The sequence below is a fragment of the Spinacia oleracea genome, chromosome 6, assembly GCF_020520425.1.
Source record: "Spinacia oleracea cultivar Varoflay chromosome 6, BTI_SOV_V1, whole genome shotgun sequence".
NCBI classification, from domain to species: Eukaryota; Viridiplantae; Streptophyta; class Magnoliopsida; order Caryophyllales; family Amaranthaceae; genus Spinacia; species Spinacia oleracea.
Window position 1 is genome coordinate 146,445,988 of NC_079492.1, and position 69,560 is coordinate 146,515,547.

The following is a 69,560-nucleotide window of genomic DNA, read 5'->3' on the forward strand; positions in this document are numbered from 1 at the left end:
GTAGGTAGAAAATTGATTTTAAATTAATAAAAGTTTTCATTTTTAGAAACGGTGTAAGTAATCCGGACGACAGAAAAGCGTTTCAAGTATTTCGGGACGAGGAGTACCAATCTCCAAACTAGTACTTTGTACTGTAGCAAGGAAAATGGATATTCTTTTATTCCATGTAACATATGTTTTAATTCCATGAAACATATGCCAGGAAATTTCCCGTTGTTAATGAGCGGTCTGTAAAATTCTATGGTCCCTGTTAGGTTGTTACTTGTTAGTAGTAAGTACTCCCTCCGTCCCTTAATACTCGCACCGGTCAAACCGGTGCGGAGTTTAAGACATTTAAATTGACTTATTAATTTAATGGGTGTTAGTTGGTAGTGGAGTATTTTTTTAATATAGTTAGTGGGAAATGGGTAAGAGGTGGAGAGTGGAGAGTGGTGAGTGGGGATGTGAATTTTTAAATGATTTTTTTGTAGGGAATAGGGGTGTAGGTGGGGTTAGTAAGTAAGTGTGAGAAATAATATAATAATGGTATAAATTTCCATTTATAGAAGCGGTGCAAGTATTAAGGGACGGCCCGAAAAGGAAAGCGGTGCGAGTATTAAGGGACGGAGGGAGTAGTAACTACGCTAACTAGTGAGTAAAGTTGATGCTCGTGTTACTCGTGCAAGGTATCAACTTACTGACATATGAACATATTGAAAATTCTTGTTATAGCAACTTTAATGGCAAGCTAATTGTTAAATTAACTTGTCATGTCATCTAAATTTTTTATGAAAAACTTCCCTCGATGCAGCTAGGTGAGAACCAAGCCTTCGCTAGATCTAATTTACTTTCTAGCTAATTTTTAACTCAAGGGCAAGCTAATTTATCAAAATAGCTTGTTATTTAATGGACTTCGTTGTTACATTAATTTTAATTTTATTTTAATTATAACTCATCTTCAATTGGAGAGTTTTTTCCCATGCTAATTATAATTTAAGAATAATTTGCTCGGCCAAGCTAATTTATCAAAATAACTCCAATTGTTAAGTTAGTAGCTTGACAGTTTAGAAATTGCAAGCAAGTTCCTAGCTACTCCACTATTGGTATTGCTCTTAGCAATCGAGTATACATAGGGAGGGCTAGTGACTGCTTAATACTGTGTAACTACATCTAAGGTAGTACGCTTAAGACAAAAAGTATGGGCAAAAGGACCATATATAAAATTTATCAAGAAATTAAAGATTCCAAACGAGTAGAATTCTATAGAGCGCATTGGTATTACGTTATTCCATTTGTAATTAATTGTCACATAATCTATTTTTACGAGGAGCGAAAAAAATGCGATCTTCGAAAGAAATGATTATTTCATAATTTGGTCAATGTTTACAATTTCTCCATCTTTTGTTATGTAACAACATAATGTTTCTCGTCAAAAAAAAAACAAAAAACAAAAAGCAACATAATGTGAAATCTAATCATAAACCATTGTTAAAGTCTACGTACGATGGTTGTTAAGTTTTTCTGATTTAAGCTCTACTTGTTTCTCTGTTTATATATATTGTTTATGTAGTATAACAAATTAAAATAAACTAGGGAAAATGACATTTTAATTGGACTTAATAGTGATTAACTTTAAAACACTTTAATTATTTGGACTTTAGGAAATAGTCTAATGGTGTGCTTTGTTTATTTTTGTGTGGTCAAATTTGAAAGGAGAAAATTGCAAGGACTGCCATTTTTAAAGAAATTCCAATATTATTGATAGGGATTGAATTTTTGTTTAGGGTGCTAATAGTGGTTGAACTTTTGATCATATATTTTGCTGAACTTTCCTTAGTTTATTAAGGTGTGGACGAAGTCTTTTTCCTTACTATCAAGATGAGGTGCCGAAGGATCCTCACAAATTTTAATAAATTTGACGAAAAAGAACAAAGTTTTTTTAAAAAACGATTTGCGACAACCAACCAATTCTTAAAGTAACCCTATCAGATTACATTAAGTGGAATTCTAGTGTAGCCTAGTGGCAGTGGCGGAGCCACGGTGCTCTTAGGGGGGTCATTGACCCCACTTGATTTCCCCCCCCCCCCCTTTTTTTATAGTTAAAATTTCAATTTTTTTTAAAAAATTGCATAATTTTAGTGAAAGTTTCATCAATAGTTAAATAGTGACCCCACTATCTCGAATTTCTGGATCCACTACTGCCTAGTAGTGTACAAAAAAGGGATGAATGTCACATTTTTCACACAATTTTCTTTCATTAGGTACTCAATTTGTCATTAGTATATTTATTATAAAAAATAACAATCCTAATTTTGTACAAGGCGGTGATTATGAAATTTGAACACCTTTTTTACCCTCCTCAATGAGATTGAAATTGTTAAGAAAATAAACCGAATTGAAAAAACAATGTATGGTATATTAACCAGTGCTAAATACAAATTATCATCATATTCGGTAAAAAAACAATATTATAACATGTGCAATAAGTTGAAGTTGGATGGTAGAACCGTAGAATATTTCTTTAGTACTCCACATTTGATTTTAGAATATTCTTTTATTCCATGTAACTTCGATAACCATAGAAATTTTAGAGTTCGAAACCACAAGTCAACTCCGATTCACTTAAAAAACAAACGCTACAACCCTGAAGGATATTCTTAGATTAACAATAGAATAAAAAATATCATAATGTGTGCATAAAAATAACATTTCAACTGTGATTATACTATTTCATATTGTGTGAGAAATTTTCAATATTGAGTGATTCATCTTCTGTCATATCAAATCGTTTCAACAATGCAATGCAACATGCTTTGTTCTCTTTACTTGGTATATATGCATGGTATGATTTTTCTAGTTTCTGGTCTGATATATTTTAACTAATTCTTCATGATCTAATCTGATCTGATTTGAATGCTTTATGTGCGTGCTTTTTTCCTTCTCTGGTCTTATCTTATCTTAATTTTATTGATTTGGTCTGATTTTTCTAGTCTTTTATAATAATCAATAAATGAAAAGAACCCGTAATCTCCGTCAAAAATAATCAGCATACAAATCACTAGAAAATATCATCTAACAAATATTGATCATTCTCACAATGGATATAAATAATACAGATTAGGACATAATAATACAAATACTTTTGGATAATCTTAATTAGTAGGCATAATACGGCACGATCCACGTGGACCATGCTTGACCCATGGGCCAATGCCATGGGTAAAAAAAGTTCGATGGTTTTCCTACAGAAAAAACTGCGGCCTTTCCACGGGGTCACGTTATCTACAAACTTCCCCTATCCAACTCCAAAGAAAAGAATAAAATTTTAATTATAAAATAAAAATAAAATAAATCAAGTCATAAATTAAATTTTGCCCCTTTGTCTTCTTCATACACACTCTCCCTCTTTTTCCATTTGTTTCATTTTCTCTCTCCTCAAATTTCCATCTACCTTTCGGTCTCAGTGTTGGTGTTCACCCTTTTAGGTGGAGTCTTGCCTTTACCTTCTTCCAATTCCACCAATTCGATCATCCGATCTTCTTGGTTGTTGTTCCAGATCATTCTATTGATTTGATTTGATTTGACCCTAATTTCCGACGATTCTATTTCAACGATGAGGATTTCAAACGATTAGGGGTTTGATCGGTGTTTGTACATATTGATTTTTTCTGTGTATTGTTTTCCGGTGGATTAGGTTGATTTCAGATCTGTAAGCTATTGTAATTAGGGTTTTTAATTGGTGGATATGCATATTGAGGATTTTGAAGCGGAAGAGGTGCTGGCAGGTGAATCGGATGATCTTTATTCTAAGGTTAGGGTTTCTGGAAATGATCGAAACGTCGTCGCTTGGGATACGAAGAGGGTGTTGATTGGAGCTGGTGCTCGCGCTCTATTTTATCCTACTCTGGTTTACAACGTTGTTAGGAACAAAGTTCAGACCGAGTTTCGCTGGTGGGATCGGATTGATAAGGTAATTTTATTTCCTCTTCTTGCCCCAAAATATTTTACATTTGCAGTTTTTTCAATTAATCTTTGTTTTTGTGCAATTAGTTTGCTAATTTATGAATTCTGTAAAAGAAATATAGTTTGGTCCTTTATTTGTGCTGATTTTCGTGTTCTGATTGAGTGCCCATCCTGTAAATGTTGTGAATTTGAGGTCGGGAAAACATAAATTAGTTTGGGAAGCTTTTTCTTAGGTGGTTTGACGAATTAATTGGTTTAATATTTTTTTTCTTTAATCACATTGGTGCTAATTTGGTATGTCTGAGCTTCTGATGAAGCAGATGAGCTCCCTTTGACTTTGTAAACTTCGACTTCAACTCTATTAATTGATTTTTCCTGTTATTCTGTTTGTGTTTGGGGTTTGACGTTCTGTGTTGCTGTCTATTAACAACTCGTAAACAGTCTTGTAATTTTGCAGTGTGAATTTTATGTCCAAACAGGGTAAATACCATGTACATTAGCCGTTTTCCAGCCAAACTGACCTGAGTTTGGTTGAGTATTTCCCCCCTAGATTTTGTAGGCTTTAAATAATGTCAAAGCTTCAGTAATGGCCATCCAGTAATGCCCATCATTTCTAAGCGATCAACTAATAACACAACTGTGTGTTGCTAAGTTGCTACCAGTGCCCAGTGACCTACCACAAATGACAAATATAGGCGCTGAAGTTTGATACCTACCACAATGATTCATCTTAGATGGTTTGATAGCTATTCAGAAAATGTGTTGTAGCTGGGAATCGGGATGCTAAATGTATTAGAGCAAGTGAAGATGAATCACGAAGGTTGTGATTATGTTACTCTGGTTGTATTGTAGTTCCATGTTCATGTCCTGATGTCCAGCTTTAACTAGTGTTTTTTTACAGTCTGGAATTCTGGACAATAGATGTGCTGAGTACCAAAATTTCCTGCATTCATCAACCATTAAATCCTTGCTCTTTTCTGATTCCTGACATGAGTGCTTTTCAGTTTGTGTTGCTAGGTGCTGTACCATTCCCAAGTGACGTTTTGCGGTTGAAAGAGCTTGGTGTTCATGGAGTGATTACTTTAAATGAGCCTTATGAGACTTTGGTTCCTTCGTCTCTCTATCACGTGAGTGTGTACCATTTGTTTGTTGCTGCGTTGTTGAATTTACTGGTAATTGGTATATACGAAGTATAATGTTTTTGAACTCGTCGTTCTCGTTCGTTGGTTTTCTAGCAGAGGAGATGAGCTTAGGGGTTGATTTTGTTTCTCCTTGATAGCATTTGTTTTGAAAGCTATTTAAAAGAAAAAAATGTTTCATCTTGCAGATACGATTCATCTATGAGTAGTTGAGTACCTCTCTTATGTTAATATTTTGTTCTGCTTCCATCTGACTGGAAAATGTGATATGTCCCTTCCTTTGCCTTCTTGCTAATGCAAGTACTTCTCTCTTCTTTTCGTCTCCTGTCTGAAAGTTTTTATCCTCGTACAACAGAAAGTTTATCCATAATAAAGATTCGCAAGATGTTTCACACACTCTTACTCTCTTCTTAATTAAAATCGCAAGATGTTGCAGAGTTCCTTCTTCAACTTCCTTTTTTGCCAGCATTCTGCCTGTTCTTTCTCTAATTAAATGAAAAGATTTTTGGGTGCTATTATCTCCTTTATTTAGTTCCTTAATGATAGAGAGCTAAGGAGTAAGGAGTATATAAGTTTTGTAGGAACTTGTTCTGGTCACTGTATTTGGTAAGACAATAGTTTTTGTGCGGATGTTGATTTTATATTGAGTTTGATGTTCTCCATCGCCATCTCTGCTTCTTTAATCATGCTTGACGTTAAATATCACAATTTTATCTAGATTTATCTCATTACCTTGTCAAACTCTTTGGGCTTTATCTTTAGTCACTCCTAACAATTCTCTATTGTTTTACATGATAGGCTCATGGCATTTATCACCTTGTGCTTCCTACTAGAGACTATCTCTTTGCTCCGTCAATGAATGATATATGCCAAGCTGTGGACTTCATTCACAGTGAGTTCTTTTATTTACTTGGCTTCTATATTATTTTTTTGTTCTTAATTTTCTGTGTTGGATGTTTTTGCTGTTGTCATTTTTGTTTTTTTGCTTTAATTTTGATTCGCTCTCTAGAATTCATTTTTTTAAGAGTTGTGTGCTGCACTTCATGTTTTGCAACAACGACAACAGCTTTTGTTGTGCGTTCTGGGTGCCCAATACATGCACCCTTATCCCTCCCATTATATGCTCTAAGCTGGTGAAGATGCTAGCTTCAAGTTTTCTCTCTTTCTTCTCTTCTCATTTCATCTTTTTGAGAGAGATGGATTGGATGGTTTGGGCATTTCATAATGTATCAGTGTTCTTTAGATGCAGCTGCTGCTTATGATTTGTGATACTGTGCAAGGGCGAAATTTATATGAGTTGTAGCTGGTGCTTGCCTCTTTGTGAGATTCAGTTGTTATAGTTTCTCGTAACTCTAGTGTTTTATACCGTGCTTACACCTTTGCTTATCATTTTCCAAGGAAATGCTTCTCGTGGGTGGATGACTTATGTACACTGTAAAGCTGGTCGAGGTCGTAGCACCACAATAGTCCTATGTTACCTGGTATGGGATTTACTTCAATCAGTACATCAGTTGATGAGATAAGTTCTATACGTGCCATTGTACCTTATTTTTTTCTTTCTTTCTTGTACAGGTACAACACAAGAAAATGACTCCTGAGGATGCTTATAGCTACGTGAGATCCATCAGACCAAGGGTTCAGCTTGCTTCTATCCAGTGGCAGGTACTCCATTGTTGACTTGCTTTATTTAACACAAGCCTTATAAAACTCAGTTATTATTGTAGTTGACTATTTTTAATATTCTATTTTTGGGTTGCACCTTTCTTGTTGACTACAGGCTGTCAAAGATTATTACTACTATAAGGTGAAGAACTGTAGCTCAGCTCCTAGTAACAATTTGATAACTAGAAGATCAGGGGTTCCACCAGCAGCGGGAAACTTATTTGAATTTGATGATTGCTCCGTAGTGGTGGTGACGAAATCCGACCTAGACGGTTATGATCGAAGTAAGCCGAGTGATGAAGATAGTCAGATATTGGCAGATCTTAACGTGATATACAAAGTACGTGTTGCTGGTCAGGCGGCACTAGCCAGGCTATCCTGCTTGTGGCTTCGTTGCCACACCGAGCAGAAGATTGCAGAGGAGCAGCTTCTTAGGCAGGGTAGCTGCACCATCACGGCAGACCAGATAAGTGGCAGCCTTACTGTAGACATCCATGTGTATTAAGATTATGATGATGGTCTTGTATTCGCATCAAAATCAAACGTGTTTGATACCTTGTTTTCTATTTTCTGCCCCAGTAAATATGAGGAGGCTAATAAAAAATCTGGGTGTAGGTTGGCCTTGCTCAGCTTTCCCTTGTAAATCTTGTCATTTTCATGTTTCTAATAGAAGTGTAGAAGTAGCATCAGATGTTTGGTTAGGAGAAGCTTTCATCTCGGTCCGTCAGGCGAATGGACAGCGAAAATTAGATCAGCACATGAATGGAATACGAGCTATACTAAAAGATGGCTGTCAAGCCGACCCGGCACGAAATAGCCCGGCCATGACCGGGCAGGAAAAAAGCATGGCCTGGCACGAGCACAAAGTCCTTGGCTGTGGGCCGTGTCTGCGCCACATTTTTTGGGAAAAAGCATGACAAGGCATGGCTCGACCCGACACGACAAAGGACACTGAGTTCAGTAAAAGTAAGCTTAGGCACGATGGCCAGTGGGCCTGGTCCCTATGTTGAACTTCTCATCCCGGCTCGAGTTGGCATGATACAAAGTGGGTTTGGTGTGTGCTGGTAGCCCGAAGCCCGATCTGGCCAATGGGCATTACAGCCATTGATTTGAAGGGGGTCAGAGAGATGCATGCTGGCACGGAGTTGCTGTAGATACCAAGTTTCACAAGATTTGCGTTGCGAATGCGGAGGAAACAAATGAATCATGAATATTACATGTTTGAACTGAATATCCTGTGAATGCAAGAACTTTTGCATTTTGTTCACCTGTTCAATGTTCTTGATCTTATGTACGTGTCGATTTATCCTAAGGAGTTTGCAACACAAATTCAGGGGTGATTAAACTTGAAAGTCTATTGCTGAGGGGACATCACGAGCTAATCACTCAAGTTTTTTAAAACATTTGCACGTAATAAAGAGAGAAATTCAAGGCAATATTAAATGAAACTTACTCATCCCTTTCATTTTAATTTAAGAAAAACATATTAGAAAATTTAACTGTAAACTATCACTCCTCCGTTTCTTAATGATTTGCTTGTTTAGAATTTCTTTTGCTTAAATTGAGGAATGGATAAGTAGAGCTACGTGAAAAAATTGGGAAATAAATGTTGAGGCGGAGCTACTGCCTGCCGGAGGAGGGATGAAAGAAGGCGGGTAATTTTTATAAGGGTAAAATCGTTTTCACGTGAAAAATAAGGACGTTTTTAGCTAAATGCGCTTATAATCCCTTATCGTTTTGTTCCGACAGTTATTTTTATATTTTATATATTTTTTTTTTGAGAGTATTTTTATATTTTATCTTTAATTTCTTTTAATAACATAACATAGAACAAAGTGCAGTTAGTCATTTCGGATTACCGATATTATCAAACTTAAACCTTCTCCAATAAAAAACCTCTTTCATTCCAAATTCAAAGCAAAATCCAATTGAATATACCCCATTTAGAAAACCGGTTCAGGACTTCAGGTGTACTAAAAACCTACTCAATCATCCATTTTCTTCGGATAAAACCTCTTTCATTCCAATTTCAAAGCAAAAATTTCATCGAGTACACCCCATTTAGAAAACCGGTTCAGGACATCAGGTGTGCTAAAAACCGAGTCAATTGTCCCTTTTCTTCGGATTAAATCGGCCCGATCAAAATTTCCCAACTTCCAAGACCCCACTCAAGTCACGAGTCTCCACACGTGCTCATGCACAAGAGAATTTGAACCATCGCCCTCTCCTCTCATACTTCTCAGTTCTACAGTCACTATATTTTTGGCGCTCTTTTACTATCCCCTTTTCTCACGCTTTCCAGTGCCCTACCGTCGCCGCCACTCTCGCCCGTTCATCTCCGCCGCAACTCTCACCAGTTCATCTCCGCCGCCGCTTTTCTTCCCGTTTCACTTCCGCCGTTCACCTCTGGTAACGTCCTAATCGCACTTCACTATTTTATATTCATTTTATTATTTCAATTCCAGTCAGTTTCATGGTTTTAATTTTCAATTGTTATAGCGCCTTACTTTAAGCCATACACTTCCCACATTTTACTATTTGGTGTAGAATTTTTGAATTCAAAAAAGAGAATTCATATTCTTGGAACCCTAATGTCATGCTCAGCTAAATATTCTAGATTAATCTATTAATTGAGGGGCTATGTTTTCTAATTAATGTTTTAAGCTTTATATCTTTTAAATTGCTTTAGTTGTTTTACAAAAGTTGAAACAAGAATTGCGTAATTGGTATTTAATTTTGGTTGAATTAGTTGAAAATTTGTGATAGGTTTTATGAAATTGGCTGTTAATCACTGTTTTGAAGGATCCTAGGGTTTGTCACAACTGTTCTTAATGAATTGTTTATCTAATTTAGTTTATCAATAATTCGATTAGGATGTGATGGATGACCCATCGGGTTCAAAGAAAACAAAACCGGAAAATGCCATAAGGTCTATGTTTGAAAAGAAATTTAAAGCTATGGAGACGTCTACCACTTTGCCGAATGCAACTCAAGAGAGTAACAAAGAGTCATCTTCTTCTTCACCTCAAAATACCTCACCTCAACTACCATTAGCACCTATTTCCGCCAACTTATCCACATCATCTTACTTGCTAGTTTTCTACATTCCAATACCATAAGAACTATCTCATTCTTCATCCAAGAATGTTTCACGAAGTTGCCTTCCACGTTAATGAGATCAATTGCAATTTTGGAATCTGATTCAATAATCACACCCTTAAACGCTTGTTCTTTCGCTATCGTTAGTCCAACTATGATAGCCTTGATTTCACCTTCTACTACCTTTTCTATTCTTGGACCGACGTGTTTATCAAAACAATCTCCCATACAATAACCAGACCTTCCCATAATCCAAAATCCATTATCATCCCTAACAATAACTCCGTACCCGATTCTTCCGTTACCCCTAATGCTCGCATCTGTATTAATTTTCACGAACCCGGATGGTGGGGGAGCCCAACTGATAAACTCTTCTCTAGTCTGATGTTGCGGCATACGAATACGTCGAATGGGAGCTTGACCTCCATGGTGTAATGGCAGTGGGGAAACATGATGCATCATTGCCATGAGAAATGATGTGAAAACAAGTGAAAACAAAATAGGAAATAAAAGTTTAATTTTGAGCCTTAATCAATAGGAATGAAAAACATGCATAAAGTAATTGATACGGAGTATTATATAGGTTGATAGGTTAGTAGTTGAAAAAACTAGGACTGAAAAACAATATTCGGACAAATTAATATAATTTCTAATAGATGTAAAATTATCTAATACACACTATTCTAGCTCCTTCCGTAATTTTGTTGGTAGTAAAATTTTTATTTTGGTAACTTTTATACTTTATCTCCCAATCGTTTATGTTTTTTTATTTTCTTAAAACCCCACTTAAATCATAAATAGTTTTATTTTTGGTAGTTTTTACACCATTTCTTTTTCTTTGAACTACCCACTTGCATCATTATTATATCAAATTCAAATATGTTTTTTTTTAATACTTATGTTTAGGGCTGCAAATGAGCCGAGTCGAGTCGGGTTTTACCTTGTTCGAGCTAAGCTTGATAAGGATTTTAACTGTTCGAGCTTGACTCGAGCTTTACCGAGCTTTGCAATTTGTTGTTCGAGCTTTGTTCGTTAAGCTTCTTACCTTCTCGAGCTAGGCTCGAGCTCGCTCGTTTAGCTCGAGCTCGAGATCAAGTTCGAGCTTGAGTTAAACGAACGAGCTCGAGCTTAATAAACAAGCTTTGAAAAAAAATTAACTTGCTATTTTATTTTTATATAGAAGGCAAACAATTACCAAATGAAAGGAATATTTATAGTTAGCTACTCGTAATAAGGGTCAAAGACTCAAAACAATACACTAAGAGTTCAAACTGAAGTAAAATAAGCAACCAAGCAGAACATCCTTGTCTTGCCCTTAAAACAAATCCCTGGTTTTGCTTGAGAAAGGGTGATGAATTTGTAGGTGTATTTATACTAGCCATTGAGATTTGAAGGTAAGCAATAATAATGGAATAAAATTGGAAAAAGCCCAGAAATTCTTCCTCTGAAAGTTGGTAATTGATCGATCAATCAAATCCTCAAATTGGAGAAAATTAACAAAATATATGATTTGAATGAAATATTCAACGGGATTACGGGACATTATACTATTTGATTTGTTCACTTTCTTCAAATAATATATTTGTTGACATTTAAGGGTAATAATTTTTAAGAAAACTTATATTTTGTTTCATAATAAAATTATCTTTTCGAGCTTAAACGAGTCATAAACAAGCTCATAAACGAGCTTATAAACGAGTAATTAATGAGCTATAAACGAGTACTCATGAACATTAACGAGCTGAACGTGATGCTGTTCGAGCTTAGCTCGTTTACTTATCGAGCCTAGGAATTTTGTTCAAGCTCGTTCATCACTTAATAAACGAGCTTTGGCCGAGCTTGTTCGCGAGTTGTTCGCGAACCTACCGGCTCATTTACAGCCCTACTTGTGTTGCACCTTCCTCTCTCTTTCTTCTTTTCTGAATTTGGTTTATTGGAGGTAAAAGGCATGATTTGTAACAAGATAATGACGAAGATGGAGTTCTAATCCCTTCCCCAACTCCTTTTTTGTACACTACAGACTGTTAATGATTTATTTTAACAAGATCTTCCGTTGCAGAGAACAGAACTATGAACTACAGAGGAAACAAATTATGGATATTATACGCTTGAACTGAAGATTGTGGAAAGCTACATTTTTCTCAGGTGTTCGGTCTTGATTTTGCACGTAATTAAGAGAAATTAAAGGCTGAATTAAACGCGTAATTAAGGAGTTTGCATCACAAGCTCAGGTATGATTAAACTTGAGGGGACATCATGAGCTATTCACTCAATTTTAACAAATTAATTTTGTGAAGTCCTCTAAGATATTTCATGAAAAAACCGTTTTTTTGTTTGCAAAGCAAGCAAAAAAACCTTGACCACTTCCTACAAGGGTTGACTGACAACTCAGAACAGAACTTGAACCATCGCCCTCTCCTCTCAGACTGTCAGTCCTACTGTCACTTTATTTTTGGCGCTCTTTTATAACCCCATTTCTCTCTCACGCTTTCCAGTGCCATGCCCTTCCGCCGGAGCCACTCCCTTCCGTTCATTCCGTCACCGCTCTTTCTGCTTCACTTCCGCCGCAGCAACTCTCCCGTTCACCTCCGTCGTCGCTCTTGCTGCTTCACTTCCGCCGCCGCCGTTTATTCTGGTAATACCCAAATTCCACTTCACTATTTTAAATTCATTTTCTTCTTTTTGATTCAGTCAATTTCATGTTTTGTTGTCATGCGCTTCCAATATCATAGTAGAATTTTCAATTTAAAGCAAATTTGAAAAAGGAGGAATCATATTCTTGGAACCCTAATACCCTGCTTAGTTAAAGATTCTAGATTAATCTATTAATTGTGGTGCTATGTTTTCTAATTAGAGTTTTATCATTTGTATCTTTTTAAATTGCTTCAGTTGTTTTACAATAGTTGAACAGGAATTGCATAACTTTTACTCAATTTTAGTCGAATTTGTTGGAAAATTGTGAGGATTTACGGAATTGCCTGTTAATCACTGTTTTGGAGGATCATCGGCCTTTTTCACAGTTGTTCTTAATGAATGTTTATTCGATTAGGATGTGATGGAAGACACTGAATCAAACAAAATGAAACCGGAAAATTCCATAAGGTCTATGTTTGAAAAGAAATTTAAAGCTATGCAGACATCTGCTGCTTCGCCGAATACTACTCGAGAGAGTGATGGAAAGTCCTCTTCTTCTTCACCTCAAAATACACTTCAAATTGAAGCAACTAGAATGGAATCTGGTAGTTTGAGTGCTCGTAAAGAACCACCGGCCAAGAACGGTCAGCTTGTTAATACTGATTTCGATGCTTGCTTGGCCATTTCCATTAAATGTTTAAGGTTTCTTCTGGGTAAAGGGCTGGAATTTATTGGTCAGGATGATCTCGGGCTATGGGCTATGAATAACGAGGAGAATTTTACTGAACTTCTCAACTTTTTAGCTACACAGAATGAAGAATCTAGACAGGCTGTTTCAGAAAATGCTATGGAATGCTTGCAGATTACACCCTTTGAACTTCAGAAAGATCTCATCAGGGCTTGTGCCAAAGCAACAACTAAGCTCATTGTTCAAGACCTTGGTGATGACTACTTCGGAATAATAGTTGATGGGTCTCGTGATAAAGACTATGAATATCATTTGTCTCTCTATCTGCGTTATGTTGATAAAAAGGGCATGGTAATAGAACGATTTCTGGGCATTGTGCGTGTTGATGATTTCACTGCTGTGTCATGTAAGGCTGCCATTGATTCTTTGCTTATGGAGCATTCTCTGAATCCATGTAAGATTCGTGGGCAGAGCTACAACGGGGCTAATGACTTGACTGGTAACTTCAATAGTGATATTATTGGACTTAAGAATTTGATTATGAAAGAATCTCAATGTGCATACCATTCACATTGTTTCTCTCATCCACTTCACTCGACACTTGCAAATGCTGCTGGGAGCTGTGACGATTGTATTATAGTGTTTATGACACTCGCTGATTTACTAGGCCTGGTTAAGGGTTCCTGTACACGAGAAGAAATGCTTCAGGAAACTCAAGCTCAAGAAGTTTTAGAGGCATTGGGATCTTGTGAACTTGAGATTAGAAAATATGCGATTGAAGAGTTTGGCTTACATAGACCTTATAGTTGGTTGGAATATGATCACTACAAAACCCTTTTGCATGTTGTTACCTTGTTTACCACGATTGACAAGGTCCTTGACTTGATTGCAGTGATCTCGAGTGCGGAATACCGAGGCAAAGCTAGAACTATTCTGTTCTCATTTTTTTCATTTGAATTTGTTTTTGTTGCACACTTGATGGTGGCCATATTTGGGTACACAAATGCGCTTAATCTTGCTTTGCAAAGAAGGGATCGAGATCTTGGTAATGTTGTATCTCTTGTCTCTGTGGTTAAGAATCAATTGCAAAGAATGAGATCAGATCAGGGATGGGAAAAACTCATCAATGAAGTCTCCTCATTTTGTGTAAGGAATGACATTGAAGTTCCTGATATGAGTGCTGATTATGATCCGGTTGGAAGATCAAAGCGTTTTTATAAACCCTCCACAAATCTTGATCATTTTCGAGGTGATGTATATTTTAGTGTCACCGATAAACAACTTCAAGAACTTAACAATTTGTTCGATGACACAAATACGGAATTGCTTTCTTGTATGGCTTGCTTGAACCCAGCCAATTGCTTTTCTTCTTTTGACAAGCAAAAGTTGATCAGACTTGCTGAGTTTTACCCTGGGGAGTTCTCTGCTGTTGATTTGAAGAGCCTTGAAATTCAACTTGATATGTTTATTGCTGACATGAGAAGTGATGATAGATTCAGAAATTTGAAGGACCTTGCGGAGCTTTCAGTGAAACTCGTGGAAACAAAGAAGGATGAATTCTACTCAAATGTGTATTTGCTTCTGAAGTTGATGTTGATTCTCCCTGTTGCAAATCCAAGCATCGAGAGAACAATTTCAGGTATGAACTTTGTGAAGTATAGGTTGCTGAATAGTGTAGCTGATCAACAAGTATATGATTCCTTGACCACTTATGTTGAGAGAGAGGTTTTTCCTCTAGTTCTTGATGATGATATCATTAGTTGGTTTAAAAATATTAAGACTTAGTCAGGATTAGCTATGCATATTACGTTCATGTCCTTATTTGTAATGTTTAAGAAATTAGTTTTAAACTTTTAAGTTGTATGGCAGTAAGTACAGATCTTAAGTTTGACTATGTTTGTTCTGCTTTTTTTCTCCCTTTCTGAATTTGGTTTATTAGAGGTAACAGGATGGAGTTCTAATCCACCCCCCCCCCCCCCCCCCAACTCCTTTCTTGTAAACTTAAAGACTGTTAATGATTATTTAGTATTACATTAGCAAGGTCCTTGTAACAATTTGATAGGTTATGTCAGGGCTACCCACCAGAATGCAACTTGTTTGAATTTGATGATTGTTACTGTATTGGCGGTGAAGAAATCTGGTCAAAACTAGATGTCTTTCCTCTAGTTCTTGATGATGATATATATCATTACTTGCATCATGCATGAGTTGCTGTAGATACCAAAATTCACAAGATCTTCCGTTGCATAGCACAAAACTGTGAACTGCAGAGGAAACAAATGAATCATGAATACTACCACTACAAGAAAATGCACAGTTTCCGACTGATTTTACCGACCGCCACAAATGTAGACAGTAAAACTAAATTTACCGACCGCTAAAAGCATGATCGGTATAAATTAAATTTACCAACTGCAAAATAACAGTCGGTATTTTTAACGTCCAATTTTAAACAATAACTACAATGAAGCAGACGGTAAAAAAAAAATTGCCGACCTTTTTTAGAAGAAAATTACATACTGTTTTTAGAAGAAAATTTACCGTTTTCTTGTAGTATACTATTTATACCTAGTATTTAAAAAGGAACACCATAGATTATTAGAAACCATGTGGCATCTCATTATTAGAAGCCATGTGACATCTCTCCTTTCATCCATCATTTTGTTTTTTGTTTTTCAAATTTTCTTTATTGTTTATATTATTTACAACTTCTAATGTCTCTTCCACTCCATTTTCCTTATTCAACATCAAGTTATTAATAGTCTAATATACTCATTAGTCTCTTTCACTCCACCCCTTTTAACATCCAATATTATTCAACATATAATTTTTATATTTTTCCTACCTTTAAATTTCACCTCTATTTAATTTATATATTACCAAAAATCACAAATACTCACTAATTAAACTTCAAAAAACATCTGAACAACCACTATACAACCGCCCGTTCTATGAACGGGCTCAAAAGCTAGTTATACTCCGTACGTTGGAACTGAATATCATGTGAACACTACATTTTTTATACTGTAGCTGTTAAGTGTTCATCACCACTAAATTTACGTGTTGCAAGGAGTTTGCAATAATACTCCAAATTGAACTGCATTATCAGAGCACCATTAATGGTGGCAAAATATTTTCCCATGAGGAAAAAATAGTGGAAAAAATGAAAAAGAGGGTTATTAAAGGTTAGAAGATTTTGCTCATGAAAATCCCCATTGACATATGTACGCCCATTGTTAATATGAGATGAAGCAAAACACTACAGCACATTTCTTTTAGCCATGCAAGCTAGATCATGCGCCCTACCGACACTACTTCTATCACACTTAACAACATAAACATTTGTCATACTAGAGGTAGACCCGGCAATATTGATTCAGATCCGAAAAATCGACCTGATTGATCCGATCTGTAATCCGAAATTGATCTGAAACGACGATCCGAAATTAACTCGAAAATCAAATAGAAACCGACCCGAAACTGAAACTGACTCGGAAGTGATTTGACCTGAAACGACCCGAATTGATCTTCACCCGAAACCGAACTAGCTCGAACTGAAAATAACCAAAAAATTTAAATCAACCCGAACCTATCCGAACCGAAGAACAACTCGAATTTACCAATTAGTTTAAATACAAGTTTTTTTTAGCGTTTTGTATTATTATTATTGTTATTATTATTTTCTTTTTATTAATTTATACTCTTTTGTGTTATAAAGGTTTGACAATATCATGACAGTGACCACCAAACTAAAGAGAAATAACCTAATCAAAACTCAAAATACGAAAAATATAATCCGACCCGAAAATTTCGATCTACCCCGAAAAACCCGATATAACCCAAAATATCCGATCCGATACGAACTGATCCCATATAAAAAATCGAAGTTACCGAAAACCCGAATGGACCCGAACCATATTCGAAATCGACCCGAAAGAAAAATAACCCAAAATGACCTGATCCTAATTGACCCTACTCGAAACTGATCCAAACGACGCGTTTGTCAGGTCCACCGGAAGGTACTCTAAAAATATCATCACAAACCGGAAGCTATTTCAAAGGGACAATTCGGAAATTGCCGGACTGCTATCACCAAATTAGCACAATCAATCTTGATTCTTGACCAAAACATACCATCAATCCTCTACCTTTTGCCTCCTTAAGACCGATCAGAAGAGCAAGAGCTTCAGTTAATAGCACACTAGTACTTCTAACAAAAACAACCCCTTCACCAGCATTATTGCCATTAATGTCTATAATCCAAGTACCCAACAAATAACCGCCTCAGAAATGACCGATCTCTTTATTCCTTTTCCACGCTCCATCCACATTAATCTTTACGGGAATTTGGGAAAATTTATGAGATTTGACTACACGTTTAGGAGTAGTCGAGTAGATAAGACTTTCCTGTTATATTTAAGAAATCGAGACATTGGTAATCGGTGTTATTATATGATTCGTTTATCGGAAATTATAACCAATAAATAAGCCAGATTAAAAAAAGAAAATATTCTCTCCGTAATTTTTTAAGAGATACACTTGTCTTTTTCACCCGTATTTTTTTAAGATATACACTTGTCATTTTTGGTAACTTATCAACCTCACCACCTAATTAAATAATATATCTACTACACTTTATGACCCACCATCCAATTAAAAAATAATTTTACAACTACTCCCACCCCACCCCCACCTCCACTTGTTCAAAAGGACATGGTCCCCAATGTACTTATTAAAATATTTATCCCAACCCCACTTCTTTTATTTTTCTTAAGACCCATGCCCAACTAAGTGTATCTCTTAAAAAAAAAAAAAAAAAAAAAAAACGGAGGGAGTACTAGCTTATAGAGGAAGCCAAACAAAAGCTTCATACAGTGTCCCCCCAACTCCCTGCTGGCTGTATTTAAGACAACTACCCATTTCCCAGTTTTCTATCTAAAACTCTCTTTTCCGTTTTCTTTCACTTGAAATTGAACTCTCTCTGTTCAATTTTCATCCAGATTTCTATCAATTCATCCTACAAGTACAATTTTATCGATTTTTATTTTCATTTTGATTGATGCTTTAATTCTTTTGTCCGACAATCCCATTGTAGGCTGTGAGCTTTCACCGTATGTTCTACTTTGGTTTCTCCGCAATCCAAACTCCATTGCCCTTCTCTCCTCCTTCCTCATTTCTGTTCTTCCTCTACTATTCCGGTGGTGGCCGCAACCAAGCAGTGGCGTCAATCACCAACTACGACGGTTCTACCAAATTCCGATGTTGTTCTTCAATCAATTGTAAGTTGTTAACCCTGTTTTGCTATTTGTTAATCATAACAAGCAAGCGTATCGTATTCGTTTTTTTTTAATATTATTCGACTAATTATATAAACTATTTTCCGACCCTGAAATACTAAAACATTAATTTTTCTTTTTGCTTTGGGTTACTGTCAGATTTTTTGCCGTCTCTTGGATTTAATTGCTCAGATGCAATTGCAAATTCGACCGTAGTTTCTCTGTCTAAATTATCTATCGGTTCCATTGGTGTACTAGGAGGTAAAGTTTCTCTAACTATTTTTTTAACTTATGTTGTCTGGATATGAAGTGTAATTATTTATGTTCCCATTATGTTTTATGTGGTTAAATCTAGTACTTTTGATGATTGAATTAAAAGATTTAAGATGACAATAATTAAATTCAGCGGAATTAATGTGAGTGTTATAATGAGGGAACAAATACATGATCAGGAATCTATATTTACTATTACACCAACAGGAACTTTACTTGAACCTGCTACTGTAAATTATGTCGCAAAACCCACAGTTAGACCAAGTCTAACTCCACTCAGCTTACCCTGATATGTTATTGGATATCTTAATCCTAATCACTGCCTAATCACTCCTTCATGTACAACTCAGCTTGAAAATTTTGAAGGCTGGTTTGAAATTTGAAATTCAAAACTTGTTTTTTTTTTTCCTTTATTTTTTTGTTAATTTTTGTCGATGTTTCCAAAGTACATTGTAACTCAGTTTTATGGTTGATTGAAATTTCTTAGACTTTCATTTATCAATCTGTTTTAACGGTGAATTAGATTTGCTCCAACTTTACATTTATTAATCGGTTGAAATGGGTTAATCAGATTTGTTGTCAATTGAACCGAAGTTCTTAAGAATCGATGGCGATGGAACCGAAGTGTGGCCACAACTTGTGGTAAGAAGTTGAAGTTCGATGAATTCGCTGATTACAAGTGAAACCCGTTTTCGATTCACTTATTTTCATTGATCTGGAAAATGAATTGCTGATCTGCAAGGAACTTCTTTAAATTTAATTAATAATTAATAATAAAAAAAATCTGTAAAAAAATTAGTAATTTTTAATAAAGAAAAAAAAGGTTGGGGGTAGCAGAAGAATGTGTGAATGCGCGTTTATTATGCTCAATGCCTGATTCGAACCCATGACCATATTGAAATCAATGCTCTATGCGTATGCTGTAAGCAGTGGAACGTGAGGCCTAAGCCAGCGTTAGTTTTGCGCTAAAATTGTATATGAAGGATATTTAGTAATTGTTAGATACAGAGAATATTAATTCAAATATATTATAATCTAATGAAATTTATTATAAATAGAACCAAGAGGGTCAATGTAATAATTTCTTCCATTTCTCATAAAAATGTGTCCGATTACATATAAAATTAGGGTATAAGACAAACATTTCATATACAAGATGAAGGTACGAAAGCAAATTACAAGAGAACTAATAGCACATAAGTGGTATATACGTTAATTAAAAACAAAAGGGGATAATATTATACATTAGGCTATAGTATTCTACACTAGTTTTATTAAGCCTCAAAAGTAGATTACGTTATTATATTAGGCTTGTAAGCCTCAAAAGGTTGGTGACATCCAAATAAAGAACATGTTTTTTGTCATCCAAACCAAAATACGCATCAAGGTAATATATTTATACCCTTAACTATTAGTTACTCCCTCCGTTCCTTTATACTCGCACCGTTTCTAATTGACACGCTTGCCAATGCACAACTTTGACCACCAATATCTTTAACTACATATTATAAAAACTTGTAAAGATATTAATATTTTGAAAATATATATTAAGATGAAGCCAACAATATATTATATACTAACATTTATTTTCATATACTAGAAATAAATTAGGGTCAAAGTGAATTATGTGAATAGTGTAAAAAGTCAAAACGGTGCGAGTATTAAGGGACAGAGGGAATGTATTTGAGAATAAAATGTACTCCGTATATAGTTAAAGGATATCATTCCGTTTGAATTAAAGACATGTCGCCATCTTTATAATCAGAAACACACATAATAATATTAAATTTAATATTTAATAAGTACTCGTACAAGTAAGTTACATTGGTACGAACCTTAGAATAGGGAAAATATATTAGACTAGGTTTGTCGCATCAAAAGGTGGCCTAAAGCCTTATAGTTTTTACCAAAAGTCACACAACATAGAGTACTATCCGTATTCTAGGTACCGCCTATAATACAACAAAAGAACCGAACCATGATGTTAAGCGTGGTAAAGCTACAAAATAAATGCAACGTTAATTTGCATTTGGTCGGTTTTAGACAAAAGACACAATTGTTAGATAAGAGGAAATTAGGGGGGTTCCCTAATATTGTGAGAAGCTCCTCAGCAACAAACTGAAATGTTCTCCTTCTTCTGTGAAATCGTGTTGAATTTAGTTGTCATCCTCATCATCTGATCTCCACTCTTCCTCCGAGTAGGGTGCCTCGTGGTCATCCCTAACCCTTGGTCCTATCCCACTTTTCATGAATAATTTGTTAATGACGTGAGAGTTCTGAACAACTCCTTTTGCAGCTAGTTTCTCGTCATGAAGATTGTATTCATGCATGACCCAATCTGTCCTTTATGTGCCTTTTATCTTAAATACTAAAGTCTTGATAGTTCCTACTATTCGGGAATTATAACGGACCATCTTATCGTCACTTGAAATCCTCCAGCTCCCCAAAGGTGTACTTCTACTTGCTTTGTCCCCCTTTTGGTACTTTCTATTTCGTGGGCTAATGAAGTACCACATCCTTTCCTTATTCCTTAAAGCAGACAGTTGGGGGAGATCCCATGGTGCATACTTGTAAACGTCCACCTCGGCTATTTCCATAATTTCGTAACCTATAACAAATGAAAAACAAATATAATCAAAATACAACAGTTAATTATAAGGTAGACATTTGAATAGACTTGATAACTGTCGATCACGTGACCGAAGTGTTTATTGACCAGCTCGGCTCTTTTGCGGACGTTATCACGTTCCGACACGAGAACAAACTTGAGCCGTAATTAAAATTGGTCTACACAACATTTTTAATTGTCTACAAGGTGGTACATTTGGTCTTTAAAATTATAAGGTCTATACACTAACAACTTAAAGTATTAATATCAAGTCTTTTTCGAATAAAACTTCCGTTGCGTCAATCTAAACGTGGGAAAGTATTGTTTTGAAAATAAAATAACGTTGCACAAATAGTCTGATTTAACTTATGCATGTAGTACAAAAAGAAAAAGGAAAGGCAATGACACCTTTCCACTACCTTGTACCACGTGTTGACCTATTTGAGAAGATAGACCGGCTATTAAAGGGGAGGGGGTGACTCCATCTTTTTTCCACCACTTCATTCACTACAACCCCTTTCCCACTTTGAGCTTCCCCAAATTCCCCTTTTTGTTTTCCAACACTTCTAAGACACGCCTCCATGGATGCACAACCCACAAACAACTTAGGGTTCGGAATTCCCCCGCCCCCGCAGCCGTTCTTTACTAATTTTGCAGCCATCTTTCCAACATGCATGGTGGTTCGTAGCTTGGATGATGATGATTTGGGGGTGGAGTACATGATGTGTCCTTGGGACACTTTTCGTCTGGTATACAACGACTACGCCCGCCGAGTAGCGTGCTCTCCTCAACACCTCCTGATTTGCCGCCAAGGAGGAGAAGTTGTCCCACCGTTGCTCACGGCTGGAGAGATCGGTCTTATGGAGGGGGAGACCCTCATAGTTCTCGGCCCCGTAAGTTCGAACTCTATCATACGAACTTCCATCGTTTTATTTTTTTATAAAACTATCGTGAGATTTGATAATTTTGTTGTTAATTTGTTTGTTTGAGGTTTATAGTTTGAAATATATTATTTTTTGCCATTATTTTATGGGGTAATTATCAGATCTGTGGGATTCTATCAACTTTAGGTAATTTGGCCTTGTTTTAGATTTATTTTGTAGTACAAATTACTCACTTGATCCATGCATAGTAATAGGAAGTAAAGTTTATTAAGCTTGGTACTTTTTAACTTATTAAATGCGAAAATTGAGCTCGAAGTGTGTGTGTTAATTGAACAATTTTGCTTGATTTGGTATTTTTCTTTCATGTTGGGATTAGTTTGTTTAAATGAAGTTTATGATAGTTTAAAATTAAGAATAAGATTCAGTAGTATTAATGAATATTAAGCTTTGTTTATTTTTTGCATGATAAATTTGACTTGATTTTGAAATTTTATATATTGAAATTGTTATTTAAATTGCCTTTGATCGATGTTATTTACATTGCCTTTGTTGCCTTTGATCGATTATTTACATTTTATATATTCGTATAAATTAAATGTTCAATAAAAAATGCAACTAAAAAATAAATTTTTCGTTAGATTGATGAAATGCACGAATTTGGGGATTTTATACTTATGTTTGATATTATTATTTTTGACTCAACATAAAACAAATATTTTTTAAATGGTCGGCCTACATAATGATTTTTTCCTTTAAAAAATTATACAAATATGCCATGTATTTATTGAATTTGTGGCTTATTTGATGGGTCATTAACAAAATAACGATACATGTTTTTGTCAATGTTTTAGGTCCCTGGGATGAACGTCAACTCGTTTGTCCGGACTTTTTCGGTGGTAGCAACCATGGACTACCCACCGGTGTATATGGTGCAACGGCGAGTGACCGATTACTTATGTTCGGTCATTACTGAATACGCCAACTGGCTACGCATCCCTCCCCTTAGGGTAACAATCCGGCACAACATGATTGTGCGGGAAGGGACCGAAACTATTCAAGATGTCGGTATTGTGAACGGGTCCACCCTCTACGCAATCATCGAGTAGGATGGATTGCTGAATATTCCCTTTTGAAAACTTTTGGAACGCAAAGGATAATTTTTTGCATTTAATTAGGCCGGGTACTTATGATCTAAGTTTTTTCCTCATGCATTGAGGTTGTTGTATCCAACTAGTGCCTAAGTACGACATTTTGTATAACTACTATCAAACTAGTATCAAAACTAGTATTTATTTATAACTCGAACAACTTTTAATGTACCAATTCAAACAGCTATCTACTTATCTAATTTTATTAATGATTTTTAGGTTAGCAAGTTCTACCTTAACACGTTTATTAGTAGGTTAGCAAGTTCTACCTTAACACGTTTATTAGTAGGTTTAAGATCATAGATATATATTCAAACGACTTCTAATTTCAAAAGAGTGTGTTGTGTTCCTATATATTCGTTCGTTCATAACCTCGTTTGGTGGAACACCTTAATCGTACCGATTATTCACATTGTTTACATTTGGTGATAGGGTTTATACACTAACAACTTATAAATTAGTTACAAATATTACATTTATCTATAATATGAAATGTTTATCTCCAACTAGAGAACAATATTAAATAAACGACTTCAAAACGAGAGCAACAATCTTTTGCACCTTTAACACTTAACACATGTTTAGGGATTGAACACCGAGTAATCCAATTCATTAAATAACTGAACCGTCAATAACCCGTTAGGTGGAACACTTTAATTGTACCTACAACACTAGAAGAGTATGGGTTGGGAGTTGAGTTTCCCGGAGGCCGTTGAAAATGTAATTGCCACGGACTTTTGTCTAGCTTCTAATAGCGTTGTGGGAGATTTATAAAAAATACAAAATATTAATAATCAATAATTTAATGGAAAAGGGAATGACAAGGTTGTTAGCTTGGTCTTCCCACCCAAGGCTATTTCGGAATAACAATATATCATCATCGGGAACAACTCCTATACTCGGAGTATTTTGTGAAAGTCCAAGCATTTCCGTGGCTTTTTGTTTCAGCTTACTTATCACCTAGGAAACATTAGGGAAATAAATCTAATGTATTACATGAACAGAAAACTACTACTAAAATTGCAGTAAAATAACAAGAGTAAAAGGGTCCAACGTACCTGTAACTTTCCAACCCATTCTGTCGCAGAAGTAGACACCCCTTCAACGACCTCATCATCCGATTTCGATGACTCCTCCGTGACCTAATATTGGATCAAAGGTATGCGGCATTATCATACAAATAAACCCATAGATAAAATATTAATTGGGTTCTTAATACAACGCTAACCTTATTTTTTGCCTTTGATTTTTGCGTCCATATGTTATTCTCACCCACAGCCTTGTGTCTTATGGTCAAAGGTCTGTCCCTTTTCTTCTTGCTCCTGCTTACAGGGTTCTTAATCTTCACCTGTGTGGTACAACTTTGTTGGGAAGCCTCGTCTAAAGCGCGGGATTCTAAAGGAATAAACTGTTGTTTTTCTCTGGCTGCCCATACCCTTTCCCTCACGCCTATTTCAAGACTTTGCAATTCCTTGACTACAAACTTGAGAATCTCATCGTTGAAAGTCGCTTCCTCACAAATAGGCTCAAATACGTTCATCATCATATCAAACCTTTTCAGCACCTCTGTCTTTGTAGGATCATAGGAAGAAACGATCACATGCATGTGCTTCCTGTAAACATCTTTTCTCCATCTACGAAGGATGTATTTCTCAGGAACATCAACTACAAAGTTTTGATCCAGTATGCGTATACAATGCCTGCATAGAATACCCCTCGTTTCAAACATCTTACACATACATGAGACTTCCTTTGCCTCGGCACAAAATTTAACCAAATAGAACCTCCGATGATTAGTCAATATTTCTTCACTCTTACCTTTTTTAATGAGCCAAACCCTATCCTCCAGCACATATTCAAACTTCGTCTTTGATATTTCTTTGGTCTCCTTCACAACACAATATAAAAGCTTCTCACATTGTATTTGCACTTCCCTAAACTTGTTGTCTGTGTAAAGCTTCTGGAATACCGCCTCAATGTTAAAACCAGTTATCAACTTGCGAATATATTTCGCATTATTAGCATCCGCGTCTTTCTCATCACTGCATCTTTTATTCATAGCTTCACAATATTTCTTAGGAAACTCATACAACTTTGTGCTTCTCTCCAAAAAACCATCAAAGAATGAATTTATCGACTCGACACGCTGCGTTGTTTTCATGCCAGCCCAGAATATATTATTCATAAACGCAGGTACCCACATTTCCCTATCCTTGTACAAGCTGTCGAGCCAAACATGGCAAGCATGGTTTGCAACTTCAAAATCAACCTTCATGCTAGACCACCTGTTCTCAAACTCCTCTACACACAAACTCTCGTAAACAACTCGCTTTATCACCTTTTTCAACTCCTTATACCTAGCCCGAACACATTTTTTGGTTCAGTACATATTTCTCCAAGGATAATTTACGTTATAATACTTATAAACAGAGGTACTACTCTAACAAGTTAATTTTTTTTAATAACGCTTGAATAACTAGTTAAATAAATTTTAAATTATCTGGTTTGCATCATACTCTAGTACAGTAAAATTTAATTATCACCAATCTTCTTTTTACCTAAAACAGTCTAAGTTAACATTTATACCGTCTCATAATCAACTGAAATTATAATCTACTATTAACATAAACAGTCTAATTATTTAAGAATACTATCTGAACATTATTCTCCTACTTATTATATGCAACCAAATTACACACCTTAACGTGCAATGGACAAAAAAAATCGACTAATATTATTTTAAAGGGCCTCAAATATAATAAAACCATTCTACGTACCACTCACTGATAGGCACTATAACCCTAAACATGCAATGTCATTTTATAAATAAGGTACATAACATAATAGTCGCAAGAATTAGAAAACATACTTGGGATGAAAACCAAGTTTGGTAGGAATTTTGTTCATTATGTGCCATAGGCACCAACGATGGCGAGCCTCCGGCATCTCATCCCTCAGAGGTCGTATCATAGCCGGTGCTTGGTCTGTTAAAATGGCATCCGGACATCTACCACCCATGCATATGCGCCATTGCCTAAACAACCAACTAAAAGTATCAACATCTTCGTGGGACAACAACGCACAACCAAGCAAAAGTGACTGCCCGTGATGATTTACCCCCACAAAATTGCAAAAGGGGACCTCATAATTGTTTGTGAGGTAAGTGGCATCAAAACAAACGACCTCGCCAAATTCGTTAAAGGCCACACGGCTCCTAGCATCAACCCACATAATGTCCTTCAGACCACCTTCGACATCAAGTCTGTGGGCATGGAAGAATTTATCATTACCCTTTTGCATTCCTTCAAAATAGTTCATCATCGCATTTGCATCCCCACCTTCCATTTTCAGCCTCCTTCGTTCTTGAACTATGTGTACAATATCCTTTTCAGCAAGGATAACATTTTCAAGCCCACCAAAGCGTTCAGCTAGATTAGCCCTGACTTGTGACACCGGTGCCCCAGATTCGTACCTGGATATTAATCCTTCCTTAAAGTAGTCACTAGCAGTAGCCATTCGATATTCTTTCACGCCCCTCCACTTGCTTGGTGTAGGCTGGTGGTTCAAGTGTTCTAGCACAACCTTCCTAACTTCCCATTCATTGTCCCCGTTAACACTAGCGTACAACATGGCGGTACAATGACACTTCTTTGATTTACGATTCAACTTACATGGTGGATCGGGTACCGAGCTACCACCCAATTCCATATTATTTGCTCTTTTCTTTGCCTCCCTTTTCTGTCTCATGTAAGGGTCACCATAACACTCACACCTCCATGTCGTACCCCTCTTTTCCTTCAATTTATTATATGTAGCTTGCGGCCTACACACACCAAATCCCTGTTGTTTTGCATATCTCTTGTAATACTCCTCAACATCCTCCCAACTTCCAAAAATAAGCCCTTCGGTTGGGGGGGGGGGGGGGGGAACTACTTCTTCGTTTGTGACAATATAGGAAGTACCTCCAACCTCGTTGGGTCTATCACCGAGTACGGCGTGTTCAGGAGTGCAAAGGAGTCCTTCCTTTGAATTAGTCATGCTATTCTGAATCCTACTATTAGGGGTTACATTACATGATTGGATTGAAGTACGGGGAGAGATTCCAAAAAAGTTGTCGTCTACGCTCCTACAATTTGTAGTGCGGCTTGGGGTTACAAATGATGAGGTATCTGAAGAAACAACACCCGATCTAACGGTTGACTGGAGTTCTACAATGTCAATTAATCCCTTCCCACAACTATCCCCATGATTACCAATAATACCACAAGGGATTTGGTGTAAGGTTACACTTGAATCTTGTCCTTCGCCCAATCCGACAGAACATCCTTGAGGTTCTACATTAACACCACCACCCAGGTATATGGCCTACATTTTACAATATTTTAATTATTATAACAGTCAATTAACACAAACACTACTGTCTTTATTAACATCCTAACAATCTGATTATATCAATTTTTCATTCAATCACTCCAAAACTTAGTACAAACAAACTCTTCCACAGAATATTAGCCCAAATAAAATATTACCAACAGTGACAACAAATCTGTTTTATTAAAACATATTATGTAATTAATTAAACCCTTCTACATTTAATAAACTAAACCTATGGCCTTCACAAATTCATGTTACGGACAAAATGATAATTAAATTCTCACCACACCACTTTTATAGTTAATTTCGTGTTTGTCGAGGATAATTAATCATTAATTATTAAAACAAATCTCACCACTGTTCACTCTCTCCCCCACAATCAAGCGGATCTCCCAATACGGGACAATAAATAAACCCCAATTATCATAAAAATGATTATTTCACACACCAATAAAATACAACAACAAAATTCGCCAACATTAATTGGATTCAACATACACACTAAGTATCATACGAGATTATGCACGAAACAGTCAAAAATTACCTCGACATAGCTAGGTACTGCAGCTTCACTCCCAATATGTGAATTTTTTCCTGTCATTTGCTGCGCTCGGGAGTAGATCAGAGTAGTTGCTTCATTAGGGTTTGTAAAAATGGAGGTTTTTCAGTCAAAAGAGAAAAGGATATTTGAATTCTCAAGAAATGGATTTGAATTTCAAACAAACGGCAATTAACTGGTGTTAACTTCATGTCATCTTCGTCAAGTAACGGAACAAAACCATTAACCATCCATAATTATTTCTCCTTTATTTTGTATGTTAAGTAAGTTTGATTCATTTTCCTTTTCTTTTTTAATAAAATATTGGATTTGAGATACCTATTTTACCCCCCGCTTAACGCCCCTGGTTAATCAAGAAGATCAACTGGGCAGGCCTCAAACAAACAAGGCCTTAGAACAAAAAAAATTACCTAAATTACAAAAGTTTTTTTTAAAAATAACCATTCATACTAGCTTATACAGGAAGCCAAAGTGAGCCAACAACTAAAACGGATAATTTCATTGTTGTTTTGGAAAATTGTGATCTCAGACAATCAAATTTGATTGGTTGGAAATGAAGGTGAGAGTTATTGTGTTTTGGGTTTTCATTTTTGTTTGACTAAATCCCGGCAAAAATAAAAAAATTTAACAAAAGGTCTTGCGCGCACAAGGTGTACAATAAATTTATTGTACACCAAGATAACTTTTACCCATTTTTTCGTAACTTTAACCTAGTTTTAATTAACTTTTATATTAGTAAAAAAGAAAGTTGATAGAAATGATTAAATGATTAATTTTATACATTATAAGTGATTTTGAAGAAATAAGTTTTATTAAAATGAAAAAATTAATCACTTAAAAATAGATAACTTTTACATATATAAGCTTAACTTTTAAGCATTTTAAGTTAACTTTTACTTCGGTGTACAATATTTATTGTACACCCATTGTAAATAAGAATTTGTGAAAATTTAAAACGGGATTGGGGAACCGGTTAGGCCGAAACCTATTGGTCAATTAGACAATCTACCACCGTTTTCTTTTTTTCCTGTGGGCTGTGGGATTTCTATAAGACAAAGTACTCTGTTTTCATCGCCCTTCTGTCCACCTCTCTCCTTTCTGTTTTTCCTCCACCAATTCTGTTGGTGGCCGCAACCAAGCCACGGCGTTAATCACCAACTATCAATTGATAGAACCGCCGTGTCGGAAAACACGACAATTCTATCAATTGTCCGATCTCCTTCGATCAATTGTAAGTTGTTAACCCCTGTTTTTGCTAATTGTTAGCGATGAAGAGCACATCGTATTTGTATTTTTGTATATTATTCCCGTTGATTAGTTGATTACTAATCCGTAATTTAAAGTATTGCATTCTTCTACCACCTAGAAATACTAAAACATGAGTTTTTCATTTTGTCAAGTACTCCGATCCTGGGAGAGATGTGAGATGTCATTGCAACCACAAGTACAAAGCGTTTCATTATTGTCGGATTTCTTGTCGCCTCTTGGATTTAACTGCGTACATGCAATTGCAAATTCGACCGTGGTTTCTCCGACTAAATTATTTCATTAGTTGAAGGTATAATTCTTCTAACTATTTTTAACCTATCTCATTCCGATAGCATGTACAATTATTTATGTTCCCATTGTATTTTATATAGTTGAATTTAGTAATTTTGATGATGAATTAAAATTGTTAAGATGACAATCAATAGATTAAATATACTAGAATTATTGTGAGATATATATTAATTAGATCAGATATGTAGGGCCCGTATATGTACAGATAATTTAAAATTATATGATTAATTTTTTTATAATATATTTAACAGAAATTTCTCATCGTAAATAATTAATAAATCTTGAACGAACTCATTTAATAATCTGAGATGTGGGGTTTCAAGAATATAACAATTGAGATTTAACTTGCTTTTGAATGTTGCACGACATGTTTAGGGCTCACAAACAGGAGTAAATAGGTCTGAAGGTCCCTAAACTTTGCCAAAAGGAGCAGTTAGGTCCCTCAAGTTTCAAAAGGAGCATTTAGGTCCCTCAAAATGGATGGAAAACCGCTGCTTTTTGTTTTCCGTCACTAACGGCCGTTAAAATGAATATAATAATATAAAAAATTATTAAAATAAAAGGAGAATTAATATACACGTAGATTAATGATTGAAAACAGATGATTTTGATGAAAATAAGCCTTTTCCAATTACTTAGCCTTTTCAACTTACTTTTTCAATGTGTACACGTGGAAACCTTCCAACTTCCCTCGTATTTTCTGGTTCCTTCCTAATAATGTTTTGGCGGTAATTTTTTTACTGTTCCCAACCCTATTTCCCCCCTTTTCACTTCCTATTTATATGGTCCCCCCCCATTTTCACTCTCAGTTGTCTTTTTGCCATTTACTCACTCAAACACTTAAGAGAATTTGAAGTTATTGCTCTGAGTTTTCTGCAAAAATGGGTTCTTGCGTATCAGGAAAGAGGACTGCTGATAAGTGGGAATGTCGCACCCCCAAGAGAACAAGAATTTCCAGATGGGACGAAGGTATTTTCATTCAATTTGTCGGTTTTTTCAATAAATGTTTGCAGTTGAGCCATGATAAATTAGGGTTTTTTTGTTAAGTAACTTTTTCCCAAAATTGGTGCATGCATTATCTTGATTGTGGTTTTTTATATGTTAATTTAAACAATCGTGGGCTGATTTCGCATAATTTATCAATTGAAGTTGGAATTAGGGTTTCGTCCGTTTTTACTTTCCAATATTTAATTCGAATTGATGCTTGCATGTTCTTGAAAATGGTGTTTAATATGTTAAATTATACAATTGTTGCCTAATTTGGAATTAATTTAAACTAGATTTTGTAGTAATTAGGGTTTCACTTACTGTTTTTGATTCACTTAAATAAAAAACAGAGTTTGATTAATTCGAATTGATGCTTGCATGTTCTTGAAAATGGTGTTTATTTAAACTATTGTTTAATTTGGAAGTATTTTAATCTAGATTCCGTATAATAATTAGGGTTTACTTACTGTTTTATTGACTTTGGCCGTTACTTTGACTTTAGGAAACCTTGCTTTAAGGGAGGCACACCCCCTTTGTCATCATCAAGACATCCTCATCACCCAAATCTTCACCAAGCTGGACTGGGAGGGGCAGGCTGCTGTGCAGATGGTGTGCAAGCAGTGGCGTAGGTGGGCCAAGTTGCGGTACCGCCTCCCATACCACTACCCTCAAGGATGCTACCGCGCGTGGCTGCGGGAGTGGGTGATCATGGACATCATTGACAATGATGGCCGTGACTTCCACGCCTGGATGGACAAGGACATGACCGTCTACTTTGACGGCTTCCCCCTCCTTTTCAAGGAGGAGGAGTAGCTGGTGGTGGAGGCCATGCAGGGGTGGTGGTGGCGCTGGTGGTGGTCCCTCTTTTGTCAAGCTTATGATGATCCAGCTTGTTTATAGCTTTTTTAATTTTTAATTTTCAAGGACAATTACATTACTCTGTCATTGCAATTAGGTTTTTGTGAATGTGACAAATGTTGGTTTTTGGTATTTGTCACTGCTATGACAGTAGTTTATATCTAACCGTAGGCTTCTCCCTCAATAGTGGATTGAGGTTTGAAATGTTAGGGTTAAAGCCTACCCTTTTGTAAATGAATTCTGATTATGATGGATGGATGAATGAATGAATGCAATTTAACCTTTTGTTATCTCTTGTGTTGTTATTCAAGATTTGGTTTGGTTTGATTTCTTAAAGTTTTGTTTTTTTAATTGATATTGTTTAACTTGATCAGATGATGTTGATGATTTGACTTTGAACCCTTGCATATATGTGCATCATGGTGGTGAATGGGTTGTGCAAGGTGATATGGTTTATAGTGGGGGGAGGGTGGATGTCTTTGATTACATCCATGAGAATGCAGATGACAAATATGTTAAGGAATTAGTCGATAGTTTAGGTTATAATGATATAGAGAAAGTACATTTCTGGGACCCTAGGAAAGAATTCAAGAATGGGGTTAGGTTTTTAGGTTTTGATAGTAGTACTTGTGACCCTTTCTTAGCTTTACTCTTTGAATACAAAAGCATTCATATATACATTGAACATAAAATCAAACCCACCTACAACTTTAACCTAAACAGGAGTGAAGGAGGGGGAGGAGGGAGAGGTAGCTTCCTTGAGTTGTTGAATACTGATGTGGTTGACTTAAATTCTGATTATGTGGAACCACCTTTTACAGTACTCCCACCCAAACAAACTGAAACTCAACCTGAACCTCAACCTGAACCTCAAATTCAACCTCAAAATGTGCCTCAACCTGAAATTGATTATGATTCAGAGGGTACAGATGAAGATGATGATGAGTTAGACACTGCTAGATCTAAGATATCTGATGATATGAGAAGGGAAAAGGCTTATTTTGAGGAGTTAGTAATGCTGAAAAAACAAGCAGAAAGTAAAGTAGAAGGTGGTCTGAATTTGGGGGATGACTTTGATGGATACAGTGACTTAGACAGCCCTAGTGAGTCAGAAGATGAGGATGATGTTGGTTACTTAGTTGCACCACAACACCATAAGAGGGGGAGAGGGAAACAGAAGCAAAACAACACTGAAACTGAAGAGAGGGAATCCACTTTTTATGTTGGGCAACAGTTTGAGAATCCAAAGACATTTAGGAAAGCAATCATAGATTATTCAATTGATAAAGGAAGAAACATTCCATTTTCTAAAAATGATTCCACTAGAATTTGTGCAGAGTGTGAGCACAAAGATAAAGGTTGTAAATGGAGAATTTGGGCTTCATGGGAGAGAGGAAGAAGGTCATTTACAGTGAAAACATTTGTCAGTGAGCACACTTGTGGTAGGACACCTATCATTAAGAAGATGACTTCACATTGGATTGCAGAACACTGCCAGAATCTGTTTAAGGTTAACCCTTACATGAGAGTGCAAGATATTCAGGAAACCATTTGGTTAGAAAAGGGTATAAGGGTGAGCAAAGACAAGGCTGTCAGGGCTAGGAGAAGGGGTCAAGCACTCATTGTTGGTGAATACAAAGAGCAGTATGCATTACTCCCAAGGTATGCAGCTGAGATACTAAGAAGCAATCCAGGGAACACAGTGAAGTTGAAGTTGGATGCAAATGTGTTTGACAGACTGTATTTGTGTTTTGAGGCACTTAGGAAAGGGTTCTTGGCAGGATGCAGACCTTTCATATCACTTGATGGATGTTTCTTAAAGGGACCATTTGGGGGTCAATTGTTAGTAGCAGTAGGGAGGGATGGAAACAATCAAATGTTCCCTTTGGCTTGGGCTGTTTGTGAGGTTGAGAGCACTGACACATGGAGTTGGTTTCTAGAACTTCTAGCTACTGATTTAGGCACTAGTGAAGGAGCAGGGTACACTTCCATGTCTGACCAACAAAAGGGTTTACTTGCTGCTGTGTCAAATGTGTTTCCACAAGCTGAAAGTAGGGTGTGTGCAAGGCATGTGTACTGTAACTTTAGGGGAGTGTTTGGAGGTGGTTTAGAGTACAGAAAACAATTTTGGACTATTGCAAAAAGCAACACAGTAAATCACTTCAATGAAAACATTGAAGTAATGAGGGGTATTTCACATGAAGCTGCTGAAGACCTACTGAAAAGGAACTACAAGAAATGGTGTAGGGCATTCTACACTCCATTATCTTGTTGTGACAGTGTAGACAACAACATGAGTGAGGTGTTTAATGCATACATCTTGAGTGCAAGGCACAAGCCTATTATTACCATGTTGGAAGATATCAGAGAGGGTTTGATGGAAAGACTGCATAAGAAAAGAGATTTCATTGGGAAAAAGGAGATAATGTTGTGTCATAGGATCCAAATTCAGTTAGAGAAACACAAAATTTGGGCTAGGGGTTGGAATGCATACTGGGATGGTGGGTTTTGCTATGGAGTAAGAGAAGGTGCAACACAGGTTGAGTATGTGGTGGATCTGAACCAACATACTTGCAGTTGCAATGCATGGCAGGTGAGTGGGATTCCATGCAAACATGCAATTGTTGCTATATGGAATAAAGTAGACCACCCAGAACAATATGTCAATGCATATTTCTGCAAACAGACCTACATGAAGGCATATGAATTTTTGTTAGAGCCTTTAAATGGTCCTCAAGAGTGGCCTACTTCTGATAGCATTGTTGTGGCTCCAAAGGTGAAAAAGGTCAATGGAAGACCTAAAACAAAGAGGAGATATGGTGTTGGAGAGGTAACTGCATCTGGTAAGCTGAAGAGAACAGGTTGTTCTATGAAATGCAGCTTATGTGGTGTGATAGGCCACAACAAAAGGGGTTGCAAGAATGCCCCTAAGCAACAACAACACAGCAACAATCATGCTACTGCAGAGCAGACCACACTACAGCAACAACACCCAAGAACCAGTTCAACTATACCAATGCACAATAGGGGTGTGGGTATTTATACCTACCCAAATGGGTATCAAAGAATAGCTACTGTAAGTCATTCAATATACTCAAATTCTTTCTTACATGTTACTTTACTGTACTGAAGCCAACTTGTTCCTAATTTGTTTTAATTAATGCAGCCTATATCACAACACTTCCCCACACCACAGAGGCAAAGACCTCCTGCAGCTTTCTATTCTGATCATGGGGGTGAGCAAACCATCTACTCCTTCCCTGCACATGACTTCCCATTGTCACAGACTCAACCAAGTCAAGGACACACAATATCAAGCCAAGCATTGCAGGATCTTGCAATGGCTAGAAGATTAGAAAAAAGACCATGAGGTTAGATTTTATTGAATTTAAAGTCTTCATTACATTTCATTAGTGCAGATCATTACATTTTACCTACCCACTTAACCCACTTAACTTAAAATAAACCAGATAAAAAAAAAACAGAACCACTAGGATTACAACCCACACTTCACATTTCACACTAATAGGTCTTCTCATCTTGCTCATCACATAGTCTGCCTCCCTCTTCCTTGCATAATTGTTAGCTTCACTAAGTTTTGTCCTAAAACTATCAACTTCAGCAGCAAGGCTTTGTTTATCTTGCATTAACCCTAGTATGACAATTGTTTGCCAAGTTGTTGGTTCTTGTTCATCAATCCATCTAAAAAAGATGCAACCCCTTCTGTTTGTTTCAACATCATAATCTGGACAAGCAATGAACCTCCTTCCAGGATTTTCTTTTGTCCATGTCTTTTGAATGGATACTGTGAATCCACAGTAGCACCTCTTAGGGTGTTCATTATCACCATTGTTGAACAAAGAGATAGCCCTGTTCATCATTCTGCAAATAAATTACGTTTTAATAATTATTTCCTAAATATGTTAATTATTGTTAAAATAAGCTAACTTAAGATTTTTAAAAAAATGGCAGAAAAATACCTTTTTGTTGAGAAGAGTCAGCTATGGTGGAGCAACAGAGAAAAAACACAGAGCAGAAGATGGAGAAGAAAGAATTTTTTTTTTTTAAGTGTTTTATTGTTGTTTTGTTTGCCATGGAATGTTAAATACTCTGTTTTTTGAGAGCCTCAACGGCTATATTTTTGTAAAAAGCTAACTGAAATGAATTTCCCTTTATTTAATTATTGGTAAATGGTAAATGTAACTGTTTTTTTGTCGTTTAGTGCCTTTTATTTAGTTTCCTTTTAATTTAATTGAATTTTAACGGCCGTTAGTGACGGAAAACAAAAAGCAGCGTTTTCCATCCATTTTGAGGGACCTAAATGCTCCTTTTGAAACTTGAGGGACCTAACTGCTCCTTTTGGCAAAGTTTAGGGACCTCCAGGCCTATTTACTCTCACAAACAGTGGCATTATTTGCGTTCAACTTATGGATGATGGACTAGCAGTCATTGGTCCACGTATCGGTGCAACTTCACTTTTCATTGACCCAAGTATCAGTACAACTTCACCTGTCATTGTAGGTGTATTTTGCAACATTCTTGGATAAGTTTTTGCTTCCGGTGATTTCCGGATGTTTCACCATGCTGCTATGTATATAGATTATGGTATAGTTAGTAGTACCGGTGATTTCCGGACGATCATAAGTTCATAACTAAGGGCGTAAACTTAATCCGTTGGAGCCGATAATTTGTTAATGATGACAAGTTAAATGGATGTTATCTTTTCATTATTGGGGTCATGTAATGGCATTATTTGTCTTTACATCAAGGATTGGAACAAAGTAAAGATTGTATGTATCTTTGGAACCCTCTCACCAAAACAGCCAAAGAAAACTTTATTGCTTGTTTGTGGGAAGTTGACTCACGTTCTTGTAGATTCTTGCTGGTTTGGCTATGTTCACTCCTTAAATGACAACAAGACCCCCTGGCTGCTATGCGTTGTCAAATATTTGAATCATTTATAAGGAATCATCGATGGGAAATAATAAATGTTAGTGATGAAGATTATGGTATAGTTAGTAGTGCAGGATTTTGTAGTGTATTTTGCAACGTTCTTGGATAAGTTTTTACTTCCGGTGATTTCATGATGTTTCACCACGCTGCTATGTATATAGATTATGGTATAGTTAGCACGTAGCTGTGCAAGCTTTTGTAGGTGATTTCCCCAATCTTTTGTATTGCTGTTGCATATGCTTCATGTTGTTGTTTAACGCTCATTTGGCAGTAGCCTAATAATATCTTCTATTTTAAGTATTAAATAAAGTCTTTCTTTTGGAAGAAGTCCCATACTTGTTTTTGAACTTGAATACCATTGTAATGGTCTTTCAAAAGCCAATATGTAGAAAATAAAAAGACTGGAAGATTGTTTGAATTCTACTTCGCACTAAGCAAGAAATACAAGATTGTTTTCATCTTTCTCCTGTAGAACACTTCACTAATTTCATAACGAACTCAAATGAGGCAATATAGTGAAAAGGGTTAGCTAATATATATACATATAACTTGTTAATTGAGGGGAAGATAATATTCATAATATTCATATTTCTCCCGCGTGGACGCGTGGTTGAGTAACCAATTAGGATCTCCATCATACATTCAGTTTCAATAATTATACACAGAATATTGCAATTCAATGGTAAAGGAATTGAGTCATACTATGATTCAAGCCCCCAAATCCTCCCCAAAGAAATCAGTGTTTGACAATGGCCAGTTGTATATGGATGAACTCATGAACCGTCATTTTGAAGATTTCAGCCTCATTATAGGGAATCCATGCACGTACTTCATCTTATAGTTGTAGAACTTGTTGGATTGGCTCTTCAAGTAGGGGACTATGTGTTTCTTCATATCATCATCTGAGATTCCGAGATGATTCCCAGCTACACTAACAAACTTAACTTTACCAGCAACATCAAGAGTCTTTAAACCAATCCAATCTTCTGTGTAAAGCTTCGTCTGCAAAATAAAAAGTAGAACATGATCATTGATCAACCTACTGATGTACAAAACTGATTTTTTGTCCAGTAGGGATAATGAGTGAAACATGCTCAATTACAATCATAGAATCAAGTCAAATATTTAAATTAGGCAATTTCATGATATTCAAAATCAAAGAGTGATGACACGAACAAGAACAACAGCTGCAGAACTCCCGTAAATTACAGAGTTCTTATATACAATTTCAACTGTAAATATTATGTTGCCAATTCAAACTCTCCTTGATTGTTATCAGGTCTAGAACAAGAGGTTCTATGGCAGGCAAGCACAGGGTTCAACATTCTTGCTAAGTTGATAATTTATTTATCTCCAACAACAGAAGGGACCTAGTTAGTAAAAACAAAAACAAAAAATTGACCAATGAATAGTAAAAATAAAGATTTATAATGTTCAAGTAGTATCATCAGATTTTCTTGGTGTAGTTGCCGAGATATCTTCAAAATTTTGTAATATCATCTTTTTTTTTTCATGTTATATAACAACGGAGATAAATAATCAACTTATGACTTACAATACCTCAAAAGTCCAATTAGCCTATTTTAATTAGATGTATTAGAATTTAGAATAAAGGAAAACATATTGGTAATCAGCAAAAACAACACCGCCAATGAAGACAAAATAAATAGTTCGGTTTCCAGTTTATATAAGGCAACTTTAGATGCTTCAATGCATATTTTAGGTAGATAACTAATTGAGTCAAAGAGAATACGTACTTCCTGAGGAGGTAGCAAAGGACTAAAAGCGCCATCTGGATAGTATCCAAACCATGAGGTTTCTTTAGGTACCAGAACTGTGTCATGCTCGAACTGTAATAGTGAAAAAAGACGTGATTATATTGTTACAAATGCAACCACTTTAATAAATACAAAATATCAAGAAGCTTCAAAGTATTCTAACATACCATAATCAGCACCAGATTTTCTAAGCTGCTGAAACGTTTCTTGTAAGTTGAATTTCTTTCCTCGGGAATTTCATTGTTAAGTTTTGGTAAGAACCTACACTTCTCTAAGTAGCCATCCATATTCTGGAAAAACAGAGATTTGGTTGATTAGATGACACATAAATGGGTAACAAGAAGGGATCATTATGTAAGACATTTGGGAAAAAAAGAGGTTCCGCCCAAATAAGCACTAAATCATTCTACTATATAGAGTTTTGAAGCCGATATGAAATCTTATTGTGAATATTACTGATACAGAATTTCCAAAACAAAGATTTAAGTACAAGTATGATTCACAAATCACAAGATTCCACAAGAAACTCCTATAAATAAGTCGAGCTGCTGAAGCATGACAAGTTTATGTGGTCCGATAAGTTGGGACTAAAATGGACCGAAAAAGTAAAACACAGCTAGAAACAGATACTCAGTACGAAACTGCACTTACATTTGGGATTTTAAGATAACCACTGGGAGCCAAATGAGCCTGAAAATCCACAAAGGTTCACAATTAAGAAAATCAAGCTCAGTTCATATGAAGACTATAATTAGAAGCATAAACGAAAACACAAAACTCTGAACAGAAATAACGTATGTTTGCAACTTAAGTTGTGACCTGAATATAATCTGTATAAATCTCAGACTTGATAAGTGAATCTGCAAGCACACAGAAAATACCAGTCTGCAAATAGAGGTCCTAAATTAGCAAGGGCATAAACAGATTATTAAAAAATTAACTAAACAAGAAAGCAACATCAATTTCACAGTATATGAGGTGATCATGAAAAGGATAAAAAGAGGAAGAGACAATGCACTTACACCACAAAGGGGAACAGAAGCAATGCCAGCATGAGGCCCCCCTAATGAGACAAAATTCTTAACCTGTACAAGGCATAAAATCAGAATATTTAGTGCTAATTTCAGGGGAAAAACCACAAATGAGAAAGTGCATTCCAAAATCATACTCCGGATGAAAGATGAGAAAAGCAAGAAATAAACCAAAACCAAACATCAGAACTTGTTATTTTCTATTGCTTATTCTTACCGGTGGCCCTCCTTCACAATACTCCACAACGCCTCTCCCAATCAAGTTGCCCTACAAAAAGTATAAATGTCTCAGAACGGAAAATCTGAAAGACGGTGTTCATTACTATGACAGCTAAAACGTGACAAAGATAATGGAATTTGCAATGTCACCCCTTCAAAGGTCAAACTAGAACGGAAATACAGTATCCTAAATACATCTTGAGAACGATAAGAACATAATGTGTGATTCCAGAATCCAGAATCCAGCAACTTTAGCAAATCAGTACAAGAACGACAGCACAGCAGGGTGTACAACATTACCTGGGATAGACCAACTATGTTGTAACCATTTCTCAATTTTTTCATTTTCTTCACCTATTGATCAATAACACGTTAGTTAGATAGTCAGTCGATTTAACCTGCACGTTGCAAGTTCCTCCAAGAGCCAACAGCTTTCTTACCTTGTCACAAACAACTTGTGTCTGAAAAGCACAAACAGATCTCGTTTAGAATATCAGACGTAGTAAAATATATCTTAGTTACTTCATAGCTTTTTATTTCTCTCTACCTGATCATCAAGAGGCGTAAACCAGGAATCCCAGGATCCAGCACCAATTTCACTAAGTACAATTAGTGGCAAGAAAAAATATATGATCAGTACAAACATCAACTAATTGAAAAAATGAGGACTGTAATGTGAGTCGTCATTATTTTACAATAGACTGACAACAAGAGAGGTCAACAGAGGAAGTAATATGAAAACATTAAACCACCACACGTATTGACTGGAACTTTACCACACGTCACAAATACAACTGCGCATGAGAAGTATAGATAATTGGTCCAAGTGATCACAACATGAAAATGACACCAATTTCCAGCGAACAATTAAGGTTTTAAGGAAGATATTGTCACAGTATTTCTTTGATCCTCTCAGAGGTGTGACCGTGAGCCATACTCTAAGGCACCCAATGATCCATTTTGGGAACTATTATGTCCAGACTTATATAGAACTTACCAAATCAATCCTATTCTATTCCCCTTTCCTTAACCTTATTATCTAGGGATCAAATGATAGGTGTAGGACACACATGATCTATTCACAACATCGTTCCCATATTAAAAAAATGGTTTGAGTTTCAGGGAACAACGTCATCTGTTGCAAAGTTTTTAAAGTTCTGAAAGGTGAAAATAAAGAAGGAAATTTTGGCACCGGATAGAGTAACCACTAACTAGCAGGTATTGTTTTACATGCCCTAAAACAAACATGAATAAGATGGCAAAAAGGAAACAGGCCAAAATTCAGATGACACAAAATAAGCTGTGTATGAGAGAGATAAAAGGAGATAGAGAGGCATACACACAATATCCTTCTGATCCTGACCACTCACTTAAGCTCTTAGTAAACTGCTTCATTCCACGATTTGTGCATTTATCTCCAATTCCTACAACGAAACATTCTCTTAATTGAGCAAGAAACTCTGAAACTCATGCCACATTACCTAAATGAATAAGTAAAATAAAACAGGTGTTGAAAATTACAATGACTAGAGAAGAAATGACCCGGGCGAAACAACCAGCAGGACAATGGAGGTAAAAAAGAGTAAGTTTTTCTGACTCATTGTTCAACACAAATGTGCATAGGTATTTGTACAATTTATTATAGGATTTAAGACACTAATACTTCAAGTTAGTTGTTTAGCATTGTATTTAAGATCATCCTACTTGGTTACTTAGGTAACATGCAGAGTGAATTCTTATGGATCAGAACATGCATGTTTTACATGGAGTACTAGACACACAAGTGACCAACTGCAAGTGCTGTATTGAGTATTGACAAACCCCCAAAGAAAAAACATTCATGCACCATCGCATGGCAATAAAATATGCACTAACAAAATATTCCTATTGACGCAGTTACATATAATTCAAACATGAACATGGAACTTGTTATTTGCATCTATGAATTCCAATGGAACATCAACAGAGAAGCCAGTGTGTTTTCGAAAACTAGAAAGCTGCTACTGCAAAGTTTAGGAAGCAATCACAATAGAGTGATACATCTCCTTCAATAGAAATAGTATACTCCCTTTATCCCATAAAATTGTACATATATTGGTAAGTTCCATATACCAAACAACACATCTTCTGCCTTTTTATATAACCTATGACTATTAGTTAAATTCCCAATTAATCTGCTTACTAACTTAAGCTCTTAGTAAACTTCCATATACCAAACAACGCATCTTCTGCCTTTTTATATAACCTATGACTATTAGTTAAATTCCCCATTAATCTGCTTACTAACTTAAGCTCTTAGTAAACTGCTTCAGTTCACGATTTGAGCATATATCTCCAATTCCTACAAGAAGTATTATCTTAACTGAGCAAGAAACTGGAACATGAAACTCATACCACATTACCATATATGAATCTAAATAAAATATAACAGGTGTTGTAAATTACAATGACTAGAAAAGACATGACCCAGATAAAACACCAGCAGGACAATGAAGGTACAAAAGAGAAAGTATTTCTGACTCATTGTTCATCATAAATGTGCATAAGTATTTTTTATTACGGGATTTAAGACAACAACACTTCAAATTCAGCGGTTTAGTATCATCCCAATTGGTTAACTTAGGTACATGCAGAGCGAACTCTTATGGATCAGAACATGCATGTTTCATAGGGAGTACCAGAAACACAAGTGACCCAACTGCAAGTGCTGTATCGACAAACCCCCAAAGGGAAAAAAAAACATTCTTGCACCATCCCATACAATTAAATATACACACCCTAACAAAATATTCCTACCGAAACAGTTACTCATAAGTCAAAACATGAACATGGAGCTTGCAATTTGCATGTCCAACATCTATGAATTCCAATGGAACATGAACACAGAAGCCAATGTGTTTACTAAAACTAGAAAGCCGCTACTGCAAAGTTTAGGAAGCTTCATTACACAATTAACAGATTAATAAAGGTTATTGAAGTGATAGTAATGTACATAAGAAGTTCCATTACACAAAATTTCAGGTTAAATAAGGAAGAATGAAAATGGTACACAACTAAAATGAAAGGCCAAAAGAAACTTCAGTTACAGGCAGGGAAATATGAATTTGCAAACTTAACAGAAAATATCCACTGGTGCTTCAAATGTATGATTAACCCAAATACTCAATCAACCAATCAGGAACATACTGCATAAGTGCATAGTAACCTTCAAGAGTTATCCACTTACCCAGTAACACATATTGTATGTTACAATCCTTCTTTCCCTTCCACTACAATTATATTTTATTTAACCAAGCAAAAACCCACACATATTCACTTTCAATCGCTGGCCTATGAAAACAGTAAAATCCCAAATGAGGCACTGACAAGTGACACCCATCTTATAACCCACTCCAGAAATGAATAATCTGGTCAACTATCATCCCTATATCTCAACAACAATGTTCATATTCCTATTTAAAGCAATCGCAAAAGGATGCTACTTATCCTTCAACACATCTTCTGGCCTTTTCTATAACCTATGACTATTAGTTAATCCCCCATCCATTAATCTGTTTTCTCAACTTATCAAGACAATCATTTCGACACACGACAGAATTCATAATCTTCTCAAACTAAATTAACCACTCTTCAATCTCTTTCACCCAACCCAACCCCACCCCACCCCACCCCACCCCACCCAGTCCAACCACATGTAAGACTCACCCTTCCCCCCGAAGGCTCCAATCCTAATTCACACATATCCTAATCAATGTTACAACCAAAGACCTGACATTTGACCCTAAACAAATCAATCTTGCTTGTGCACAAACCAAAACCCATATAAGATCAAGAATTGATCATGCATATTACAATCAGTACCTAATACTTCGTATTAGACAATAGAAAAAACCCTAATTCCACACCTCGGCTTGCATATTCACACAAAAAAAAAAGTCAAAACAAAAGGGTAACTTCTAATTGAACATAAATGTCAAAATCAACAACTGTAGGCAGCAATTTGAAACATTGGAAAGTTTCAACATCGCAATTATAGACTTACAAATTCATATGAAATCATACATAAAACAAGAGAAAGAGAGAGAAAATGGTGGCGTACCATGGAGTACAATGAAGGGGAGAGAATGAGCTACAGGGAGAAAGACAATGGCCAAAATTACTAAGCTGAAAAGGGGTGCTGCAGATTTCATGATTTCTTTGGCTCTTTGCTCCCAGATAACTGGGAAAGTGGGAATTAATCTTTCTTAAAAATGGTGTCGTTTGTCTTTGATATTAGAGGGTAATTCACACAATTGGGACTTGGAGAAGACGACGCAATGAGCCAATGAAGAAGAAACCCACAAGTAACAAGCTTTTATAATCCACAATCCACTTGTTATTTACAGATGATGATGTGATTGACTGGGAAAGGGGGGAAGAAGCCGGAAAAAGATGAAATTTCCAAACTGATGGAGTAAATTCTAAGGAAAACTAATTAATAATTACGGAGTACATAGTTTTTGGTGTTAGTTGGTTCAGCGATGATTGAGGCTGAACTTGGTACAAAGGATTCGTGTTCGATCCTCCGTAATAACAATTGAGGGGGGACTGAAACCTATCGTCCAGTACTCGCCCCGAATTCGGATTAATCCTAAGGGTGAACCGGGTGCTAACACCAAAAATAATAGTTGATCAAAATAATATTGGTGGGACGAACTGGACGATGCTTCGAGTCTATTTTTTGTACAACACTACAATCGGGACAAAAATAATAGTTGATCAAAATAATTTGTCCGCAGATTGTAAAACACTCTATTACGAAAGATGTAAGACTCTATAAGTTACTCCCTCCGTCCCAGATTAGTTGTTACACTTTCCTTTTTCGTCCGTCCCAGATTAGTTGTTACACTTCTAAATTAGGAATGAGTGAATGACCCCACAATTATTATATTGTCTCTCTCTTCCCCCTAAAACTTTTTTGGTCCTCACACCCTCTCTCATTCAATTAAAAAATACCTCACTAACTCCTATCACATCTACTTTTTCAATAAAATAACAATTGATAACCAAACAACCACTTATCACCTAAAACTTTGTGCAAAGGTAAGTGTAACAACTAATCTGGGACGGAGGGAGTACTATTCGTGTCAAGCTAGAAACGGTAGAGTACGAGATGTGTTTTTTAAGATGCAGAATAATAATTGTTTTTATTGTAATAATTATATCTCTTTATACATTGCATGGCTGATTATTAATGATATTGTTTTCCCCGTAAATAAAAAAGACAAAATGGTAAAAACGTGCACTTAATGATAAACTGATAGTGAAAACATGTAATGGAGAATGATCGTATTAGTGTGTGACTGTGTGTTACGTTACTTGTTGTTTCGTTCTGCTTAATTACATATTTCTCCATTCCTATAAGTTCTTCTCGTTTCCTGAATTGGGGTTCCTTTTTGTTCTTTCAATTTGAAACTATTTCATTTTTGACAATTTTTAACCCCAAAGTACCCCTCTTTCTAAACTTATAATACCCATTTTGTCCCTTCTTTATTTTCTAACCTACCTCACATATTCTTATTTTATAATTTCTACACTCATTTTATCCCTCAGTTTCCCTACCCACCTTATTTTTGTGCAAATGAGTGGTCTATCATTAATGCAAAAGTAAAACCTAACATTTTAACACATTTTCTTTCCTCACCTTTCGATTCCAACTAGGAAGAACAAACGGGAACGGAAGGAGTAATTTTGTTTAGATATGATATTATAACCTTATAGGTACAAAGTATTAATTTAATAAGTCCTAAAGTTACTCACTAACTTCTTAACCTGTACAAATGGGCAATAAGGTTTTGACCTAGCAGTTAAAAGCGTGCGATTCGTGTATCAAAAGTCACAAGTTTGAATTTCTATGCCCTTATTTATAATTTGTAACAACATTACTTCACTGATGAGACCCCTCTTATAGGTAAATTGGTTCAACTACATGCACTCTTGGAGAGTTGGAGTCTTGGGTATGAAGGGAAATGAAAATGTCGACTTCCATGGTTCCATAACAATCACCTATTTAGTGAATTAATGATTTAATGGAGTGCGAAGGCCCATATACCAGTATGGCATTAATTACTTTGACAGTTTGTCTTACTTTGTACTCCATCCGTCTTTTAATATTCTCACCGTTTTTTTGGATTGTCCCCTTAATACTAGCACCGCTTTTATAAATGAAATTTTTTACCAATATTATATTATTATTTTTTACACTTACCTACTAACACACCTACACCCCTACTCTCTACAAAAAATTATTTAAAAATTCACACCCCCATTCACCACTCTCCAGTCTCCACCCCTTACACATTTTCCACTAACTATATTAAAAAATACTCCACTATCAACTAACACCCATTAAATTAATAAGTCAATTAAAATGTCTTAAACTCCGCACGGGGTCAAACCTGTGCGAGTATTAAGAGACGGGGGAGTATTGTGTTTGGGAATCAAGCTATTGATTATTAGAGTAACGACCTCTTAGGTAGTGTTCTCTTCACCTGAATTTCACTTATCTTATCTTATCTTATTGACCCTTATATTATCTGAACTTATTGACCATTCTCTTATCTTATCTTATCTTATCTTATCTTATTTTATCTTATCTTATTTTATCTTATCTTATTGAAACTTATAGTATTACCTTATGTAATATTTACCTTACCTTATCTTATCATATCTTATCGTATCGATCCTTATTTTATCTTATTTTATTTTATCTTATCTTATTAGACCTAAAATAAATGAAAATAAGGTGAAGAGAACATAGTCTTAGTTGTCCTATTACAATTTTCGTATTGGGCTTGTGGCCTTGAATGCTTGAAAACTCTTGAAGCGCTTACCGGGCTGAGGATTAAAAAGGCTCCAATTGATATCATCATTTTAAGAACCTATTGCCTATTAGTTTACTCTAATCATTTTAAACAAAGTAAGAATTTACCTAAACCTATGTTTATTTTATTGATATCAAGTGATTTTCAATTGTGTTTACATTAGAAAATTACACTCCATACATAAAAATCGACTCAATGCTATTTTTTCCTATATTAAAATTATAAGTTACTTATCATGCTAAAATTTTGGTATGGTGCCCAAGACATCTGATCGGATTCCATGCACATAAAAAACGTAGTTGTTTGGTCACTAAACTCCTCTTCTACTGTCTTTAATCTTCTTAAATGGACATATTCTATAACCTAGCAACTCCAGTACAAAAACAAAAACAGTTTTGACATAGACAAAAGACCAAAAGCAATAGTATAAACAGAGAATCAAAAGAGTATTTAAATTTTTATGGACTTGGCAAATACTCTCTCCATTTCGATGTAATGGTTACACTTTACCTTCTGATGTGTGCTGTAAATGTTTGAACATTAACATATTTAAATTTGTATACGTAAATTGTAAAAATTATAAAAAGTTGATACTCAGAAAGTTCACATTGAAATGAATTAAACAAAATCTCACACGACTATATTTTTCTTTGCCCATAAATCACAACTGATGATCAAATTGAAATTTATGAATAATATCAAAAGTAAAAGTGTAACCATCAATATAAAACGGAGGGACTAGATGAATTTGTTTTAAACAGAATTGAAAAATCCAACATCAAATTCCCCATTTAGAAGTTTCTTGACGTTGCTAATACTCTACAAATGAAACCTTAATGTTCATTTTGAAGTATCAAACACAACGATTTCATGAGTCATATTGATTTCGAAATCCTCTCAAGATAGTACTCACTAGATATTGTACTCATGCTTATGTTTGCCATGACCACATTCCGTTAGCACTTAGCAACCAACATGTAACGACTTCCTCATTTAGTATCACACATATATTACTTTGTAAGGAGTAGTAAAATTGAAGGTTATAAGCCGATCTAGTAGATCATAATGAATTCACGACTATTTTTCCATGCAAAGTCCCGTGTAGTATGACGATTATTAGTCAATCTGTGTTAAATGTATAATCTACACGTGAGTATTAGACTAGCTATAACCTACTAATTGATTTTATAATGGAACCCCGCCAGACTTAGATGTGACCAATATCCTTCTCTTGTTCGATCTCGTGTATGATCATAACGAATTTACGACTAAATTCAATGTAAAATCTCATGTATAGTTTAGCATGGTATTAGAGCTAACGGGTCTTGGCTAATTGTTTGTCCCAAAAAGGGAGGCCCTGACCCAGGTAGTTCACATTGAAGAGAAAAAATAAAAAGATCAACTAACATATACTTCACGCAATATTTGTTACTTTCACACATGCCCATGCACAATTTTGGTCATTAATATCTTTAATTCTCTTTAAACAAAATTATAAAAAGTTAATATTTTGAAAATACACATTAAGACGAATCTAACAAGATCCCACATGACTATATTTTATCTTACGTATAAATCACCAATAATGATCAAAGTATAATATGTGAATAGTGTATAAATCACAAACGTTGCGAGTATTAAAAATCGGAGAAAGTAAGATTTATATTGGTGTTCTACTCCACCTATCACCAATTGATTTTAAGATGAAGATTGTCATACTGTTTAACAAAAAAAGAGTACATAATGAACTTGATTCAACCATACTGGCTAATCTAATTAAACTCTAATCTAAGCTATAAATAAGTACTTAATCTTTAAACTTGTACATTAACTGTCACCTAAATTCATCCTATCTAAAAACAGGACACCCCTGAACTTGAACCCCTGCCATTGTAGGACACTTAGCAAGAGGACAATAATCATCTTGTTGCAAACCCCACCATTGAATCCCAAAAATATCCTTATTCTGCAAACTAAAATACAACAAAATCCCCATAAAAGCAATCCCAGCTTCTAAACCAGCAGAAAGTATGTAATTATACTTCGCCCACCATCCTTTATATGCTCTGTAAACATAATAATTGAAGAAAATTCCAACAGCACCCCATGTTAAGTAATTAATAGATCTTGCTGGTGGCATCATCATTGTTGCAGATATGATTACAGGTGTGTTTATGAGCTTAAACAGTTTTATTTCTGGGTATTTTCGTGATAATAACCATCCTGGAAATGGTGCAAGGAATCCTATGAGGAAGAACCAGTTTAGTTGTGGGTAGTTTCCTCTGTTTGTGAACATTTTTCCAGGTCCAATTACTCCCCATATGATTGAAGCATTGTAGAAAACTTCTTCATCTGGACATGTCCATGGACTTCCTTCGGGTAGTAGGGATGCATCACACATGTTTTCGACTGTTGAGAGGAGCCACCATGTTGTTCCAAAGTAGACTAGTGATGCTACTATGGTTCCAACCAGCTGATAAATAAAATTAAATACATGTTTTTAAAAAAATGTTAGGGAAAATTGGTGGGAATAAGTCAACCTATACATCACAATTCACACATGTATATCTATATTCCACTTTCTCATACAAATCAATCATCAATGTATTTATTACGAAGTATATTCTAATTTCTCATGTACTATATTCCACTTTTCTTAAAACTTGTGTTTTTAGTCCCTGTTATGTTAACCTTATTTTCAACTATTTCAGGAAAAATAAGTATAGTTAAGGCTATGTTCTTTTTGACTTATTTTGACTTATTTCCAGACAAAATAAGTTCAGATAAATTCCGTTAAGTTCAAACAATATAAGTTCAGCAAAAATAAGTTTTTTTTAGACGTTTTCACACACAAATAAGTTAATTTCAGTCAAAATAAGTTTTTTTTAGATAAAATAAGTTTAGATAAGTTCAAATAAGTGCAGACAAGTTCACATAATATAAGTTCAGTCAAATTAAGTTCAATGGAACGGAGATTAAGTTCAGATAAGTTCAGTAAAAATAAGGGTTGACCAAGTACGTAGTATAATTTATAACTAAAATAAGTTTTGATGAGTTCTAATAAGTTTAGATAAGTTCAGTTAAATTCAGATAAGATAGACTCAGTTAAGTTAAGAAAAAATCAGGTAAATAGAACGCGCCCTTAGTCAAACGGGACTATAAATATGGGACGGAGGGATATATACCTGAACAATGAACATAGATCTTGGAGGGATCTTCATGTAGTGGCCTAATTTGAAGTCTTGTAGGAGCCAAAGAGCTTGTGCCATGCTAATGTAACCATATGTCTTGAAAGTCACATTAGCAAGAGGCCGTCCGGGATATATGTATCCAATGATCAACTCAGTTATCACATTCAGACCTGGTTGCTAAACAAAAAAAACAAGATGTAAATACATAAATTAGCTAACTTCTTATAAACTCAAGAGTTCACTAAAATGGTATTTTTTTTTAATTGTAAAAATGTTGGATAGGGTTTATACTATGTTTGTGGTAGCATTTATAATGCCAATTGGTAAGGTGAAAAATGCAGAAATTCCACAAGCCATTAACAATCCCCACCAAGGGAGTTGGAGTTGTTTCGAGAAACCTTCACAAGCAAGCAAGGCTAGACCAAATGTAACAGCTAAAAGAATGTGATACCACCACTGTGGAACTTGTGCATAGTTCTTTTTCATTAGTCTTGAATGCACATCAGAGAATTCACCACTTATCCCTGATGTTGTTTGAGTCCACATCCGCCATATTGACCTGCACACGTGTTTTCAACAACATTAAACCGTATTTAGTTCTTTTGAGCTGAATTTTACTGAAATGAATTTTGAAATGACCAGTGGATCGGGTCTGACCCAGCCCACCCTAACCCAACCTATAATGAGTCACATGGATCGCACCCACTTATGGCTCATGACACAACCCGCCTAGCCTAATTTCTTTTTTTGTTGTGTTGTGGGTCGAGTTTTTTCAACACAACCCATTTTACCCATCCCATCGAACCCAACTCAACCCACAACGGCACACTCTACCCACCCAACCCAACGCACAAACCCAACCCCCCTAACCCTGTGACCCACCAGACCAACCATCCTAATTCAAACTATTTTTTATGTTTAAAATGCTAATAAATTTTAATTTTATTGTTTAGATGTGTGTTAACCGCATTTACATGAGTACGTGAATAACATAAAAATTAATTAGTTGAAGTTCATATGAATTTTTATTAATTTTTAATGCTTAATTAATTGTCCAACCACCCGACGTCGACCCAAATAATCTCCTAAAACTCGTCTAAACCACCTAATCCACCTGACCCATCGGAGTCACACCAAATCCCAAAAGCTGTCGTAACCCACCAAATACATTGGACCCACTCGATCGACCTGCACAACCCATCATGTACCATGTCTATTTTTCCCGACTCGACCCACCCTAAGTTACCATGACCCACCCAACTCATCACGTTGGCCATCTCTAATTGAATCGAATGCTACTAAATTGAACTGAACTGAAAAATAAGTACTAAAAACCGGAAATAAACCAAAAGAACAGGGTCTTACTTTCCATGGAAAAGAGCAACATGTGAGATCATAGCCGAAAGTGTAGCAAAGCTCAATCCATAAGCAAACGCAAAGAAGATGCTAAGGTAAAGCTTCCCATAACTATCATAGGAACCATCATCCAACGTAAATGTATTCTCATTCATAACTCGAGAAATATTATACTGATGACCAGAATAATCAAATGTTTTGGTGGAAATAAAAGGAAACCTCTTAGCTTCATATGAATTAGAGTAATAAGCAGCAGGAACAACAAAATACGCCACTAAAAAAAACCCAGCCATAATATTCATAATAGCAGAACTTGGTGTTGATAAAGGACTTCCTAAGAAGCTTATTACAGTGTTCCAATCAAGTGAAACAGCTCCTATTCCAAGACCATGGAGTCCTGATCCCATTTGTTGCATAAAGATTGATTTTTTCCATAGCCAACACAGGATTGAAAGACAGCCTATTGAAGGGAACAAGTATCCAGGGATAACATAGTAGGCAAAACTTGTACCAATAACCATGAGAAAGAATTGTAGTCTTGTTAGTCCTCCCTTAATCCTTACGTCGTTTTCGTGTAACGTTCTGTATGTAATAAGACCATTACACCCGTTAGCTCTGAAAGAATTGCAACAGTTTGACTGACACACTTGCCGATACACTAGCTAGTTTGACCACAATTATAAGAAATTACTTTATTACTAAAAAACATTAAAAAAAAGTAAAAAAATTGATATGTGAAAATGTATATTAAGACTTATCCAACAACATAATACACGATAACGTTTGGTTTTTATATATTAGTAAGAAAATTTAGTTAAAGTTAATGTATGAATAGTAGAAAAAGTTAAATTGTTGCAAGTATTCAGGTACGGAGGGAGGGAGTAATTAGTTTTGAAAGAGGTTAGCATGGAAATTAACCTGAAAAGAGAGACCTGGACCAGATTTGATGGCCACCACATGTATGGGGAGTCAACTAGGTATTTCCTGAATAGGCCAGCCCATCCATATCCAAGCAACTATATTGAGAGCCATTTAAAACAACAATGTTAGATTAAGTCCACAAATTTTAGGATCAATTTTTTACCACCTTAAAAAATTGGTAATCAGTAATTGAAACGATATTTAATGTGTTTGTAAACAAATTTATGTGTGTAATTGATTGGGCAACGTGATGTATGTTAATTGATTTTCTAAAACAATGACTGAAATGAACCCCAAAATTGGATGTAACAATAACTTTATGTGATCTTTGTCGTTAATAGGTGGTAAAAAATAATTTTTGCTTTTTAGGCGATAATATATAATTTATATTTTTAATAGGTGGTAAAAGACTTGTACAATATTGTACATTGACAGATGTATCAGTTAAACTGTTGTTGCAGTTACATTACCTGAGTAGTAAGCGCGAGCAAAATGGCAGCAACAGGATTCATCTCCCTCTTATAAAAAGCCTTAACAATGGTGATGATACGAGTAGCATAAACACCACTAGCACCACAACTAGCAAAAATAGTAATCAAAACATGCTCCTTCAAATTAAAAGGTCCTGGATTCATAGAAAAAGACCAATTTGTGAAGGGTATGATGATTTGTTTTGTAGGTAATGTGGAAGCCATTAATCTTCCAATGGGTGTAACTGCAATCTGGGCTGCTACTGAAGATACAGACAATGGGTTTTGACGAAATCCGAAGAATCTGTTAATGAAGGCTAAGAGAATGCAGGAAAAAAGGCCAAGTACCCATGTTCTAAATGTTAGTGCTGGTAGTGTTGGATCGTCTGTTATTGGAACTGTTAGCCTCACTTCTTCAATGGGGTTGTCGTTGATTTCTTCTCCTCCTAGAAATAGAAAAAAAAAAAATTATAGCATCATATATATATTCTCATTCATTATTTACAAGATCTGTAATTTTATTTATCATGTTGTTACCATCTAGGAATCACTACAAGTCTACAAGAATTTGTATCTTTAATGGCAGCCTAATAACGACGAGTCAAAAAATTCGTCGTAAAAGCCTTTTGCGACAGGGCTAACAACCAAACAAAGACGGGAACAACCGTAGCAAATGTATTTAACGACAAGATTTTTCATTAACGACATCCCCTTTTATGACGGGTTCGCGACAGAAAATTTCGTCATTAATCAACGATTATTGACCTTTAGTAACGGGATTTCCCGTCGTTAATGGTACAATTTCTTGTAGTAAATTTATAGTCAAGTACTCAAGTATGTGTCACATTTCATTTTGATGGTAAAAAGTTCAATTTATGAACTTTCATCATATAGAAGTACATATTTGTCGTACAATGATCCTTTCATATACTTTGTATTAACGATTACAGATTAGTTAATGTACGTGTTTTGACAACCAAAATCAAGTACAATGTAACATAACACGGGATAAATTTAAAACGATGGGAAAATCATAAATAATGCGGATCTAGAAAACATATGGAATGGGGTGATTATTTAAAAATAAATGCAAAATTAACTAAACGTAAGTATTTAAAATAAAAATTACGAAAAAATAACTAAATTGTGTTATTTTTTAGTATCTTTTAAAAAATACTACGGAGTAAAAGTTAACTAAATTATGTTTGTTTGTTTTGTTTTTGTTTTTTGCCAAGTGATACTTCCTCTATGCTGGATCCGCCAATGCGTGAATGCATGTAAAGTGGTACTTACATAGTTACATGCATAAAAGAAGTTGTTTTTAAGTGATTAGGGGAGAACAAAGAGCAAGATGTATGAAAATACCAGTATCGATTTGAAAAGACGAGTGATTGTTTTCTGGATCTTTGGAGTAAGATGTACTACCAACCTCGAAACCCATTTTTTTTAATTCCTTGTTTAAATTCCTCAATAAATTCTACAAGTGTTTTTTGTCTATATATATCACGTTTTAGATGTACTTTTTACGGTTGTCCACTCAAAATTTACGTGGATATATTCATTTCACGTAGCATGCATGGCAACTAAAACTGATCTCATACAAGTAAAAATGTGGAGTGTAGCAATAATATTCCAATTTTAGCATTTTGAGCGAATCTAATGGAACTAACAACTGCTGTCAGTTAGGCAGTTAATTAACTCCATCCATAAGCTACAAGACTGAATTATTGTTAGGTCTCAGCATTTCAAGGTCATTTTAAACGTCAAAAAAGGTCATTTTAAACGTCTCACAATAAGCTATTTTAAGATTTTCTCGTCGAAAATTATTGATTTGTACAAAGCCTTTTGGAAACCATGGTTCACAACATTGTAATTCCAAAATCTATTCTAATATTTTAAAACACAATGTTTGCATGAAGTGATGCCACGTGTCATCTCTGCCACGTGTCATCTCTTTTATATTGTTTTATTTTTTGTTAAATCATCATTTATATTCATCCTTTTCAATCTCCTCCTTAATTAATTAGATATTCATTTTATTTCAAAAATAATTTTATTTGTTTCACATTCAAATATAATTTCTTAATACTCCAAATGCTTCACATTTTAATTATTACTTCAAAATTTGTGTATCCTACTTTATATTACATAAATAAATGATGTACCAGAATGTTTAAATTAAGAAACTCGTGCATCGCACGGGGTAAAAACTAGTTATAATCAATGAGATTAGGGGAAATCCCATCCTAGACTTACTAATGGAAATTAATCAAAACGAACTAGACAAATAAGAACGTAACTTACTTTATTTGAACTTATATTTTATTTGAATATATTAGTCATTAACTTATTTTATATGGGTTTATACGAGCAAATTAACACTTAACTTGTAGGAAGTATTGTATGGACTTATTAGTCTTAACATAATTAGTGAAAATATATAAGGTGAGAAAAAAGAGTCTAGATCGAACATAGTTAGTATTCCCTCTGTATTTATTTAAGAGATACACTTGCCTTTTTCGGTCATATTTATTTAAGAGATACATTTGCCATTTTTAGTAACTTATAAACTCCACAATCTAATTAAATAATCTATCTACACCCGAGGATTGCTAAACCTCAAGTGGCTTGTGTCCATATGGACACAAGTGACTCAAATACAATTATTTTTAGTACCAACACAACATATGTGAGTACCAATAACACAAATAATTTGTATTGGTACTTCTTAGCAATGTATTGGTATACCAATACCATACTAGTCTTAGTACCAATACCAAATTAGCGTGTACCAATTACAAGCCACTTGTGTCCATATGGACACAAGTTACTTGAGGCCAAGACTTCTTCATCTACACCCCACCCTCAGCCCCACCCCCTAAAATGACATGGTCACCACTTGTTTTACGTATTAAAATATCTACCCAACCCCACTTGTTTTATTACTTTATTTCATTAAATTCTTCTTCTTAATATCTGTTCCCGGCCAAGTGTATCCAATAAATAAATACGGAGAGAGTATATGATATTTCATCCGTTACTAAATATGTGCAATAATTTGATTTTCGCACTATTCGGATACTATATATGTTTGCTAAACGTAAGGGTCGAATGTTTGGAAACTGTGAAAGCAGCGTGATCGTCATGAATGAAAGTCAAAACAAAAAAAGGTACAGTATGCTATATACTTCCTCCGTTCCTCAATGGATGCATCGTTTCTCTTTTAGATACTATTCATTAACTAACTTTGACAATTATTCTTTCACATTATGTAAAAAAAACATAATCCATTGAGATATTGTTAAATTCGTATCAATGTGAGGATTTCAAATATTAATTTTTTATAATTTTTATTTACACGTAATTAGAGATATTAATGTTTAAAGATTCATGTTGGGATACATGAAAAAAGAAATGATGCATCTATTGTGAAACAGAGAAAATATATTCTATACGTGAGTTGTATACAATCATATGAACGTTACAATTTTCACAAGTTATTGTGACTTGTGAGTTTGTCGCATGTAAGATTTTGCCTTATGTACACTACTAATAAGCTACACAATTAACTATTGCTTCATTACTAGAATTTCCCTACCATATATAATAAGTAATAAAAAAACTAAAAATACTACGGAGTAATAATCCACCAAGTGTGAAACTTTAGTAACCTCATTCATAATCTGTACGCGCAATAAGACCATCTGGAATATATATAATCAACTCTTTTTTTCTCATATATGTTAAATAAAACATAATAAAAGTCACAAATATTAGGTAGAAGTTACAAAATTTTGTATAAAAGTTATCTTGGTGTATAACAAATTTATTATACACCTTAAGCATGCAAGATCTTTTGAATATAGTTTAAGTACTAGTATGATTTTATTAAAAACAATTACAAAATAATTTATACGTACATAATTTTGTTCTTCCAGAAACAACTAATTAGTTCTTCCATAATTTATAATGCAATATGGGACATGGTCAGACCTAAATCTGTTAAAATAAAGTGATATATTTGCAAAAAGGAAAAACTAAAAAAACTCAAAATATATTAGTTGACGAAAATGTTAGAAACTAATATTACCTCTAATGTTTTTGACACTTTAAATTTATGTCCAAAATTTGAAAACATTGATTTCGAATTCTAATTATCGGATATTTCAAAACATTCTCATGTGAAATATTGTTAGATTGTTATTATCATATTTTATAATTTTTCTCATACAAAATTGAATACATATATTCCACTAAATATTCCCAGAGTAGAGTAGTAGACCGTCAATCAAGTTTGGGTAAGTTGGGGGAACTAAGCAAAAGCTCAACAAAAATCAGGTATACTTCTAGTTATTTCCCAAACTGTATGAACCATCAGCTTTGATCAATCTATCAGTGAAGAAATATTCTCACCATTCTCACCATACTTCTTCTCACATAAATTTCCCCATCCATTAACGTGGGCGCTTCTTCACATGGAGTAAATAAAAAAAATAGAATAAAATAAACTAATATTTACGGAGTATCAATGATTCGAAAAGAGATTACTCGTCATAGTCTTGATATCCACAAGCTAGAGTACAAGTGTATGCCATAAAACAAAAATATTTTACAAACTTGGTAGTAACCTATATAGATGCACAAGGCAGGAAGAATACTTACTAACTAACATCCTCGTAGCATCTGGAGAAGCACGTAATCTTACGAGGTTATACGAAACAATCAAATGAGTATATATGATCATTATGGTACACTTGAGGGCATAATTTAATTCTACAACCCACAACAAATTATAAAATAGAGGATGAATTGAGCCATATAGTGAGGGGAGAAAGAAATCTACACCATATCTCTGGCCATTCTAACTGGTTTTTCCTGTAAAAATGCAACATCTGCTGTGGGAGTAGTTAGCAGATGATGATCAGGATCATCAATCTCCTCTTCACTTTCAAATGAAGCAGATGTCGTCGGAGATTCTGACCCATCCTCTGTTTATACAAAACCCAAACCAGTTAACAAAAGGTTCTCAAGTAGAGAGTAAAACAGGAAATGAGGAGAACACATTTTTTACAGCTAGATTATAGCATCAGATAATTTCACTTTATTTTGGAATATAATTTCGCTTCACATCTAGAGAAATCTTAGCCGTCTAAAAGATGAATATGATGTTCTACCTCATACAGAGTAGCTCAATTATATGTTTCAACATCTATAAAATATGGATCAAATGAAAAAAAAATTTGAAGCTAAGGTTCTCTGCATGGAAATTAACAAAATTTAAAAATTTCTTAACAATTCTGTAATTAGTTATTGAGCAAAGAATCTTAACGCCACCACTGTCAATCGGATTGGATTTCCTGACGCAACACATTTTGTTTATAAGAGTATTTTTGCTATGTGCCCTAAATTTGACAGAAAAGAAAGGAAGGACATTGGTCGTGAATCATAAGAACCTGAGCACTTTACCTGAGCCTGCTATATGATCGGGATTTTGTCGAACAGCTGCTATCTGAATATTTTCTGGTAATATGCAATTGAAGAACGAACCTGCAGCTTAAGGAGCATTGTTTTAGACAAAGGAATAACAAGTTCAGATATAAACAGTGGGTACAATTAACCACAATTCCTTATTTTCAAGATCTCTTTTGTCAGGAAATCTGCTCAACTCCTTGTTCATTTTCCAATGAAGCTGAAACTCGGGACGATCTACTGTTCTTGACTTCTTGGCCTTTGGACTATAATGGACCATAAAAAATAACTCATTAAATTGTTCACACCAAGGGAAGGTTTGTTTAGGGGATGAGGTTAGGGGGGAAAATGATTGGGATAAAACACCCTCCTCCAATCCCACCAACTAATATCTGTGGGGCGCAATTTAGAAGGTGGACCATAGTGCGCAGCTAGCATGGTGCACCTTAAGAACACTAGTATATAATAAAAAGAACATCCGGTTACGTGAAAAGAACCTGACATATTTTTTTTTATATACTTTTAATAAATAGTGAAATAATATACTTCGTATTATTTTTTATAATAAAAAAGTGAAATATTATAACGCATGTTCTTTTGTCGTAGTGTCATGTTTTTTTACTTATGCACATATGTTATTTTGCTTATGCACATATGTTCTTTTGGTGCACTATACTCACTCTGCACCATGGTCCATAGTCCATGGATCGCTATGTCTGGATAGCTACTATGGAAGGAAAGGGAGGGGAGGGAATGATAGAGAAAAGAAAGGGAGGGGAGTGGAGATGTGAGCATTTTCCTTCCAAATCTTTCCAATATTGGAAGGATGTGATCCCTCCAATTCTTTTCCCTTCCATCTCACCAAGTAATATTCAAACAAGAGAAGATGATCCCTCACTTTCTCTTCCCTCCTTTTACTCCATATTACTCCATCCAAACACACCCACACCGTTAATGAAAAATTGAAAAGGAAAGGAGCAGATAAGGGGGAATAGGAGACTTTGGAAGTGTACTTTTGTAACTTTACTCCTTACTCCAATCTTATTCCTCACCCATATCAAATAAGGGGAAACACTTATTTTATCCCCAATCCCACTCACCAATTCCCAACCTTATACCACCCCTCCTATCCCAAATTCCCAATAATCTCTATCCCTCATATCAAATGTCCGGTTCAGGTTTATTGTAAACTAGCACATAGCCAATACATTTTGAAATCAGAGTCTAATGAAAACCACAACCCTATTTTTGCAGCCGATGATAGAGGTAAGTGCCTTCCCCAATCCCTGCATCGAGCCAAAGCTTCTTTTGAGGCAAAGGGGAATGTTGATGTTGAAATTCTATGAGTGACTATCACCTATTGCCGATGTAATTAAAGAACAGTAATATAATCTACAATTTTTTTATGTAAAATATAATCTGATTCATATTGTATACTGCTTTTAAGTAATGCATAATGTAGGCAAAAGGTTATATACCTAAACGTGCAAGTCGATTAATCCATCCAGGAATAGGCCTCCCAGTAAGATGTGAACAGACTTCATCAGTAAAATGGTTACAGTTCTTGGCAACCAAGTGATATGTGTCCCCGTGATACTTTGAAGCAAGGTGCTGCATGAATGATCGGAATTCAGCGCGTGACATATCTGTGCTACCGAGAGGTATTGCTTTTCTAAATATAAATCCAGGGCAGCTCCTAGGTTCCACCTCAAACACACCACTGGATGGATACTCATGAGCTCCAAAGCCATACTCCATACCATGTACTGCATTTCAGGTTTGCATTAGCAACCACATACAGAAAAAAGTAACAGTCTAAAGTATTTAGCTTATGATATAAACCGTCTCAGAAGACATGATGCATAAGTCCACAAAATCAAGTGAACACGATTGCCAAAGACATCAGGTTCTACCTAAACCAGGCAACAGACAGACACATACAAATCTATACCTATCCAAAAAGGTCACGTTTCTATCATTGTAAGCAACATAGTTCCAAAAGCCTCCGAAGTTAGTCTTACCTAGTATATGCTAGGATTCATGATGCTTAAAAGCAAACAGGCAAAGCTGTTACACTCAATTTTGCAGTTAACTATGAAAAATCCAGCTCTCTCTCCATCAATCTATGAAGGGCTCGTTCAGCATCTCACCTGCTATTGCTAGAAGCCTACAACACCAGTCTACCACTACTTGTTTACAACCTTCATTCTTTATTGAAGAAGTTTTCTCCTATGGTCTTTAAAATGATGTATCTCAGTCTTTTATCAAATAAGACTGCCTACATATTAACCACCCAAACTCCTATTCGCAGGTTCCTCATCCTTGTTGTGTGCTTGACTGCTGGTATCCAGCTAACAGCTCCAACTAGATCCCTCTGAATTACCACAAATAATTGTCTACAAACTGGGAGAAGGCTCAGGGTCTAACTGGTGGAAACGTGTGCTTGGATGCCAGAAATTAAGTTCAATAATCGATTTGAGAGAACCTTCTCAAATTGTCTAATAGCAGAAAAACCTGAGCCTTTGAAAGTAGCCAGCAGAGACGCAATTGGAGAACCGCCTACGATGGTTAATTATTATTTTTTGTTAAAGGAAAAAAATTGATTTCTTGCATGAATTGTTTTGTAATGCACAAAGTAGCCACTAATGCTACAAGTTATAACCATGTAACATCTGCCAGACAGATATGTGCCTATATATGCCACAAATCTATATCATACAGATAGCATGGTTCCTTTGATCTGAAAAGGTTAAAATGACCACAAATAATCTGTTTGATATGGCTAAAATAAGTAACCATGCCAGTAACACACGAGATATTTGTCACTCAGATTCGTTAAACTTACAATACTCTCAAATTAGTTTGGACCCTTGACAGTTGACACCTCATCTTGGACAAGAAGATGTGAAAATTCCATAAGTAGTTCAATATGACCTGTGTGTGTCTAATAGTAGGTTTGGCTTCTGAGTCTGAGTAACATAGCACTAGACTGTGTGCAACATGTTTCTTCTAATGCAAGAAAAGAGATTCAGGTGGTTCTCCCATATCAGGTCCAAAAAAAAGTTGTATCATCTAACTTTCAAAATATCAGGTCAAACTACAAAAGAGATTTACAATATCCTGTTTACGTGGAAAATCTTTTCAGAAGTCATCATTTGTAAGAAAAGCTTCTTGGGCCATTAGAACTTCAGGTAAAGGTCAATGAACTGATGAGGTGACACTAAACTAAATAATTCAGCATCCTCGGACATTTGATCACTTGATGAGCGAATGCATTGCTAATTCAGTTAGTAAATCACATAATTTATATCATCTTTTGATATTTTAAACTAGTCAGATTGTCAGGTAAGAGATATAAATTCCACCAATTTCCACAATTCCACCCCATAACTACTTAAACAATGGATCTGATTAAAAGGGATTTCTTCTGAAACTAGAGATATTAATTCTAGGAAATAAAATAGAACATAAGCAATGCAAAACAAACAACAGAAAACATTCACAAAATCCTAAAGACCTAAACAGTGTAATTTTTTTTTTGACATTTTTAATCCATTTCAGCTTCAAGAAGCAGAAGGTATTACACAGGTATGGTACTACCGTTCTAGCAAAGACAAACACTATAAATCATTCATAGTACTAGCAAGACAAAAACCATCACACGTAAATCAGTGACGAATAGTCAAAGCAACCACTACGGAAAGAATAAAGGTAGCACCAACATAACCGTTCACCACGATGCACCATCAAAATTCCACCTTTAAAACTAGTTAAAAAATCATCCAACCCACAAGTCAATCCAAAAGCTTCTTCAGGAGATACATAATTACCAGGACACATTGCTACTCCCTCCACATAATAGATAACAGTCGAACATTATACCACTACTATTTTAGGAACTCCGGAAAAAGTTGATCACATACAGAGTATTCTAACAAAGTACCATGTACGATTGGATTTCCTAGAATATTGTTATCAAGGGTCTTTCAATAAATCATTTTGTACCCTAAATTATAAGCGATTAAGACAATGAGAGTGTATGATACTATGATTACACTTCAATGCAAACACCATTTCAAAGACAAGTTACCAAATTAGAGATTACACTTCAGTGCAAACAAATCATCATTATCCAATAAACACCATTTCAAATACAAGTTATCAAATTACGCAACATGAAAGTAAAATCAAAGGCAACAATTATCACAGTCCAAACAGTTAGTACTTCCCAACTATACCAATTAAGGCGATTATACCAGTAATATTATAAAAAAAAATAACACACAAAAGCAAAACATACCTTCAATTCCAGAATGGAAGATTCCAAGGCCAAACCAGTACAAATAGTCATTTACAGGGGTGAGATCATATATATTCAAATATAAAGCTGTGAGTTCTTTCTCTCCTTCATTTTGCTCCTTCCTCCCACTCCAGCTCCTTAAACTGAACCCCATATTTCACCCCCTCCCAATTTGTTGGAATTTTAATCAAACATCTGCAGGAAATTAAAAGTGATCAGGAACCGAGAAAAATTCAGGAAATTGGTATAATTACCGAAAATTACCTCCGATTTTCGGGAATAAGGCGAAAGAATTGATGAGAGAGAATGATGCGAAAGGAAGATGAGTAGATCGGGGGATAATAGGAGAGCGAGAAACCCTAGAAATTGAAGACAGGTATAGAAGCTCAGATAATTAGGGGGAAATTCGTGGAATTTAGGTGTGGGAGATGGGGGTTGGCGTTAGGGGTGGCGGGAGGGTGGCCGAAGATCGGAGAGAAGGTGGAGAATGTAGATAGATTTTTCTTACTTATAAACTTTTGTTTCTTTTTGCCTTTTAACGATTTGGTCATTTCACATTTGGTGTCGGTAAAGGATGATGCAAGAAGTGAGGTATATAGTAAAATAACATGCAATTGTAACGAAATAAGGTGTACGGAGCTATTATGTGTATCATGCTCAAGAGTCTAGAGTCTAGAGTCTAGAGTATGCACAATAATAATAGTCTTGATTGAGACTTTAATTACCTTATCAACTAAATTAGAAAAAATTACTTTAAATAATTCAATATTTCGACGATCTTCCGTTAATAATCCAACTTTTGGATTATTATCTAATGATCCAACCTTTGCACCCCATTAACTTTTATTAAACCCGAGTGACCGAAAACCAGTAAAAAAGGTCAACTTTTTTTTTTTCCAGTTTTTTTCCCTTACCTCCTTCATCATAACTCCTCTACCTTCATAGTTGTTTGCTGATATCTCTTCTTCTTCCATCCCAGCTACTGCCATAATACCAGCCCACCAAAAAATCAACCCCACTCAATAAATCATATACCCGTCTCCCTGAAACACCAACCCACCCTCGAAACCCGACCTCTCTCCCCCGCCTTCATCTCATATGCGACCACCATCAACACCTTAATTAATACCATTCATGGACATCCTAACTCCACCTCCAACCAATCTCCCATCAAAACCGACTAAAAATATCGTCTCTGCCACCGCAACAAGCTGGAGAAGGCGGAGAGAGAAAATCGAAACTCCTCACACCCAAACTACCACCGACGTTTCGACTCCCTGCGCACCAATCCTTTGTGCATCCCATGCAAATTAATTAATTATACAAGTATAAAATAATTTTGGCCTTTTTTATGTTTGTTTATACTTTTATACATGTAATATATGGTGCATGATTCGAATTCCACTTGAAATTTCATCTTTGTTGACTGTTAATTTGTAATGCTGAATTTGTAGATATTTTTTTCTTACTTTTGTTTCTTGTTTTGGATTGATTTTGTGTGGTTGGTTTCGGCTTTTTTTTCTTTTCAATTCAAAATTTGAAATGAAGTGGAATTAATTCGCGTAGATCAAAGAGAAAACATTGAAGATGATGTAGATACAAAGTGTTGTTTCCTTTGTTGGTGAGGAGGAAGTCAAGAGGAAGGAAATAAAAATAAAAATAAAACAGAAAGAAGACAGAAGACAGAAGGAAAACAAAAGAGAAAAAAATAAAGAAATTATACATTTTCAAAATAAAAATAAATTATGACGAATAGTCGCATGACACGTGTACAAGTTACCTGTTGAATCGGGTTGGTGACCTGTTGGGTGCAATAAAAGTTAATGGGGTGCAAAGGTTGGATTATTTGATAATAATCCAAAGGTTGGATTATTAACGGAAAATCGTAGAAAGGTTGGATTATTTAAAGTAATTTCTAAATTATTCAATCAAATGATTATTAGAAGTACGGAGTTTGTATTAGACTACAAAGTATTCCCTCCGTTTCTTTTTGTTCTTTTATTTTTATGCAAAGCAAGGAATAAATTAGAGTAACAAAAGAGTAGCTACAAAGTTAATGAGGCTTTTCCTCCCCCGATTACATCCAAAACCACATCTGGTGGATTGGTCATAATTCTTTTTGTTCTTTATGTTTTCCTTGTTAGGTGTTTCAAAATGTTTTTTACATTTCTTTTTATATTATCACATAAATGTTTTAATATTCTATCAAAAATTTTGTCCAATGATTATTTTAACCAATTAAACTCATTGGGTCATTTAATCATTCACACTTTTTTCATTGAGACATTAAATTTTTCTCATTTTCTCAATATCAGAATTTTGATAAAAGTGAAAACATTATAAATAAACGTAATATGTCTTGTTTAAATAAAAAATAGAGGAATCTCAATGTACATTAATTATTCATTAATAATCATGTAAAAAACCAAACATAAAGAACAAAAAAAAACGAATGAAGTATTTCATAGCTATGTGATAAAGACGTACATTTGCAATTATTATTCGATTTTGTTGCAATTAGGGTCATACTTAGATCAAGTCATGCTCGGGTGAGTCAGGTCGAAATGTCTAATGTCAATAACGAGTCACACCTCTTCATTATTAGGTTGCATAATTAATCACAAATCATATCAGGCGGCGATAGATCATCAAGAGTCAATTTCAGGTAATTTCAAGATTTGAGATCGAATTGGTAACTTTAGTGTTTATAGTACTCCGTATTTAAACACATACTATAAGTGGCGGTGTCAATGAGGTGTATGACTGTATGAGGGTGGCCACCAACAACCCGAGGTTGTTTTTTCGGATATCAGATATGTGTGGCAACACACATATCAGCTAAAAGACAAATAGCTAAAAGATAAAAAAGGAAGTACCATTTATGTTAAAAAAAGTACAATTCTGTAAAAAAAAGTACCATTCAGTTAAAAAAAGTACCATTTTTGTTTAAAAAAGTACCATTTAATTTCTTTTTTATCATTTTTCTTATTTTGTCTCTTACTATGATATGCATTTGCCCACACATATCTGATATCCGAAAATATTTCCTCCCAACAACCCAGAGAAGAAGGGAAAACCCCTTTAAATAAATACTACTATGTCAAAATATAATAAATAAATATATACTTCATACTTTTTAGCATGCAACCGGATAAAATTTCTTGCTCCGCCGCTGCATACTATCGGATAAACTTATTAGGTTCATCAGAAATTGAGTTTTGTTTTCTTGTTCTACGTACTACGAGGAGTTCCCACCGCCTTTGGCAAGTGGACTAATCTCCCGCGGGAGTTTGCATGGGTATCTCGACGGGAAGCATCCCTCCCAGTTGAGATTTTTTCCATACCCAAGGCTCGAACCCGAGACGACGAGACCTTGATTAATGAGCATGAGCCCTTAACCACTCGTGACAACCTCAATTGGTTCAGAAATTAAGTTGTGATGGTTAACTCTAACTTGTGGCAAACTGAAGTCTTGATTGCAAAAAATCAGTTTTAGATTCAAACAAGAAAAGCTGGAAGAGGGACCAGAATTAACAAACTGAAAATAAGCAAACAAACTAGCCAAATTCTCCAATATATATATACAAATTATACTATCTACATCCCCATCATAATATATCTCCATCTAATTATATCCACCCTGTATATATCAGAGCAGATATTTACATATCCAGATGATATCATTATGTAGTTACAAATAATGTTACATTATGATCAAATGAGATTACATACAGTTATGTATGCAGAACCTTAAACTTATGTTCCATTACAGTTGACATCCTGAGTGTTTACAACATTATAGTATAAGGTGGATGATCGATCATCGAATTTGGAGACTAAATGATGCGCGAAAAGTCCACAGTATTTCTTCCCCATTCTCGCGATGAAAATGTCAGTCACTTTCTTAAGCATGCTATCTTCTTGAATCCATGGTTGCTTTACAAACTCCACCAGGGGCATCCACTGTAAATGTGCAGTAAAAGAAACAGAATTCAAAACCAGGCCAGATTGTTCATACTCTTTAAAGGTCCAAAACGACTTATTTTGACTTATTTAAGACAAAATAAGTTCAGAAAAAATAAGTTTTTTTTAGACATTTTCATATATAAATAAGTTTATTTCAGAAAGAATAAGTTTTTTTCAGATAAAATAAGTTCAGATAAAATAAGTCCAATAGAACGGAACTTGCAATAACTCAAATGTGCATACCTTGGCAGCCAAAATTTCGTGATCGTCAACCTTGATTTCAGTTGAAAGAGGCTTTAGCATACCGATGAAGAACAAATCTGATTTTTCAAATGCCATGTTTTGAGCATGCCTGAAAAATAACATAATCTTTCATTACTAATTAAATTTTTGATAGAACATATTTGCTCTGCTACTTGAACAGGATTTTTTTGGACACATTAAGAAAAATCTGTAAGTTCGATTTCAGTAGGCCAGAGATATGATATGCTACTCCATAATAAGTTAATATGGATAATGTTGAATTGTTGTCTTGTTGATTGAATTTAGCTTTGGCATGGACCAAGTTTAGTTACCTGAAAGCAATAACTTCAACGAATTCAGTATCAATCTGCAAAGATTCAACACCATAAAATCAACATTTATCCATAGTGGAAAGTCAAAACATGCCAACAAAAGTAACATGTTTATGATCATATAGGCATAGTACGCCATACTGATACAACTAATCATGTTAATTTTGAAAACAGGCAACAAACAACTTTTTGTGGCTACCAAAAATCTTGTTTTTTTTGTTTCCAAAATTTGCAATGGTAGCAATTAGGCTCGACAATCACAGACTTAAAGGGAGTTTAAATCTCACCCCAGTTTCTTCCTTGACTTCTCTAACAGTTCCAGTGTATATCTCTTCTGCCTAATCAGTAAGAAAAAACCAGGAGTAAACGACATGAGTTAATACAAAACAAAGAAAGCATGAAAAATGCTTGAGCCACAGAAAAAATATATCAAGTACCTCTTGAATAAAACCAGTTGGAATTTTCCAAAATCCAACAAAGGGTGGAGCACAATACTTCTCTTGCACTACAAGTACCTATAAGTCATCCATAAACAATGATTACATTCTCATATGATCTTCACTTTATCCTGGATTTTAAACATACCAAGTGCTTGTTTGGTTCACTTGGATAGTAACTTCCCATTGGAAGTTAATTCCTTTGTTAACTTCCTAGGAAATAACTTGCAACCAAACACATCCCACAAAAGTTGCAAGAAAACCGTACCTCATTTTTATCGTTGATGACGAATCCTCCAACCCCTACTTGGTGTGAGGCGTTGGCCGGTAGCATAGAAGGCCCTTCCGGTATCCAATAGGTTAACATTACATACCCGCGCTCTGCGTGATGATATTGGAACCCTTCCTACACCATTCGTAGTCACGATAAGCAATAAGTACCTCTCTTCCAAATTGGGGTGGGAATTCAAATCTGAGACCTATCGTACTCAGAACTTCAGTCTTAAGCACTAGGCTAAGACCTCATTGGTAGTACATTCCAACATAATAGTCATATTTGATTGTGATGCTTAAACCTTGTTACAATTGGATCGGACCATTTACTTAATTACTTGTCATAATGTGTATTGAGTTATACGGGTGAAAATTATATTGTTGCACCTAAACAAGTACTCTCTACTCTACTACTCTACTACTCCGTACTTAAGTACACCATTTTTTGAAACTCAAATATGCTAAAAATGCAACATAACTTTCTCAGTCCTGATCAGTATAACATTGATTATCAGATTTGAACTAGCAAAGACATGCAAATATGCAATATAACCTCTTGTTGATCTGCCCCAAATTAATAATCACGGTTGATAATCTAATTTGAACTAGTAATGTGATAATTAAATACGGAAAGACGGGGAGAAAAATATTTGAGGGAGTGATAAGACTCACCTTTACTGCAATTGGTACAAGTTCAGAATATTCTGATGGCAATTTTAGCCAAATTCCTTTCTTCCCCTGAGGTAAGCAAAAGGGGACAAAAATAAAAACCTTGTTTAGAAATAAACATCAATTTAATTCATTTTAAAGGAAATGACCAATAATCAGAAAATCAGCAGAAAATATTCACTTATAACAGGTTCGAATCCCCCACTCCCCCGTTTGTGATTTGTAATGCCCTTGTGGCTCATTCGGGACAAAAAAGTAAAAACCAATAATCATCACAAAATGGAAAGTAAATTACCTTAATTGTCCACCGAGAAAGTGATGATTGAAGCATAGAAGCAAAAACATTTGGATTAGAGGGTAATTTATCTGGGTTAACAATGACTCCTCCGTACTCATCATCAAAATAATCTAAAGTTCTTGAAATCGCTTCATTCATCCCATTGATCTTACTTTGGAACAACAAATTTGATGTGCCAACTTTATTAATACTGCCTGAATTTGTACCCTTTGAACAAATTACTGCACAGAACACAACAACACAACCTTAATTCATCCCTTAATCACTAAATTAAACAATCATCATTTCTCATTGAAAATGTTTTCTGCCAAACAAAATAGAGTTTAAAAGACATGTTCCTGTGAGGTTGATATCATTGTATGTAATTTGTGGTGACTAAACTTGTTGTATACAATACACCCATTAAATCATTTAACTTCTGAATTAAAATAATGAAATGATAAATCAAATTATTCAAAAAAAATGTAGCTTAAATTAAATATATATATAAAAAAAATTATATATAAAAAAAAAGGAGAAGGAAGAAAGATTACCTTTGGAAGAAGAGGGCTTTGGAGAAGAATGTAGGCCAACAAGGGAAGTGGAGTAAGAAGTTCTGAAACCAAACTCTTTAGGAAGAGAGAGAAAGTTAGCTTCAAGCATTTTCAACTCCATTAATTTGTAAAATTTATTTAATTAACCCCCTTAATTAAGATTTATGTTCTGGATTAACATAAATAAATGAAGATTAGAGATTGTTGTGTCAACTTCAATGTGACTAATTTCTGGTGAGATTAGGCTTACACAGATTAAACATGTGACTAAATAGACAAATTTCAGACGGTTTTTGCTTTGATGTGTAAGAGATGAAGTAGAAGATAAATGTGAGGGATCTCCCAAGATATCTGGGTTCTTTTATAAAGCTTGTAATAAAGAAATAGATTAAGGTGGGAAAAAGGCAGAAATATGTGGTTGTAGACTTGTAGTGTAGTACGTGGGTTCGGCTTTCGGATGAAGGAGAATCTGATCATATATAAGTTTGGCATATTGTTGTATAAAAATAAAAAATAAAAATAAAAGAAGTTTGGCACATTGTTCATGCCTTAAAGAGTGGTGATATT

At 35.2% G+C, this 69,560-nt stretch overlaps 10 protein-coding genes across 14 annotated transcripts; 4 read left to right on the forward strand and 6 right to left on the reverse strand.

The window, feature by feature from the left end:
* Positions 1-3,353: 3,353 nt before the first annotated feature.
* Positions 3,354-7,432, forward strand: LOC110795443 (phosphatidylglycerophosphate phosphatase PTPMT1-like). The gene is made up of 6 exons (XM_022000456.2): positions 3,354-3,949; positions 4,947-5,069; positions 5,880-5,973; positions 6,480-6,562; positions 6,654-6,743; positions 6,859-7,432. Exons 1-6 carry the CDS (start codon positions 3,725-3,727, stop codon positions 7,246-7,248), a joined length of 1,005 nt encoding a protein of 334 aa, XP_021856148.1. The 5' UTR covers positions 3,354-3,724; the 3' UTR covers positions 7,249-7,432.
* A 1,459-nt stretch (positions 7,433-8,891) lies between these two features.
* On the forward strand, positions 8,892-15,055 carry LOC110795433 (uncharacterized). Its single transcript, XM_022000444.2, has 4 exons — positions 8,892-9,152; positions 11,902-12,073; positions 12,338-12,477; positions 12,892-15,055. The coding sequence occupies exon 4, from the start codon at positions 12,898-12,900 to the stop codon at positions 14,947-14,949; it is 2,052 nt and encodes a 683-aa protein (XP_021856136.1). The 5' UTR covers positions 8,892-9,152; positions 11,902-12,073; positions 12,338-12,477; positions 12,892-12,897; the 3' UTR covers positions 14,950-15,055.
* A 3,050-nt stretch (positions 15,056-18,105) lies between these two features.
* LOC130464277 (uncharacterized) lies at positions 18,106-23,576 on the forward strand. Of its 4 annotated transcripts, XM_056833755.1 has the most exons (5): positions 18,106-18,443; positions 18,600-18,701; positions 19,285-19,355; positions 22,010-22,214; positions 23,057-23,576. In XM_056833755.1, the coding sequence occupies exons 3-5, from the start codon at positions 19,321-19,323 to the stop codon at positions 23,309-23,311; spliced, it is 495 nt and encodes a 164-aa protein (XP_056689733.1). In that variant the 5' UTR covers positions 18,106-18,443; positions 18,600-18,701; positions 19,285-19,320; the 3' UTR covers positions 23,312-23,576. The 4 variants fall into 4 exon arrangements, 3 of the variants coding, with proteins under 3 accessions (XP_056689733.1, XP_056689731.1, XP_056689732.1); XR_008924649.1 differs by lacking the exon at positions 19,285-19,355; XM_056833753.1 differs by lacking the exon at positions 22,010-22,214.
* Positions 23,577-24,121: 545 nt separating this feature from the next.
* On the reverse strand, positions 24,122-28,328 carry LOC110795028 (protein FAR1-RELATED SEQUENCE 8-like). The gene is made up of 5 exons (XM_021999998.2): positions 28,272-28,328; positions 26,223-27,718; positions 24,582-25,710; positions 24,412-24,495; positions 24,122-24,313 (listed from the first exon to the last, which is right to left on the reverse strand). Exons 1-5 carry the CDS (start codon positions 28,326-28,328, stop codon positions 24,122-24,124), a joined length of 2,958 nt encoding a protein of 985 aa, XP_021855690.2.
* A 3,479-nt stretch (positions 28,329-31,807) lies between these two features.
* LOC110795426 (uncharacterized) lies at positions 31,808-35,062 on the forward strand. The gene is made up of 3 exons (XM_056832893.1): positions 31,808-31,820; positions 32,066-34,767; positions 34,858-35,062. Exons 1-3 carry the CDS (start codon positions 31,808-31,810, stop codon positions 35,059-35,061), a joined length of 2,919 nt encoding a protein of 972 aa, XP_056688871.1. The 3' UTR covers position 35,062.
* A 63-nt stretch (positions 35,063-35,125) lies between these two features.
* LOC130463685 (uncharacterized) lies at positions 35,126-35,572 on the reverse strand. The gene has a single exon (XM_056832894.1). The coding sequence runs from the start codon at positions 35,570-35,572 to the stop codon at positions 35,126-35,128; it is 447 nt and encodes a 148-aa protein (XP_056688872.1).
* A 1,583-nt stretch (positions 35,573-37,155) lies between these two features.
* Positions 37,156-44,121, reverse strand: LOC110795412 (uncharacterized). The gene is made up of 12 exons (XM_022000425.2): positions 43,772-44,121; positions 41,012-41,096; positions 40,220-40,271; positions 40,113-40,133; positions 39,973-40,026; positions 39,671-39,721; positions 39,445-39,507; positions 39,242-39,307; positions 39,074-39,112; positions 38,590-38,712; positions 38,402-38,494; positions 37,156-37,646 (listed from the first exon to the last, which is right to left on the reverse strand). The coding sequence occupies exons 1-12, from the start codon at positions 43,860-43,862 to the stop codon at positions 37,428-37,430; spliced, it is 957 nt and encodes a 318-aa protein (XP_021856117.2). The 5' UTR covers positions 43,863-44,121; the 3' UTR covers positions 37,156-37,427.
* Positions 44,122-48,194: 4,073 nt separating this feature from the next.
* LOC110795020 (oligopeptide transporter 1-like) lies at positions 48,195-53,990 on the reverse strand. Its single transcript, XM_021999991.2, has 7 exons — positions 53,839-53,990; positions 52,474-52,919; positions 52,001-52,098; positions 51,092-51,664; positions 50,018-50,285; positions 49,721-49,903; positions 48,195-49,008 (listed from the first exon to the last, which is right to left on the reverse strand). Exons 1-7 carry the CDS (start codon positions 53,912-53,914, stop codon positions 48,385-48,387), a joined length of 2,268 nt encoding a protein of 755 aa, XP_021855683.1. The 5' UTR covers positions 53,915-53,990; the 3' UTR covers positions 48,195-48,384.
* A 3,012-nt stretch (positions 53,991-57,002) lies between these two features.
* Positions 57,003-62,804, reverse strand: LOC110795404 (deSI-like protein At4g17486). 2 transcript variants are annotated; one of them, XM_022000409.2, is made up of 5 exons: positions 62,507-62,804; positions 62,243-62,437; positions 59,421-59,708; positions 57,940-58,026; positions 57,003-57,461 (listed from the first exon to the last, which is right to left on the reverse strand). In XM_022000409.2, the coding sequence occupies exons 2-5, from the start codon at positions 62,394-62,396 to the stop codon at positions 57,313-57,315; spliced, it is 678 nt and encodes a 225-aa protein (XP_021856101.1). In that variant the 5' UTR covers positions 62,397-62,437; positions 62,507-62,804; the 3' UTR covers positions 57,003-57,312. The 2 variants fall into 2 exon arrangements, with proteins under 2 accessions (XP_021856101.1, XP_021856107.1); XM_022000415.2 differs by having other exon boundaries at positions 57,940-58,020; positions 62,507-62,793.
* A 2,983-nt stretch (positions 62,805-65,787) lies between these two features.
* LOC110795397 (nudix hydrolase 8) lies at positions 65,788-69,447 on the reverse strand. The gene is made up of 9 exons (XM_022000405.2): positions 68,994-69,447; positions 68,458-68,681; positions 68,166-68,231; positions 67,489-67,626; positions 67,221-67,298; positions 67,071-67,121; positions 66,784-66,818; positions 66,452-66,560; positions 65,788-66,205 (listed from the first exon to the last, which is right to left on the reverse strand). The coding sequence occupies exons 1-9, from the start codon at positions 69,112-69,114 to the stop codon at positions 65,999-66,001; spliced, it is 1,029 nt and encodes a 342-aa protein (XP_021856097.2). The 5' UTR covers positions 69,115-69,447; the 3' UTR covers positions 65,788-65,998.
* Positions 69,448-69,560: the final 113 nt, after the last annotated feature.

What these genes read in the sequence shown, in the direction of transcription:
- LOC110795028 (XM_021999998.2), bottom strand. Translation starts at nt 28,328, where the DNA reads ATGACAGGAAAAAATTCACATATTGGGAGTGAAGCTGCAGTACCTAGC. An exon ending in AAACTTGGTTTTCATCCCAA is followed by an intron (nt 25,711 to 26,222) that starts GTATGTTTTCTA and finishes TGTTCGGGCTAG; the next exon opens with GTATAAGGAGTTGAAAAAGG. An exon ending in AATGGGTTGGAAAGTTACAG is followed by an intron (nt 24,314 to 24,411) that starts GTACGTTGGACC and finishes AATGTTTCCTAG; the next exon opens with GTGATAAGTAAGCTGAAACA.
- LOC110795020 (XM_021999991.2), bottom strand. Translation starts at nt 53,914, where the DNA reads ATGGGTTTCGAGGTTGGTAGTACATCTTACTCCAAAGATCCAGAAAAC. An exon ending in TAAATGCTACCACAAACATA is followed by an intron (nt 49,904 to 50,017) that starts GTATAAACCCTA and finishes TTTTTTGTTTAG; the next exon opens with CAACCAGGTCTGAATGTGAT. An exon ending in GATCTATGTTCATTGTTCAG is followed by an intron (nt 49,009 to 49,720) that starts GTATATATCCCT and finishes TTTATTTATCAG; the next exon opens with CTGGTTGGAACCATAGTAGC.
- LOC110795404 (XM_022000409.2), bottom strand. Translation starts at nt 62,396, where the DNA reads ATGGGGTTCAGTTTAAGGAGCTGGAGTGGGAGGAAGGAGCAAAATGAA. An exon ending in TAATCGACTTGCACGTTTAG is followed by an intron (nt 58,027 to 59,420) that starts GTATATAACCTT and finishes ATGCTCCTTAAG; the next exon opens with CTGCAGGTTCGTTCTTCAAT. An exon ending in CGATCATATAGCAGGCTCAG is followed by an intron (nt 57,462 to 57,939) that starts GTAAAGTGCTCA and finishes TTGTATAAACAG; the next exon opens with AGGATGGGTCAGAATCTCCG.
- LOC110795397 (XM_022000405.2), bottom strand. Translation starts at nt 69,114, where the DNA reads ATGGAGTTGAAAATGCTTGAAGCTAACTTTCTCTCTCTTCCTAAAGAG. An exon ending in AAAGCCCTCTTCTTCCAAAG is followed by an intron (nt 68,682 to 68,993) that starts GTAATCTTTCTT and finishes TGTTCTGTGCAG; the next exon opens with TAATTTGTTCAAAGGGTACA. An exon ending in AAGTCAAGGAAGAAACTGGG is followed by an intron (nt 66,819 to 67,070) that starts GTGAGATTTAAA and finishes GAATCTTTGCAG; the next exon opens with ATTGATACTGAATTCGTTGA.
- LOC110795433 (XM_022000444.2), top strand. Translation starts at nt 12,898, where the DNA reads ATGGAAGACACTGAATCAAACAAAATGAAACCGGAAAATTCCATAAGG.
- LOC110795443 (XM_022000456.2), top strand. Translation starts at nt 3,725, where the DNA reads ATGCATATTGAGGATTTTGAAGCGGAAGAGGTGCTGGCAGGTGAATCG. An exon ending in GGTGGGATCGGATTGATAAG is followed by an intron (nt 3,950 to 4,946) that starts GTAATTTTATTT and finishes AGTGCTTTTCAG; the next exon opens with TTTGTGTTGCTAGGTGCTGT. An exon ending in CAATAGTCCTATGTTACCTG is followed by an intron (nt 6,563 to 6,653) that starts GTATGGGATTTA and finishes TTTCTTGTACAG; the next exon opens with GTACAACACAAGAAAATGAC.
- LOC130464277 (XM_056833753.1), top strand. Translation starts at nt 18,278, where the DNA reads ATGTTCTACTTTGGTTTCTCCGCAATCCAAACTCCATTGCCCTTCTCT. An exon ending in TTCCATTGGTGTACTAGGAG is followed by an intron (nt 18,702 to 19,284) that starts GTAAAGTTTCTC and finishes TGGGTTAATCAG; the next exon opens with ATTTGTTGTCAATTGAACCG. An exon ending in AAGTGTGGCCACAACTTGTG is followed by an intron (nt 19,356 to 23,056) that starts GTAAGAAGTTGA and finishes TCAATGTTTTAG; the next exon opens with GTCCCTGGGATGAACGTCAA.
- LOC110795412 (XM_022000425.2), bottom strand. Translation starts at nt 43,862, where the DNA reads ATGAAATCTGCAGCACCCCTTTTCAGCTTAGTAATTTTGGCCATTGTC. An exon ending in GGATCAGAAGGATATTGTGT is followed by an intron (nt 40,272 to 41,011) that starts GTATGCCTCTCT and finishes AATTGTACTTAG; the next exon opens with TGAAATTGGTGCTGGATCCT. An exon ending in ACATAGTTGGTCTATCCCAG is followed by an intron (nt 39,722 to 39,972) that starts GTAATGTTGTAC and finishes TACTTTTTGTAG; the next exon opens with GGCAACTTGATTGGGAGAGG.
- LOC130463685 (XM_056832894.1), bottom strand. Translation starts at nt 35,572, where the DNA reads ATGATGAACAGGGCTATCTCTTTGTTCAACAATGGTGATAATGAACAC.
- LOC110795426 (XM_056832893.1), top strand. An exon ending in GGTATCAAAGAATAGCTACT is followed by an intron (nt 34,768 to 34,857) that starts GTAAGTCATTCA and finishes TAATTAATGCAG; the next exon opens with CCTATATCACAACACTTCCC.